The sequence below is a fragment of the Ursus arctos genome, unplaced genomic scaffold (assembly GCF_023065955.2).
Source record: "Ursus arctos isolate Adak ecotype North America unplaced genomic scaffold, UrsArc2.0 scaffold_9, whole genome shotgun sequence".
Taxonomy (NCBI): Eukaryota; Metazoa; Chordata; class Mammalia; order Carnivora; family Ursidae; genus Ursus; species Ursus arctos.
Window position 1 is genome coordinate 63782312 of NW_026623111.1, and position 68034 is coordinate 63850345.

Genomic DNA, 68034 nt, shown 5'->3' on the forward strand with positions numbered 1-68034 from the left:
GCCTTCTCACCAGATCAACGCCAGAGCTTGATGATCAGATCACTGTTTGTATTATAGGACCCACCTGGGACCCTGGGTGCAGCCCTATGCTGTGCCTGTGAAAGCTCAGATTTCCTAGTGGCAAAGATGGGTGGTGATGATGTTTATGACTCCAGAGGGCCACTGTGAAGATTAATGACTTATGTTTTGCAAAGTGTTTTTAAATCCCCAGATGAGAGCTGCTCCTACAGCTGGCTGCTGCATGATTAGCATTTGCTTGCTTTAAATTGGTTGCTCCCACCATATTTCAAGGCCCTAAGAAAGACCTAGATTAAAGGAGATGCCCAGGAGTCCACTGATGGCTTTTAGATTGCCCGTCCTCAGGGGCCGATGGGCTGACAGAGACAGAACACTCCCTTTCAGCACCACCTTTACAGAGACACACTGCATCTTGACTTTCAGATGTGGGATCAAGATCAGGAAAGTCACATTTGAACCAACATCTGATGTTCCCCTTGAGGCCACGCTGCACACTGCCAGCACGCTGTTCTGCTTTGGGAACATTTGCAGGCTAATAGCAAAATGATTTCTTATGGGACTATTGGAGGGGGAAAGACTGTGTGGAGATTTATCTTGTTATTTAGAAAAATAATTAGTAAATAAGTTTGAGTGATAATCACAGAAAATCCAAACCGGTTTAATATGTGTGGCTTCTAATGATGTGAAAATTGATTAGAAACTATACTTATCATCTGATTTTCCTTAGAAAACTTGGAACAGGGGCGCCTAGGTGGCACAGTTGTTAAGCATCTGCCTTCGGCTCAGGGTATGATGCCAGGCGTTCTGGGATCGAGCCCCATGTCAGGCTCCTCCGCTGGGAGCCTTCTTCTTCCTCTCCCACTCCCCCTGCTTGTGTTCCCTCTCTCGCTGGCTGTCTCTATCTCTGTCAAATAAATAAATAGAATCTTTAAAAAAAAAAAGAAAACTTGGAACAAAGACCAATTTTGGAGCTCTGGATTATTTCAAGACTGATTTCTGTGGGGGTTGACAATTTGAGCAACTGACACTTTAAAAGATAAAAAATAAACTGCATTGATCCAATAAAGAGAATAAAATCACTGTATTGCTTTTTCCCTGTAAAGCATTTTCCTTGGCCTTTCAAGTTTTGTTAAAGAATATTAAAAGCATCGAAATGAGCAAGAGATGTAATTTATAATTCTGTGACCTGTGCACACTCTAAAAGGTTTCCATAGTACCACTCACCCAGATTTGGAAGTCAACTTTGAAGTAGTTACAAGTGCAGTGAAAATCTGCATTTGAAAAGTTCTAATGGCTGGTGGAGTCAGAGTTTTCACAAAAATAGACAGACTAAACCCTTGCCTTTCAGATAAATTAGGTTTTAAATGAATAGCCAGTAATAATGCATGAGGTAGTCACATGAATATTATCAAACATTATTGACTAAATGTGCCAAATGTAGAAGGACATTAGGAAAAATGGTGACTTCATCATGGCTTATTTTGAATTTTCAATTTTCTTAATATTTAAAGTACAAGTGGCTTGAGGAATAATAATAAGTTCTACAGCCTTTGGCTTCTGGGTTAGCCTCAGCAGTCCTCATTGAGTCTGTACTGAGAAAGAAAAAGAAAAATTTACAAAGGCTACCCTTTGACAACATCTCCCTATATTCTTGAATAAATTTCACAGGTGACTAGGAATAATATTGAAGGGTTAGGCTTCAATAAGTAACTCAGAGAATATCCTTCTTTTGATCAGCTAAAAAGGAACCAGGGATTATCTGGCACTTAGTTCTATTTTTACCATTTCGAAGTAGCAATATTCACCAAGACACAGAGGCCCAGAAAGTGAGGGACAAAGCTACATCCGCTCTATTCCCAGTTTTAGTGCTGTTCCACAATGTAGATGAGACCAGAGTAATCCAGTAAGCATATAGTCTTAACTACATGTGACTACTAGAGCCTAGTGGTAGGAACTGAATACCAAAGCACCAAGCTGGAAAATGGCCAAATAACAATAACAATACTTACCACCTTTTCTTGAGTGCCTACTATATGACAGGCACATTGCAAACATTATTATTAATACTCACAACTCCATAAGACCAGAATGATTATCCCCATTTTACAGATGTGAAAATCAAAGACCAAGAAATTAAACCACTTGTCAAAGTTCAAGCAGCACAACACAGGAAAAGCATAATTCAAACACAAGCTACTCTGATATCCAAGCCCATGTACCAGACCTCTCCACAAACCCAGTGAGTCTGAATTGCAGAGCTGCAAACACGTATATGCATCTTGTATATTTACATACTTGGGTCTGTGTTATGGGCACAATCTTTAGTAACAACAGCACAGAAATAATATGAAATGGTGATCATACTCTACACAATACGTATTGAGAGCTATCATCTGAGAAATTATTTTTGTGTCCCTTTCCAGGTATGATAGTCTGCAGGACATAATTGAGAAAATCAAGAACAATATACCTAAATCAATTGGATTGTCATGACTGGCTTAGACCAGTGATTCCCCAAGTGTGGTCCTTGAACCATCAGCATTACCTCAAAGCTTGTTAGGAATGCCCCACCCCAGACCCGCTGAATCATATACTCTGGGAATAGGTCTCAGGGATGTTTAACAAGCTTCCCGCCCCAAGGTGAGAGTGACGCATGCTCACGTCTGAGAACACTTAGGCTTTGACCAGTTCTGATTCGACCTCCGAAGCTGGAGCACGATCACATCCCTAAACAAATGTGGGGCTCTGACAGCAAGAAAGGTGTCTGACACAGAGTCTCCAAGTCCAATGTTCCAGGGGATCAGAGAAAGGTTAGAGGTCTCACGGGAAGTGACATGTGACTCAGCCAGCAGGATGGGGAGAATTTCACAGGACCAAAAAGGGCACTTCAAAAAGTGGAAACAAAATGAGAGAAGGAAGTCACTCTAGTTCCTTTAGCCCAGAGCTACTTCACTGATTAGGATTCATTTGTTGCTGATGAAGTAAAAATTCATTTCCCCTAATGTCAATCTAATATACATGAACACCCCCAACTCCTTCTTTTTCAATTATAAGTATGCCTAAAGGGGAATTGTAATTTAAAGTACCTCAATGTGAACAAAGCAACTAATTCCCTTGAGGTTATTTTTCATATTTAAATTAACTTAGTGAGACCTTATATTACCCACATCATAGTTCCTCTGTAAATTATTACTACTTTTCTCAAATGGCCAGTACAAATTTTAACAACAATATCTGGGGTAATATTTTCAACTACTGCTTTGGGGTTTTCTAATGGGAACAAGAAATGAATACCAAAATGTGGCAAATAAATAGGTTACAGATAAGTAACAGACTGAGGAGAATGTTCATAATACATAGACTAGAAATGGAGTTAATATTCATAATATATAAAGAGCTCCTACCAATAAAAAAGAAAAACTCAATAGAAAAATGAGCAAAGGAAGCAAACAGGTCATTCACTCATCATTCAACAACTACTATTTTTTAGATTCAATATCATTTGCATCCTGGCTCCACCCTTTCTAGTTGTGTGACCATTAGCAGGTTTTTTTTTCTTTTTTAAGTAAACATGGGGCTTGAATTTACAGCCCTGAGATCGAGTCGCATGCTCTACCAAGTGAGTGAGCCAGGCATTCCTGGGCTTTAGCACTTTATTTAACCTCCCTCTGACTCGGTTTTCTCACCAGTCATAAGCATCCTAATAGCATACCTACTTCATAGGGTCTTTGTAAGTAATAAAATATATGTAAAGTATAAGAAGGCTCAGAAATTGCTAGAGATTGCTATTACAATATTACATATTATAGGATAAACACTCTACTAGGCACCAGCAATTCTCAAAAGAAGAAAAATAAATGGCCAAAAAATAATAACGGATGTTTACTATCAAAGATATGCACAGGTTGGTGGGGAAATAGCATTCTCATGCTTTGTCAGTGTAAATGGGGGGGGGGGCGAAGATTGTGGAGCAGGTGGATAGGATCAACTTTAAATGCACATACCCTTTGATGTCAGAATTAGAACACTAGGAATTCAACAAAAGCAAGAAAATACTCATCACATTATTCTTATAACAGAAGAAAACTGGAAATATCCTGAATATCCATATACAGAGATGATTAAAAGAAATATGGTACATTCAAATAATGGAAAACCCACTAAGAAGAATAAGATGGATGTGTAAGAACTAATATGAAGACATCTTCAAAATACATGGTTTTTCAAAAGAGTGTAATATGATCTTTTTGTGAACATCTCAAAAGGATTTGCTACACATTATATTGCATATGCATGAAAATTTTCTAGAAGAAAAACTTAGTCACATTGGGGTAAAGAACTAAAGATTAGGGGTGATGGATGTTAACTAAACTTATTGGGGCAAACATTTCACAATCAATACATACATCATTATACTGTACACCTTGGACTAATATAATGTTATATGCCACTTGCATCTAAATAAAACTGGAAAAAAAAGAAACAGAGATCAGGGATGGGAAAACGAGTTTCGTTTTAATTTTTCCTTTTTATACTATTGGAATTTTTCTGGAAATAGATATTATTCTTTCTATAAAATTACAGATTGTCTTTTTTTCTCTATTTTTCAGCATTTTTCAAAAATCTAATTCAAAAAAAGAATAAATATTTATTCTCTCACACAGTTTCCAAGAGTCAGAAATCCAAGCACAGCTTTACTGAGGTGGTTCTAGCTGTGAGGTTGCAGGCAAGATGCGGACTGAGGCTACACACTCATCTGAAGGCTTCACTGGGACAAGGGGATCTGACTACGAGGTCACTGACGTGTGTCTTGGCCAGAGGCTTCAGTTCACTCTGTGGCCCTTCTCATAGGGAAGTTGCTGTCTCTTTCACAACATGGTCTCTGTATTTATACACCATCGCTTCTGCTTCATTCTAACTGAATGTTAACCAGCCCAAATTCATGAAGAAGGGAATTAAAAGTATCAATGAATTTGTAGACATTTCAAAACCACAACAGAAGAGGAATAGAGGAGAAGGAAGCTGGAATCAACATATTGAAGCAGATATGTGAAAAGAATACTGGCCTTGAATCAAGAGAGCTAGGGTCTATATCCTGACACATGGCCAGCACATAATAAATGTTTGTTACGCGAATGCATGAATAACAACTTGTTTGAGATTGGTCTGAGATTGTTTTCCAGTCTTTGGCCACGGGCATAAGAGCAGTCATCACATTACAGGGCTCTCCTGAGGGCTGAGTGGAGTAATGGATAACAGAGCTCTTTGTAAGTTCAACACTTGTATCCAATGACACCTGGAGGTGAACATGGTCTGGAACATGAGGAAGTGGCCCCAGCACACGGGAGTCCTTGCCCACGCCAGCTATCTTCTCTACCTGTCTAGGGCCTAGGACCTGGGGCACTGCTCTGATTCCAGCTCTCTGTCTCAGCCCCAGCCCAGACTCCTTAGTGTCCTCCCACCAGTTGTTGCTAACAACTTAATGTTTTATTTAATAAAACACACCAAACTCTTCCAGTATTCCCCATCTCAATAAACGGCAGCTCCGTTCCTCCCACTGTTCAGGCCAAAAACTTGGAGCTGTTCTCAACATCTCTGTCACTCTCACTCCTCCTGTCCAATCCATCAGCAAGTCCTTCTAACTATATCCAGAATCCAGCTGCTTCTCACCATTTCTATAACCACCACCCCTCTGCCAAACATGTGAACTGATATACCAACATGATTTCTTCACCTGACTGCAAAAACTTTCTTCCACAAGCCAGTTGCCCAGATCGAACGTCCAACTCCGGATACAATTTCTTATGCTGCCACCAGCATCGCGTGCAACATTTTCCACAGATTATATAGCACAGTGGGTATGTAATAACTAGGCATGATGCCTGCCTAACAGCACTACGTTACAACCATATCATGATAAACCATCTGTGAGAATCATCTGTCTCCTGCATCCCAAGACCCAGGCCTGACCAAGGTCTACCATAGCACGTGACATCTAGAACTACTGATCTATTCACTACAAGGAGGGGACACTGCCAAACACTGAAGTTCACAGAGCAGTAAAATAAAATAGACATGGTCCTCTATGATATTGTTATACCATCCAATTTAATCAAGCCTTGAACTCTCAGTCTTGTGATGTCAGATAATAAAGAATTTATTGCTTGAACTAGCAGTTGGCTTTTCTGTTGCAGCAAAAACATCCTTACCAATATAACAGCTATAACTAGGAAGGAGGGTGGCAACTTAAAATAAAAACAAATACAATAGGTCAGTTAAAAATAAAGTCATAAAATGATTTTAGAAACCCAGCAAAGGAACAGAATAGATGATGCCACCAAAAATCTGAGCTCAGGTAAACATCAGCATTAAATTTAAAGTTCCCAACAAAAAAGAGAGAGAGGAAGAAAAGCATACCAACTCTTAAGAATGAGAAAACCTTTTCCTGATGCTAATTCCATAAGATATCTATCATGAAAAGATAAGGGACACAGAATAACATAATGGAGGCAGTGGGTCCGTAGCAAAAATTGTTGATGCTTCACCAAATATCTATGTGCTCCCCTCTATTTCCCAGCGCCCATAAATCCCAGTGGGATCATGTCACTAATTCTTTTTTTTTTTTTAATGGGAAAATTTGTAGCTGCCAGTGCTTTACTTAAAACTGTCTTTTAGTCCCAGGGCACCTGGGTGGCTCAATCAGTTAAGCATTTGACTTTGGCTCAGGTCATGGTCTCAGGGTCCTGGGATCAAGCCCTGCATCAGGCTCCCTACTCAGCAAGGAGTCTGCTTCTCCCTCTGCCCCTCCCCCCCAGCTCGTGCCCTCTCTGTCTCTCTCTCAAATAAATAAATAAAATCTTAAAAAAAATACATATATGTTTTAGTCCCTGAACTGTGTCAGGTTGTTACTCTTTTTTTTTTTTTAATTCCACTTATTAGTTCTTCCAATCCATGACCATGGAATATCTTTCCATTTGTGTCACCTTTAATTTCTTTCATCAATATTTTATAGTTTTCAGAGTATAGGTTTTTCACCACCTTGTTTATTCCTAGGTACTTTATCATTTTGGTGCAATTGTAAATGGAATTGTTTTCTTAATTTCTCTTCCTACTACTTCATTATTAGTGTATAGAAATGCAACAGATTTCTGTATATTGATTTTGTATCCTGCAACTTTACTGAGTTCATTTATCAGTTCTAGTAGTTTTTCGGTGGAGCCTTTAGGGTTTTCTACATACAGTATCATGTCATCTGCAAATAGTGAAAGTTTTACTTGTTCCTTACCAATTTGGATGCCTTTTATTTCTTTTTCTTGTCTTCTTGCTGTGACTAACACTTCCAATACTATGTTCAATAAAAGTGGTGAGAGTAGGCATCCTTGTCTTATTCCTTATCTTAGAAGAAAAGCTCTCAGTTTTTCACCATTGAGTATGATGTTAGTTGTGAGTTTTCATATTTGGCCTTTGTTATGTTGAGGTATGTTACCCCTAAACTTTCTTTTTTGGGGGTTTTTATCATGAATGGATGTCATATTTTGTCAAATGCTTTTTCTGCATCTATTGAGATGATCATACGATTTTTATCTTTTCTCTTACTGATGTGATATATCACACTGATTGATTTGCAAATATTGAGCCACGCTTGCATCCCAAGAATGAATCTCACTTGATCAGGGTGAATAGTTTTTTTAATGTATTGTTGGATTCAGTTTGCTAATACTTTGTTGAGGATTTTTGCATCTATGTTCATCAGAGATGTTGGCTTGTTGTTCTCTTTTTTGTACTGTCTTTATCTGGTTTTGGTATCAGGGTGATGCTGGTTTCACAGAATGAATTTGGAAGCTTTCCTTCTTCTATTTTCTGGAATAGATTGAGAAAAACAGGCATTAACTCTTCTTTAAATGTTTGGTAGAATTCACCTGTGAAGCTATCTGGTCCTGGACTTTTGTTCGTTGGGCCTTTTTTTTTATTACTAATTCAATTTCATTGCTGGTAATCATCTCTTCAAATTTTCTATGTCTTCCTGCTTCGGTTTTGGGAGATTATCTGTTTCTAGGAATGTAGCCATTTCTTCTAGGTTGTCCAGTGTGTTGGCATATAATTTTTCATAATATTCTCTTATAATCTTTTGTATTTCTGTGGTGTCAGTTGATATTTCTCCTCATTTCCGATTTTGTTTGAGTCCTCTCTCTCTCTCTTTAATGAGTCTGGCCAAATATTTATCAATTTCATTGATCTCTTCAAAGAACCAGTTCCTGCTTTCATTGATGTGTTCTATTGGGGGGTTTTTTAGTTTCTATTTCATTTATTTCTGCTCTAATTTTTATTATTTCCTTCCTTCTACTGGTTTGGGGTTTTGTTTTTTGTTCTTTTTCTAGCTCCTTTAGGTGTAAGGTTAGGTTGCTTATTCAAGATTTTTCTTCTTGAGATAGGACTGTATTGTTATAAACTTCCATCTTAGAACAGCTTTTGCTGCATCCAAAGATTTTGAACCACTGTGTTTTCATTTTCATTTGTCTCTGTGCATTTTTTTATTTCTTTATTTTTTCTTTATTTCTTTATTTAATTTCTTTATTATTTGATTTCTTACTTGACCTATGCATTGTTTAGTAGCATGTTATTTAACCTCCATGTATTTGTGTTCTTTCCAGATTTTTTCCTGTGGTTGATTTCTACTTTCATAGCATTGTGGTTGGAAAAGATGCATGGTACAACTTCAATCTTTTCGAATTTGTTGAGACTTGTTTTGTGGCCTAATATGTGATCTATTATGGTAACGGTTCCATATCATGTCACTAATTCTTAACAGTGGAATATGAGCTGAAGTGATGTGTCACTTCTAATCCAAAAAGGATGCACCTTATCCACACTCTTTCTCCCATCCATGCAGTGGTAACCAAGTACTCCAAGACATCAGAGTTGTGAAAGAAAAACAACTTGGACCCTTGAGCCACCTCTTGGAGGAGAGCCAAGCCAGGGAGCTACCCAACCTACATCAGCCTATGATGTAAAAGAGAAATAAACCTTTGCTGTGTTAAGCCCCTGAGATTTTCAGGTTTATCTGTTCCATAGAAAAGCTTAGGTTAGCCTGGCTACTACAGTCTACTTAATCAAGATTCTGGAATCAAGAATGTCATTTAAAATAGACAGATAACTGAAGTTTAATTCTTCTAGGCTGACCACACCCTTCCTTTTCTATAACCAGCCTCAGCCTGTCTCCCACACATACACAGAAATACACACTTTGGCATCTTTCCTTGAGTCCACTAGGCATTCTATATCTCTAATAGATGCCCCCTTCTCAGGGAAGTCTTTTTCACATCAATTCCATTTCATCCTTTTTCTGCAGCAGTTGAAAACAGAGAAGGAAGATGAGGGTAAGTTTAAAACAGAAATTTAAATGATGATAAGAAAGAGAAAATCATCTGAATGTTGTATATACATTGGGAGAATCCTCTGTTTTTCAGCAATAAAAATCATATCACACTAAATATATCACTTCAAATGCTCTGTTAAGGACTCAATAATCCATTGCTATAAAAAGTTTGCCAAACCAAAAACATTTGAGATCTCCAAACATGAGATTTTTCTTGACTAAAAAAAAATCATTAGCACATACATTATTTCAACTATATAAAAATAAACTCTGAAGGAGCTGAACACTGAGGGGATAAAAGGGATAAACATGCAATGAAAACCTGCTGAATTTCATCATTTCTGGTGCCAATTTACACAATTTTCCTCCCTCTGTCTTCCTGGGTATAATGCAAGTACTGATCTTCCTTTACTTGAGCTGTTCCAGCCATCACCCTGGAGATGTTTAACACTGAGGCATCCTTCCAGTTAGATGACTAGGGAAGGAGTTGCTAGATCTCCAATTCTAACCTGAGCCCCCTTTACCAGCACTTGTACCCAGGACATTATCTCCAAAAACGACCACTAATTTCCTTTGTGAACCTTGAATCTTTCCCCCTTAAGTTCCTCTTATTAAGTTCCCACTTATGAGTTTATAGAAATCTTTCTTTGGTCCCTATTTCAACTTATTGTTCCTAAAATTACTATTATTACTAGTCCTGCACTCCCTCCCCCCAAAAAACCCTACCCACTAAGTTTAGGGCATATACCCAAGGATAGTTAATAATACTAAGTATTCATCAGGCCATATGCTAGCAGTCTTTCTACAGCATCTTTAAATCCCCACAACCATAATGAAGGTGGGTACCATTATTAGCCCCATTCTGCAAGTGAGGAAACTGAAACCCAAAGGTTAGATAACTTGCTCAGAGTTTCTAGCTAGGAAGTGGCAGGGTCACTGCTGCCTGACACTATTTAATTTAAGGAATTAAATGTACCACAGTATAATGGGTTTTAATAAATTAATGTCTTGTCTTAGAGGTCACATAGTGAGAGTGATCATTGGGTCAACAGACCACATGATGTTCCTAATCTGTCTAGGGCCTCCCAGGCTTGGGTGGATGGGGCAGCACCTGCTCAAAAGAGACCTGGGGCTGTGTGTGCATGGGTGACAGTGGCAAGTGCAGGGAGGGGAACCTCGTCCAGCCAGGAAAAAGTATCACCCAAGTCAGTCCACAAATGGGCAGCTTGGATTAAAAAGGTTAATTTTTTCCATCAGTAAATCAAGAAAAACAAAATGCAAACTTCCTAATTTTTGGTGTTAGCCAAATGTTTAGACAGGCTAATGCAAAAACTGAGTGCCCGCACAAGGGAATCCAATTCATGTGATGTCTGCACTGGCAGCACTGAGTAGGAGGAAAGGACCCTTTAAGGGCTCCTTAAAGTTTCACCAGCTGCTGACCATCTTCTCAGTGCTGGTTTGATCCAGCCTCATTTCCCTCCTCACACCCTCCCTCCAGAATCAGAGTTAAATCAATCTCATTTTTGGAAGGTTCTTTATTCTTTTAAATCTGTGGTATATTCAAAGTAAGGGGAAAAGACAAGATTCCAGTTCTTTGAATAGGTAACACATATATGTGTGTGTGTATATATATATATATATATATAGTATCTTGGACCATATACTCAAGCTCCCACTCATTTTTTTAATCAATATGTAAAGTTATAAACTAAATTTAACATCAATTCTCAAACCTTGCATTGAATAAGAGCACCTTCCTCAGACCACAACTAACTTACTGAGTTATATTAATAGTGCTAAACTGTCACTTGGCTTCCAAGAATAGAAAGTTGTGCAACAGAAGTGAAAATTACAGAAGTATATGTCAGCCATCCCATAATTACCCCCCAAAGTCATCTTAACTCAAATTCTCATTTAATAAAGGCAATTGCTGGGCAATGTTTTGTGTGGGGAAAAGAACACTAAAGTCAAAATGTTTTAGTTCAGGTTCTACCACTAACTCTGTGATCTTGGGTAAGTTGATGAACCTCTCTTAGTCTCCATTTACTCATCTCTAAAATGGGTATAACCCTTCCTAAGTCTGCCTCACAAGAATCCAATAAAATACATCTCAAATAAATAAATAAAATACATCACAAAGTACTTAGTAAAATACAAAGCAATTTAAAAAATACAAAGCAATTATAAACATCAGGTATTATTAGTATTAATCTTTACTGAAATGATATAGCATGAAAAATCACTTCATTTTGTTCAGATCTAGAAAAAAGACATTTGTTATTTTTGTATAATAGGTATCCACTTGTTTAAAAAGTGAATAAAATCTTCAATTACAAAAACAAAAACAAAACACTTGTTCCGCAGAGGACCTTTGCCGCACATAAAAAGGTGTACTTCAGACTCACATCTTAGATGATCTGCTTTTCAGCTGTCAGGCTTCAAATCATTTAAATTAGAGATCAGTATCAACAAAGATTCATCAAGCATGAGGTAGGGCATTGTGTCAGGAATTCAAAGAGAGCTCAGTGAAAAGCACTGAATTTGTATTTAAATCTTAGTTGCTAAAATTAAATTAAATTAAATTAAATTAAAGAAAGAAAGAAATCTTAGATGCTGGGAAGCACCTCAAGAGATCAACTAATGTACCAAGTAAGTTTCTCTTAGAGCTCCTGTGTCAGAGAAAGATCTCAAAGGATAAAAATCTGTTAATTATGATTTACCTCTAGAAAGTGTGGTTAAAAGTAGGACCATCACATCTGTTTTGTTCAAAAGTTTTAAATAATAAATGCATGTTGCTTTGTCATCTAAAGAATCAAACAAAATGATTTGTAAAAGCTGGTAAACATTTTTTAAAGACTGAAGCCAAAAAGTACAATCAAAGCCTCAGTTTAAAGAACATTCTAGAGATAATGATGTCCAGTCTAACACAAAACTTCAGACTCCTTTGCTTCCACCTCACCTTTAGCAACTTTGTAAACAATGTATCTTGCACAGTTTTAAATGAAATATCTAATTTTATCACCATTATTTAAATATTTTCAAACGATATCATTTTTGGCATGCTGTAAATATTGATATTTTTAAATGTATACACGTGAATCTAAATATCATAGTGATTTCATATCCATTTATCACACATTAATAAACAAGCTCCTTAAAGTTGAAAATGCTACACCCTTCATCTTTCTCCTTAAACTCTGAGTGAACCAACCAGGGTTGAGTGGAAGAAACAGAAGCCCCTAAGGGCACCTGCCTGGCTCAGTCAGTAGAGTATGTGATTCTTGATCTTGGGGTTGTGAGTTCAAGCCGTACGTTGGGTGTAGAGATTACTTTTAAAATAAACAAATAAATAAATTTTTTAAAAAACAGAAGGGGGAATGAACCATGAGAGACTATAGACTCTGGGAAACAAACTAGGGCTTCAGAGGGGAGGGGGGTGAGGGACTGGGATAGGCCGGTGAGGGGTAGTAAGGAGGTTTAGGATTGGGTGTTATATGCAAATAATGAATCATGGAACACATCAAAAACTAAGGATGTGGGGCGCCTGGGTGGCACAGCGGTTAAGCGCCTGCCTTCGGCTCAGGGCGTGGTCCCGGCATTCTGGGATCGAGCCCCACATCAGGCTCTTCCGCTATGAGCCTGCTTCTTCCTCTCCCACTCCCCCTGCTTGTGTTCCCTCTCTCGCTGGCTGTCTCTATCTCTGTTGAATAAATAAATATAATCTTAAAAAAAAAAAAAAAAACTAAGGATGTACTATATGGTGACTAACATAATAAAAAATTATTATTAAAAAAAAAAAGAAAAGAAACAAAAGCCCCTCACTGCCTTTTAAGTAGAAAGGAATGTAAGGAGCGCCTAGGTGTCTCAGTCGGTTAAGCGTCTGACTCGGCTCAGGTCAGCATCCCAGGGTCCTGGGATCAAGCCCCACATGGGGCTCCCTGCTCAGTGGGGAGCCTGCTTCTCCCTCTTCCTCTGCAGCTCCCCCTGCTTGTGCTCTCTCTCTCTCTGTCAAATAAATAAAATCTTTGAAAAAAAAAAAAGGAATTTAATACAAAGAATTAGGTTCTCATAATGCTAAGTGAAATAAGTCAAGCAGAGAAAGACAATTATCATATGATTTCTCTCATCTATGGAACATAAGAACTAGGAAGATCGGTAGGGGAAGAAAGGGATAAAGAAAGGGGGGGTAATCAGAAGGGGGAATGAAGGGGCGCCTGGGTAGCGCAGTCGTTAAGCGTCTGCCTTCGGCTCAGGGCATGATCCCGGCGTTATGGGATCGAGCCCCACATCAGGCTCCTCCGCTATGAGCCTGCTTCTTCCTCTCCCACTCCCCTGCTTGTGTTCGCTCTCTTCCTGGCTGTCTCTCTGTCAAATAAATAAATAAAATCTTAAAAAAAAAAAAAAAAAGAAGAAGAAGGGGGAATGAAACATGAGAGACTATGGACTATGAGAAACAAACTGAGGGCTTCAGAGGGGAGGGGGGTGGGGGAATGGGATAGACTGGTGATGGGTAGTAAGGAGGGCACGTATTGCATGGTGCACTGGGTGTTATACGCGACTAATGAATCATCGAACTTTACGTCGGAAACCGGGGATGTACTGTATGGTGACTAACATAATATAATAAAAAAACATTAAAATAAAAAAATAAAAAGAATTAGGTTCTCAGAATCACCAGAACAAACTCTAAGTAGCCTTCCCAAATTCCAGTCTTGGTAAATCTATAGAGATAAAAGGTAAATGCCTCACTTAGTAGGGCTGGTGTGGGGGTGAAGGGAGTGACCGTTAATAGGGGAAGTAACTTCACTGGAACACAGCCCTGTCCTTTCGGGTATCGTCTGTGGCTGCTTTTGCACTATAAGGGAGAGCTGGATAGTTGTCACAAAGACTGTGGGATCCTCCAAGTCTGAAATATTTACTACAGGACCTTTAAGAAAAAGTTTGCCACTCTTCCTCTTAGTCAAATATGCAATGTTGAACTGTCAGAAGTAATATGTAATTTTTCACCTTCCCTTCTTGAAATGAAACTAAATAAGCACCCAGGACACAGAATGAGACACTAGGGAAAACAAATCCTCACCAGGCTGTTTCTCACTAATAAGAATTGTAAAAATACAGAATGGTCCTCCTTGCAGGTTGGAATCTCCCAGCATGCTTCTTTACAAACTTTAAATATTTGAAATCTAAGAAAGATAAACAACAGTTTTATTTTTAAACGGTAATATTTATAGTATACCAGAAGTTGTATCTTTTCCAACTATCTAAACTTATGACAAAAAATTTTAGATGTAAACTTAAAAATGTATATGGAGAACATGGCTGATTTTTTGTGTTTGTTTCAAAATTTTTAGAGAGGAAGTGCAAGCAAAAAACTTTAAAGACCACTGCCTTAAAGAAGAAAATCATCTTTGATTTGCAGCAAGAGCCCTAGGTGGAGTTATAAACTCCCCCTCCTCAATTGCAAGTATTAGAATTGCCCTAAAAGTTAGCTATCTTCTTTTATTTCTTTGAAGATTTATTTATTTATTTTTGAGAGAGAGAGGGAGAGAGAGTGCATGAGTCCGGGGAGGGGGAGGGGAGGGACAAAGACAGAGAATCTCAAGCAGGCTCCCTGGCCAGTGCAGAGCCTGAAGAAGGGCTCGATCTCATGACCCTGAGATCATGACCCTGAAATCATGATCTGAGCAGAAATCAAGAGTCGGTCACTTAACCAACTGAGCCACCCAGGCTCCCCATCTTCTTTTATTATTATTAGGGTACATAGTGCTTCTGTTCATTCAGTATATCACATTACAGAGGTTTCCAGAAGAAAAAGTGTATGTACAAGTCATTCTGTATATGGATACATAAGTGAAAAGCAAACTAACATTTACTGAGCATCTATTATTTGCCAGATTCTCTACATCAATCATCTTATTAATTCCTCATAATTATACTGTGGGGCACATAGTATATTAATCCTATTTTTCAGCTAAGAAGCAAAACTGATACCAAGTGAGTTTAGGTAATGTACTTAAACCCATACAACCAAACTAGGATTCAAACCTAAGACTGACACCAGAGAGCATGTACTTTCCACTCCCTGCACTGCTGGGTTCAGCTTTCTTATACCTCAGGCCTATACTTACATGTATTTGAATCCATAACATGTAAGGATTCAGGAACCTACAGTGATAATACTCTGTTTCTTAAAGTCCCTGGTACTTAGTTTCCCTTCCACCATCAGTTAACAGGAGCAGTCAAACTATGTAATGACCAGTGGGGCACCAGGACCAGCCCCTGGGAACCAATGCCGGTATAAAGACAGGTACAGGGCTACCTGGGTTTACCAGCTGAACATCTGCCCTGACTATACCCAAAACCATAGCATTTTTAGAAAAATTGAAAAGGATAAACATGCCCAACCACCTCAGTTTTCAAATAAAGAAGCTAAAAACTAAGAGATTCGTGTCTTGCCAAATGTAACACCATCAGTTATTGGCTGGGCCAAATTAGAACACCTGTCTCCAGAATCTCCCATATTTTAATGCTTGATTGGTGAGTGTGTGAATGACTGACCTAACTCTGCTTTCTTTCTTTCAAAATCGAAAAGAACTCAAGGTAGCTCCATGCTTACAATCTTCAGCACTACAGCAGGAGCATTTCAGGATGGCTTCAAATAAGCAATTAAAAGTTAAGAATAAATCTCTGAATATCTTTTAAATGATTCCAATCCTGATACCTGTCCTACTTCTTTTTCCTTTGTATCTCACATCCACTGCTGGCATTTGACCAGTGGAGAACAATGTATCTTACAGTGCACGCAAAAAACCCAATTGCGGTCTGATTCAGTAAGTATGAGGTGAGGGCCAAGATTCTGCATTTTTAATAAGCTCCCAAGTCCAACTGATGCCAGTGTTGCTGATTAGCAAACCACCCTTTGAGTAGGAGGGACTTAAGACAACACTGTATAAGGAGTCTTACTTTACACAAGGATTTTTCTAAATTAAAAAAAAAAAAAGGGGGGGTGCCTGGGTGGCTCAGTCAGTTAAGCATCTGCCTTTGGCTCAGGTCATTATCCTGGGGACCCTGAGGCCCCGGGATCGAGCCCAGCATCAGGCTCCGTCTCCCTCTGCCTCTCACCCCACTCGTGTGCTCTCTTCTCTCTCTCTCTCTCGTTCTCTGTCTCTCTCTCAAATAAATAAATAAAATCTTTAAAAAAAAAGAAAAGAAAAGAAAAGATGGTGCTTAGGATTACCCAAATTAAGACAATTTCTAAAAATCTATATTTTTGAGCACTGAACTCTAACCAGTAAGCAAGTAGCTTCATCTGATATATTGGGAAATGGAATTATCACACCTCTTTAGGTGTGATTTTAAAAAATCACTATTATATGAACATACCTACCTTGGATTACATTCTCTCTTATACTTTCATAAATGTAATGCTACTGCCTAGAAGAATACCTACTAAAAATATATGCTGCATATATAAGAAATTAATGAGATTCTGTTTTTTTACTTAAATCACTACTCTTTACACTGCTTTCTAAAAACAACTCCACCACCAAGTGGACAATACAAAAATTAGTTTATGTGATACAATATTCAGGCTTTTTCCAATTCTACCTCCCAACTTCACAGGTTAGTGAAGGATTTATTAATTCTGGGCTAATTAATAGAGCCCCATAAGGACTCTCTAATTCAAGATGAACACCCTCAAAAGATAAGCTGTATCAAAGAATCATTTGCCAGTACATTTTAAACAATGGCATCTGAACAGAACCGACACTGCTGATTAGGGAATGTATAACAAGTAAATATTTCCTCTGTGATACCACAATGATTAGAGTACACAGTTAAAGCAGTTTTCTAACATATGAATTCATGCTAAGTATTAATTCACAACCAAAGATCCTGAACAATGAAAGCAACATGGTTTTCACTGCTTTTATCTTGGGTTTTTACAATTCTATACCTACTTCAAGAAGAGGGAAATAGAAACAAGCAACATAATAGTGAGAGCACCAAGGCCCTCCCACGGTGAGGAGCGTATCCTGCCCCTCCCCTTAACTCTATCACGTAATTTATTTTGGCCAACAGGATCTTAGCAGATCTGTAACACAAGCAGAGGCTTGGAAAGAGCTTGCTTGACTGAGTTTATTTATTCCTGCTCCTCTGCTATCACATGAGCACACGCCTTGAATAGTATTCTGTATTTACCTATCTGTCAATTTATAGAATTTGTATTTGGGATTCTTACCTCTATATACAATTTCCCTCTAAGGGCTTTTTTTAGCTATATTCTATATTTTGGCATGTTGTATTTTCACTTTGACTCATCTGAAAGTATGGATGAATTACTCTTGTGATTTCTACTTTGACCCACTGGTTAATTTAGGAATGTGTTATTTAATTCTCATGTATTTTGAATTTTCCAAAATTCCTTTTGTTACTGATTTCTAATTTTATTGATTTGTAGTTATAGAACATATTTTGTAACGATTTAAATCCTTTCAAACTTACTGAGGCTTTTCTTACGGTACAATATATTGTCTATCCTGTAGAATGTTCCATGTGCGCTTGAGAAGAATGTGTGTTCTGTTCAGGGATGGAGTGTCCTATAGTTGTCTATTAGTCTGGTTGGTGTATAGTGTTACACAATTCTTCTATTTCCTTATTGATTATCTGCCTATTCTACCTATTACTAAAAGTGGGGCATTTAAGTCCCAACTACTATTCTTGAATTTTCTATTTTTTCCTTGAGATCTGAGAGTTTTAGATTCATATAATGGGACACTCTGCTACTACATGCAGATGTTTATGTCTTCCTGATGAATCGCCCCTTTCATCATTATAAAACATCCTATTTGTCTCTAGTAACATTTTTTGTCTCAGAGTCTATTTGTCTCACATTAGTATACCTATAGAACTTCTTTGATTGCTATTTGCATAGTATATCTTTTTCCATCCTTCTACTTTCAAACTATTTGTGTCTTTTAATCTAAAGTGAGTCTCCTGCAGACAGCATACCGTTGGATCATGCTTTTTAACTCATCCTACCAATCTCTGCCTTTTACTTGGAGTATAATCCATTTATATTTAATTACTGATAAGATTTACATCTCCCATTTTGCTATTTGTTTTCTACATATCTGATTTTTTTTGGTCCTTGATTCCTCTGATACAGCCTTTTGTGTTAAATACTTTCTAGTGGACCATCTTAACTCCCTTGTCAACTCTTTTATTATATATTTTTGAGTTCGTTTCTTACTGGTTGCCCTGGTGATTACCAGTAACACCTAAATTTATAACAATCTGTTCCTGATTAATACCAACTTGATTTCAATGGTTATTTTTAAATCTGTTCCAAATAGCTCCATTCCCCACTACTCCTCTATGCTCTTCTTATCACAGACTATATCTGTATACATTGTATGCTTATCAACATACATTTATAGTTAGAGATTTATGCAGTTTGTCTTTTAAATCAGATAAGGGGGAAGGAATAACAAAAAGTACATTTATATTATCATTTAAATTTAACTGTGTTTTCTTTAGTGGTGTTCTTTATTTCTTCATGTGGATTTGAATTACTGTATAATGTTCTTTTACTTAATTTTTCTTACAGGGCAGATCTGCTAATGATGAACTCCCTCAGTTCCTGTTTATCTGGCAGTGTTTTAATTTCTCCTTGCCAGATACTGAATTTGTGGTTGACAGTGGTGGTTTTTTCTTCTTTTTTTTCTTTCTTCTTTCTTTTTTTCCTTCAGTGCTTTGAATATGTCATGCAACTGTCTTCTGGCTTCTATGGCTTTTGACAAGAAATCAGCTGTTACTATTGGGGTTCCTATATATGTAATACATCCCTTCTCTCTTGCTATTTTCAAGATTCTATCTTTGCCTTCAGCTTTCAACAGTTTCATTACAATATGTCTACGAGTGGATCTCTTTGAATTTAAACTACACGGAGTTTTTTTAATTTCTTGGATGTGTAGATGAATATTTTTCATCAAATTTGTGACATTCGCAGCCATTATTTCTTCATGTATTTTTCTGCCGTTTTCTTACTCTCCTTTCCTCTGGGACTTTCATTATGCTTAATGTTGGTATCATTTGTTGGTGTCCCACTGGTTTATGAGGCTTTGTTCACTTCTGTTCATTCTTTTTTTTATTCTGTCATCCAAACTAAATAATAACAACATATCTATCTTCACGTTCCCTGATTCTTTTTTTCTGCATCTTCAACTGCTGTTGAGGTCCTCTAGCGATTTTTTTTCATTTCAGTTTTTGTCCTTTAAATTCCAAAATCTGTATTTGTTTCCTTTTCATAATTTCTATCTCTTTATTGATATTGTCGATTTAGTGAAATGTCATTATCACACATAAAATCTTTAGATCAATTCTTAATTACTTCTTTAGTTCTTTGGAAGACTTAAAACAGCTCATTTAAACTCTTTTGTCTTGGGGGGGCACCTGGGTGGCTCAGTCAGTTGAGTGTCTGACTCTTGGTTTCAGCTTAGGTTATGATGTCAGAGTCCTGAGATCAAGCCCCACACTAGGCTCCATGCTCAGTGGGGAGTCTGCTTGAGATTCTCTCCCTTTCCCTCTGCCCCTCCCCCTGCTTGCACTCTCTCTCTCTGTCACTCTCTCTCTCTCGAATAAATAAATCTTAAAATAAATAAATAAATAAAATAGTCTTTGTCTTGTAAGTTCAATATCTGGGGTTCCTTAAGGATAATTTCTATTGACTGCTTTTTTCCTTTTATGGAACATATTTTCTTGTTTCCATATATGTCTCACAATTTTTTGTTAAGAACTAGACATTTAAAATAATATAATGGGACAACTCTGACAATCAGATCCACCACCCCCACCTACAGAGTTTATTGTTGTTGCCACTTATTATAGTAATTGTTTGTTTAATGACTTTTCTGAACTAATTCTGTAAAGTCTACATTCTTTGTCATGTTAGTGCCTCTACTTAGTTAGCTTAATGGTCAACTAATGATTGGACAGAAATATCCTTAAATAGCTGGAACTAATAAATCTCCCAGGCTTTGTTGTGAGCAGCTCTGTGTAGGTGTTAGAGCATGCCTTTAAAACTCAGTCCAAGGCGCACCTAGGTGGTGCAGTTAGTTAAGTGTCTGACTCTTGGTTTCAGCTCAGGTCATGATCTCAGTGTTATGGGATCAAGTCCCAAGTCAGGCTCTGCGCTCAGTGCAGAGTCTGCATGAGATTCTCTCTCCCTCTCTCTGCCCCTCCCACTTGTGCTCTCTCTCTCTCTAAAATAAATACATAAATCTTAAAAAAAAAAACTCAGTTTATAACTCCATCTTAGCCTTCACTTCCTACTTGCATAAAATCTCAAGGTCAATCAGACATGACAGCTTAGGGCCCTCTCACATCTTTCCCAAGCATCCTCAGAGCTCTTCCATATAACATGGACTTCTAAATTACCAGAAATATGTCAGAAGTTTTCAAAGCCCTATGGACAGTGCATTCATCAGCTATTCCTTTTAAGCTTTTGGTTTAGTCTACTGTCTTCCCATCTGTTACCCATCACCTAAAGCATCTGCAAGTTGAAACCCTTGACTGTGATTGTTTTGACAATAACCCCTGTGGGAGGAGAAGGCTTTTTTAGCACTGAGTGAGCTCTGGGTCAGTCTTGTAATTGAACTCTTCTGGAGAACCACTGGACAGATCAGATAATGACAATTCTATGAGAATGGGGCTTTGAAAGAGTTCTACGCTCTCTGGTGGCTGCCAAGCTGCCCCCAGGAATATGGACTGTTATTAAGACTACTGCATAACTGGAAAGTGGGGGGGTGGGATTAGGATAAGTTAAAATGTCACAGAGCTCATTATTCTTACTAAGATTCAGCCACTTTTCTTGAATAAATGATCCTTGGGTTAGTAAACCTTTGGTTAACTTCGAGGGTTCTAAAAATTTAATTCTGAATTTTTTTTAAAGTATAGATGACATATATTAGTTTCAGCTACACAACACAGTGATTCAACAATTATATGTTACAAAATAAATTCCAAAAATTTTTGCCTTTTTTTTCATTGCTCTTATGAAGAGGAATATTTTTGGAGGTCCTTTATTTGCCATTTTTTCTGACATTCTCCCAAAACCTTTTTTAAGCCAAAAATAACCCAAACCATGGCTAAGTACAAAAGCACTAGCAGCTAGACACCAGCACCATGGAAATGCAGAGTGAGGAATTGTGAAGTAATAAAGACATAACAAAAAGCCTGTGTCTTCTGTGAAATTGCCCCATAAGGCCCATTCAGAATATCCACTAATTTCCAACACCTCTCTATTCTCCTTTAATTAAACCCGCTCTTCCTTAAACACCAGCACCAAGATGAATGGGAGGGAGCTAATTCAACCTTATTGATTCCCTGTTTTGTTTAATCACTAGAGTTGCTATTTTGTTTAATTACTAAAGATCGTTTTCTACTATTTCTATTACAAATACACCTTGACTCAGTTACAATATTTCTGCAGAAAAATGTGCTCTACATTCCAAACAAACAACTTATATGCTTTTTAAACCTTGTTAGCTGTATGTTATTCATGGCTGAAACCCATCCTGTAAAAAAATAAGTGGTATAGCTGGTGACCTCTGAAGGTCTTTACGTGGGTTTCAAAGGATGGAAGAAGAATTAGGACAATGCGGGGAAAATTATAGGAACAAAAGCTTCCAGCCTGGAATCAACATAATATGATGTCAGATCAGTCAGTGAACAGACTAAATTGGCTATGGTGGTGATTAATGTGGGGAAAAGAAGGTTAAAGGTAGGGAGCTACTGGGGTTGGGGACGACAACAGCAAACCTTAAACAACAGGCAGAGAATTTTGTACTTGACTTGTAGGACAACAGTTCACAACCATTTTATCTCCTCCTCCAATACACCTGAGATGTACGATGCCTCCCAGTTACATAGTGGCTCACAATTCAAGAGAGCCTCAAATACGGGGGTGAGGTGATGAGAATGGTATGAGACTCTGGAGAGGGGTGCAGAAGGGAGGGACATGAGATTTCAGAAAGCCCCACTTGAGATTCTGCTATTCCTTCTTTAACCACTCCGCTCATTCCTCTACACCTCCTTCAATGGAAATGGGAAGTCACAGGAGATCTCTGAAGAAAACAGTGCCCTTTCATGGCTCTATCTCATGGAGCACTTGCCTAATTTCCTGAACATTAGACAAGTCTATTTCAGCACTTTCCAAAATGGGAATCACGAAATACTCATCCCATAGATACCATCTGTTAAAAATGGTCAGTTCACCTAAGTTTGGGAAATCCCATATACATATAATATCCCCTTTTACCAGAGATTCACAAATCATATTTACTAGCCTACTAAAGGATCTAAGAACTCCCACAGTACAGAAATCTGTTCAATTTTTTAACAGCTTCCACACACTTATTTGATCACAGACCTTATTCTCACTTAATATCTACCAACATCCTAGCATTCCACAGAAAACACTGAGAAACACTGGCCTATATTAGCTTCTGTGGCTGGGGACATGTCACATGTGACTCTGCACATGCCATAGATCTGCCTATGCAAGACAATACAGAGAGTGGCCCTCTCCCCACTCTCTAGAAACCCCACTCCCTACAACATGTCCAGTCCTCATTTGCCTCTCCAATTCCTCATGCAGAGAGGAATCCAACCCCGGGCCTTTCAGTCCCCCCAAATGGCTTTATTCAGAGGGAATTGTGAATCAAGGCACCTGGGTTCCTACTGTTTTTCTGGGACCCTCACCAATGTCCATCCCCTGAATCTGAGGTAAGTAACTGAACTAACTAACAGAGAAACTAGCCCAGAGAACAGGAGGGCACTTGTGGGTCTTGCTGTGTAATTAACTAGAGGAAAGGTAAGGGTTATGAAAAGCTGCTGAGCAAGGACTAAAGAAAAGATTGAGAAGAGGCCTGTCAGGGCCTAAATGAGTTACCAAAGAGAACGGGGTGAAGAGAACAAAAATGAGGAATGACCTTCTTCCTAGCCCTCACTTCCTTCCTCTATACAAGCCCTGAGCGGCCTTTTTCATTCTTCCCCAGTAGAGCGGCACCGCTTTCTCCTTCAAAGCTGTGCTCTGTGCTCCCTCTGCTGGCCATGACGCAGCAATGCGATTCAAAACCAACTACAATAGTTTGGGTGGCCTGCAGAGATGGTTGCCTCTACATACCCTCTCTTAAACCCGGCTACGCTTCCTAGCAAAGATGAGAATCCAATATCTTTTGTATTAGCAACAACAGAACAAAAACAACAACAACAAAATAAAGGTAGGCAAATGTATATGGGATTTAATTTATTGTGCTCCATACTATGAAATGCAGGCACCTAAATTGTGTCCACCACCGCATGAGGCTCTAGAGATAAAAAGATTGGTAATACTTGACCTCTGTTCTCAGGAAATTTATTACAGAGGGGAGACCAACAGATCACATTTCTTAAAAGGAAGAATTTTAGAAAACTTCTGTATCATGTGCCTAGAGTGATGATTCAAATACGTTCACTGCATCTGTAGAGAGGCAACTCATATAGGCCAGGCTGTGCTTTCTTAAAGGTGCATCTTGATGGATAGAGCTGGTGCCATGACAATATGGATTCATGACAATCACAACAGCCATCCACACTGGAACACCTCCTGGGGGCAGTCATAATATGCTTTATGTATGTTAGCTCATTTTCTTTTTTTTGAAGATTTCATTTACTTATTAATTTATGGGGGGGGAGCAGAGGGAGAGGGACAAGAAGACTCTGCACTGAGCATGGAACCCAACACGGGGCTCGATCTCACGAGTCTGAGATCATGACCTGAGCTGAAACCAAGAGTCAGACACTCAACCGACTGAGCCACCCAGACACCCCACGCTCATTTTCTGAATTAAGTTCAGAGATGAGCCTAAGAAAGAAACTGAGGTTCAGAGATGCCAGGATTACACAACTAGAAAGTGGCAAAGTCAGCATTACAGTCCTGGTCTGGTTGACTCCAAAGTCCCTTCAATCTCCTCCCACTACACTATCTTCAATCATTATCTAGTTTTCACAAACATCATTGCGACCTGAGGTTCCCCTCCACTTGGATGCTGAATATAATGGAAAAGCCTAATACGAGAGCCAGCAACAGTATCCTACATCCTGTTCAAATGGAGGATAGCACTCTGTGCTGCACGGGGAGCCCCTGGCCTTTAGGAGTTTACAATATAACGGAGCAGGAGCTATATGTAAAATAAATTAAATATAGCTGATGAGGGATAGGAGCAGAAAAATGTTCAACTCTAGCCCAGAAGGCTGACCTGCATAGTTCTGATAAGGATCAAATCTGTGCTGGTTGCTACATCCTGAAAGGGACTCATGACTTCCTGGGTATCTCACTGAGAGTTAATATTGAACTGAATATAAGCGCCAGAGAAATCATGTGAAAGTAGTTTTACGAGTAGAAATTCAAAGAAGACATTGATGATCAAATACTCCCTGCATGTCCCTTTCCCCTTGAGCACTAAGCTTATAACCACCAGCTTCATACAGCAACAGTGCAGCCCTTTCTGCCCATGGGTCCAGACCCCACACTTCTTCAATAAACTTGCTAAGTTGTATGAGACAGTATCTCAAGAATTCTTTCTTTGCCATTGTGCTTAACAACCCCACATCACAGCCAACAGATTTTCTGTATGCCCAAAACAGGGGCACCTGGCTGCCTCAGTCAGTAAAGCACACCACTTTTGATCGCAGGGTTGTGAGTTCAAGCCCCACTTTGGGCATGGAGCCTACTTAAAAAAAAAAAAAAAAAAGGAATAACATATGCCAGAAACAGCCAATTTGAAGACAAAATGCGGAACAAAATCCATAATCAAAAATAGCCAAGGGGCGCCTGGATGGCTCAGTTGGTTAAGCGTCTGCCTTCGACTTGGGTCATGATCCCAGGGTCCTGGGATCAGGCTCAATGCTCAGCAGGGAGCCTGCTTCTCCTCTCCCACTCCCCCTACTTGTGCTCTCTCTCCCTCTGTCAAATAAATAAAATCCTTAAAGATAAATAAATAAAAATAAACAAGAGCAGTCAAAATACCCTAGAATAAACATTTTAAAAATTGGCAAGCCTTTATGAAAAAACTTACAGAGCTTTTATAGGAAGATATAATAAAGAATAAGTAGAAAGTCAACCCATGTTCCTGGATGAGGAGACTCAATATTGCAAATATATTAACTTTTTCCAATTTGTTAAATTTAAAGCAATTCAAGCTACAGTTACTGAATCATTGTGATATCAGCACAGAAACAGACGTGTTAATCAACTCTAAAATCCAATCAACAACGTTGTGGAAGAATTTAGTTTATGGCAGAAGTGGCACTTCAACTACGTGGTTTTGAAACAACTGGCATTACATTTGGAAAAACACATATTTCTCCCTTACAGGAGACAGAAAAACAACTTCCAGTTGGATTAAAGATTTAAACATTAAAATAGGGGCTCCTGGGTGGCTCAGTTGGTTAAGAGACTGCCTTCAGCTCAGGTCATGATCCTGGAGTCTCGGAGTCTCGGGACTCCCAGGATGGAGTCCCATCAGACTCCCTGCTGAGCAGGGAGTCCGCTTCTCCCTCTGACCCTCCCCCTTCTCGTGCTCTCTCTCTCTCTCAAATAAATAAAATCTTTTAAAAATAAATAAATAAACATTAAAGTCAACAAAAGTGACAAGAAAATTAAAGAAATATTTTCATACGGAAATAGGAAAGGAAGCCTTGCCTAACATGCCACTAAATTTCAACATCATAATAAAAAGTAGCGACATGATTCACTAAGTAAGAAACAAAAATATCTGCAAAAGAATAGGAACCAGAAAGAAAAAGAAAATGATAAACATCAGAGGAAAATATTTGAACTATATGTGATAGTCAAAGAAAGCAATATATCAACTGAAAAACAAAACAAACAGATTTCAGAAAAAAATAGTATGCATGTATCTGTTAACGTTAAATATAAAAATATCAAAACAGTCAAATATAAATTAGATCATTACTATTATTATTATTAGTGGGTTTTTATGGGTTGGTAAAAATAAAGAGACTTTTACTGCTGTATTGTTTGAATTACTACAGCGATTACGTGCCGTAAGAAAAATATATAAACATTCTTATTTTGAAGAACAACATAAAGGCGGAGTCCTTCAGAGGAGAACTTCAATACTAAAGAAGGAGCATCGTGAATCAGTGAGGGCTTGATGCTCCCTAGCTTGTGGAAGATTTACAAACTCTGCAGTGACCTAAGAAATTGGATGATTCAAATGCCGGTGACTTTCCCGTCTGTGAAGCTAACCTGTAAAAAGCAGTGACAGTAGATTCTCGAGTCAGTGAAAGTAGCCATGAAGTCTAAGAGCTTGTGTTAAAAGAAATGGACAATAGTGAACGTTCCATTTCTCCTTCCCACGATCCAGCTTCTCGCCACTCACTGTGCTCCACCCTCAAGGTTTTGTCAGACTATCAAGGGAGAGATAAAAATGCCTGCGATGTTTTATATTACTGCTGCGGTTTTCATTGTTATTCTCTGCATAAAAATAGACAACAAAGAAAATGGAGGACAAGGACAGATAGAGGGAAGAGCGGGCAAAAAAGGAAAAGATTCTCCACTCTTAGAGTTTCAAAATAGGTTTGGGCAAGTCCCTGAAGAGACAGTATATGAAAAGAAAAGGTTCGGGGCTGCAGAAGCCAACATTAATGCCATAAATTGGGAAGAATGCCCGGGGTGGTAGGAGGTTCCCCACCTAGACTTGCTGGAGTGTCCACAGGCTGGAGGCAGACAGAGTCTGAAGGAAGCAAGCCAATTAGCCAAAGTTCCCGCTGGAAGGTGAGGGGTGATGAGTGTGGTGAGAAGAAGACTCTTGGTTAATTGGGAATCCAAGGGCTTGCTGCCCAGGTGAGATTAAGGCCTAAGAGCTGCTCCCCACATGACAACAGAGTGACCGCACGACAGGAGGGGTGGCAGCATGGCATGTTGGCCAGAGGCCTGAGACAGCCTCTCGAGCCTCCCACAGCCTCAGAATGGCATGAGGGGCCAGGGGAAAGTTTTCCTCACTCCAAGAGGGCTACAAAAGTAGCTGAGAGAGAACCAGAGAGCCTGAAGGGGCCTTGAGTTTCCAAGGGGAGTGTGTGAACTGATGACCAAAGACAGAAAACAAACATTAGCAGCAGGTGCCACCTTAGAGAGATGACGATCACGAATCAGATCTCCCCCACCACCAAGTCCCTGACACACACACCAGCCCTACCCCATATAGAAACAGGGGAAGGGGTAAATCCTGAGTTAACTGAGGAAACCTAGCATTGACTAGATTAAGCCTCAGATATCAGGTAAAACGGGGCTCAAAGAAAGAGTTGTGGTATCACTTAAGTTTTACATTTCTGTAGGTCTAAATTTGTGGGCTGTGCAAAATGAACCCATCACACCTGCCTTACAGGATTGTTTTAACGTGACAAGGTGAGACCAAGATGGGGGAGGCCCCATATACACCCCCCAACTATCAGATGCTCGTTGTCATTCCTACAGCTCATGATTTCATTGCCCAGTCTCTTTCGGCTCCACTAGTTACAAAACACAAGGGGTGCCGCCATGTGGCCAAGTTTATTTAGCTTATTTTTATCATGAGCAAGAATATTCCAATACAGTACCTCAGAATTAACATATTTCACTTTCGCACATTATATAAACAGTGTGACCAGTGCTCATAATTCAGTCACCCCACCTGTAACACAAGACAGTCTCCCTAAGCTGATAAGGCACACAGATTCAAGATTTCCTTTATACGGGAGGATACATGATTCAACAAAGCATTTTTCTCAGGAGCTACACTCCAGACAAGTTTTGCTACTTCCTAGTCAAATCCAATTTGATTGCACTGGGCTAAAACAAACTCCATTGACTACCTGTCTTCACCTCTGGCAATCACCCCAGAAGGACATCGATTGTTTTTCCTTGAGAGTTATACCACCGGGAGCAAGAAAGTAATTCTCACTAATGTATTTATCAACTGCTTATCTACGGTGTGCTAAGTATTTTGTATGATTACTTAATTTAAACTGGGCAACTATCTCCATTTTATAGATTAGGAAACTGAGTCTCAGAAAGGTTAAGTTACAATGAGGGCGCAGGGTATATGGCAATGTCTATATTTAATCCAAGTCTGTCTGATTTCTTTTCACTCTACCACTGGCACCCTGCTAATGAAAATATATACACTTACCTGAAGCTTATATTTTTAAAAATGCCAACTTATTCTACCACCCCTCCCCCTCTCATCTCCCACCCACTCTACCACACACCTTTCCTCTGCCACACTCACTCACACCCATTCCCCAAACCCACCTGCCTGCTCCAAGCCTTTACAGAAGCTGTTGCCTCTGTTTAGAGTGTCCTAGCCTTCCTCCCCACTTAAAGAATTCCAATTCCTCCTAAGTCAGGCAGCTCTCCCAAGAATTAGCTGCCTCCACTCCAGCTTCTGCAACTTAGTTTATCTTTCCACCACAACCTGCACATATCACTTGAGATTGGCATCTGTCTGCACATGCCTCTGTAACTACTTCCAGAAAGAACCCCTCCCAGCCAGGGCCCAGGGCCTGCATGTTAGCATCCTCGCACTGTGAGTTCAACAAACACTAGTTGAGTTAATGGATGAATTTTATTTTAAATCAAGGTCTATACTTTTCATGTTCTAGGCTGTGAATGAAGTTAGGTAGGTAGTACTGTGAAGTACACTGGCTCTCACCAAATGACTTTTTTCAATGGGTTAAAAATTTTTAATTGTTAAGATTGTGGTTAAATATTCATAACATAAAATTTACCATTTTAACTGTACATGTTTAAGTGTACAATTCTGTGGCATTAAGTATGTCCACATTGTTGTGCAATAATTATCACCATCCATTTCCAAAACTTTGTCACCTTCCCCAACTGAAACTCTGTACCCATTTCACACTAACTCCCCATTCCTCCCTCCTCCCTCCCCCCTACTCCCCACACCTACAACCACCATTCTAATTTGTCTCTATAAATCTGACTACTCTAGGTACCTCATGTATGTGTAATCATATAATATTTGTTATTTTATGACTGACTTACTTCACTTAGCATAAAGTCTTCTAGGTTCATCCATGTTCTAGCATGTGTCAGGATTTTCTTCCTTTTTAAGGCTGAATATACCACATTTTATGTATGCATTCAACTAGCAATGGATTAATTAAGGATAACCAGGAAGGAGAAAGGTTTCACTCACCCAAAGACAGTTTTTCACGAAACCCCGCCCCCGTCTCATCATAGGCTCAGCCCAGGCCAGGGTTGGCCCCGCCTCCCTCCCTGCCAATCAATCGCTCCTCGCGCCTGCGCAAGCACCGTCTGGAGTCCCGCCCCAGACACCGCCCCGAGGCCGTCCCAGGCGGTTAAGTCCGGCCGAAGCCTTTCCTTCACTGGCCCGCCCACCATGACGATCACCTACAGCTGTATTGCTAATGGCCGAGCGGTCCTAGCGGAGCTGGCCCTGACCGGCGGATCCTATCAGGTACCTCTGGGTCCGGACCTCTCGCCTCGGCAGGTCCCGCCTCTTCAAGAGTGGCGCCTGCCGGGCCCGCCCCTCAGGACGCCGCGCAGCTGGGCGGCCGGGAGCCGACCGTGGGGGGCGAGGGGCCCCGCCCCGCGAGAGGCTGGCTTCTGTGAGCCGCGGAGCCTGTGAGCCCGAGAATCCGGACCGCGGGGTCGCACGTGCGCCACCTAGGGGTTAGGGTTGGTGGTGCACGCGACCTATTTGGAGGCGATTAGCAGCCTCGTGCAGTTGCAATTCCGAGACCCTTAAATATTTTATCTCTCCTGCGGAGAAATGACTTGCAGTTCAGCACACATTTATTGAACATGTGTTAGTTGCATAATCCCGGGATAAAGGTGTAGGGGATGCAGCAATGAAGAAAAGACGGGACCTGGAGTTGCCCCTTGATGAGCTCTTTGTCTCTTTTGACCAAGGGCTGTATACAGTTTGTCCTACAGTGTAAAAGCCTTCCAGTTGGAGATAGGTCGAGGTTGCTCCGGTAGCATTCAGGATGGTAGCTGCTGGTGACCACAGCAGAGGTGATATTAGGATGGTTGGCTTAGGAGCCTTGTAAGAGTTAGTCTTCGCCTGAGGCATGAAAGGGAAATGGGTATTCCATTCAGATGGAACAGTATGGTGTGTTTGTTTGGGGAACCTCAGGAACCTCAGTGTGGCTAGAACACAGGGTCACAGTATGTAGGGCTAAAGATGAGGCCAAGAAAGCAGACAAGATAGTTAATGAAGGGTCCTATATTATTCATTTTCTTATCGTAGGGAAACTGGGGACCAATGAAATAGGGGAATAGCAGGATCTGATTCATCTCTGGAAAACTTGGTTTGGTTGTAATACGGAAGGTGAACTGGAGGGGAGAGAACCAGTTAGGATGGCATTGTTGTAGATTCTGTAGGAGACTGAAGGGTGTGAGTGAAGGGCAGCGAGGGTGCAGATGGAAAGGAGGGGGCAGATCCTAAAGAGACTGTAAAACTAAGGGAACCGGGTCATGCCTAGAACGATTCTCAATTTTTTTTCAATCTTTTTTCCCCAGAATTATTAAGACATAATTCACATATCACGGTGTATAAATTTAAGGTGTATGACATGATAATTTGTCAAATTTTTTTCTCAGGTGGCATTAAACAAGATTGAAACTACAGATGGAGGAGCGGGATTGCGAGGGAGGAAGTCAGAGGGAATGCAAGGGAGGAGAGTACAGTTTGGGACACGTTGAATTTTGTTGCCTGTTGGAAGTGGCCAATCTATTTGTGTCTTTCTTCCTCCACCTTATTCCCAAAAGACTTAAGTCAAAAAATGTCCGTTAGGTAGCACTAATAGGTAGCATTCAGAGGGTCATGGCTGACAGTTGAAGCTAGTAGAAGAGGGTAGAAAAGAAAAGTATGAGAGTGAGGAGAGAAGAGGACCAAAAGTCAGAACACCGTTTAGGAGCAGGATAGAGAAGTGGGACCCCAAATGAGAGCACTGGTGTCCTGAAAGCCAAGAGAAGAAAGTTACAAGAATGTTTTATTGATCTAAAGAAGTTTAACAAGATCTAAAAGGTGCTTATTGGGCTCTACAATTAGAAGATTGGTGGGGGTGCCTGGGTGGCTCAGTCGGTTAAGCATCTGACTTCACCACAGGCCCTGATCTCAGGGGTCCTGGGATCGAGCCCCATGTTGAGCCCCACATCGGGCTCCCTGCTCAGTGGGGAGTCTGCTTCTCCCTCTCCCTCTACCCCCTGCTCTCTCTCTCACTCATACTCTCTCTCAAATAAAATAAATAAAAGTCTTTAAAAAAAAAAAAGGTGATTGGTGACCTTACAGGTAGCAGTTTGGAAGAAGTGGTAGAGGCAGAAGCCAGATTGCTTGAGGCCAACTGAATGGGAGAGGAAGTCGGGAGAGTGAAGTTAGACATTCTCAGCATTGTTTTTCTTAAGATTTATTTATTTATTTATTTATTTAATTTTTTATTTATTTATTTGACAGAGAGAGAGACAGCCAGCAAGAGAGGGAACACAAGCAGGGCGAGTGGGAGAGGAAGAAGCAGGCTCCCAGCAGAGGAGCCTGATGTGGGACTTGATCCCATAACGCCGGGATCACGCCCTGAGCTGAAGGCAGACACTTAAAGACTGCGCCACCCAGGCACCCCTAGGCATTCTAAGCATTTAGAAAGGGAGTGAGATAAGGTGAAAGCTAAAGAAACATGGTCCAGGAAGGGGCCTCATTTTTCAAAACAGGGAAGACTTTCAGTGTATGGTAGGCTATTGGGAAGCATTTGACTTGGTTCCGGCTCAGGTCATGATCTTACAGTTGTGGGATCGAGCCCTGGAATCTCATGGGTTGTGAGATCAAGCCCCACGTGGGGCTCCAGGCTCAGTGGGACATCTGCCAGAGACTCTCTCCCCCCACCCCTTCACCCACCCCCAAGCACATGTGTTCTCTCTCTCAAATAAATAAATCTTAAAAAAAAAAAAAAAGAATGTGGCTATTCAAGTTTTCCTGGGTAACTTTCAGTTTCCTTTCACACTTCTAAAGTAAATTAATAGGACTCCATACAATTAATCATATTTAAGATATTCTGGATAATCGTCAACACCTTGCACATTTTCCCGCAGAGAATGAGCCTTACAAGAAACAGAAATTAAAAACCTTGACAGTTATTTGGTTCATAGAAAGAAATCAGTGAATAATATCGAATTAAAATTTTTATCTTAATCAAAATAAGGAAAGAAGAAAGCTGAAAAAAAGAAAGCGAAAGAGAGAGAGAGAGAAAGGGAAACCTTAGGATATTCAGAGAATAAGGGCTGAATACTTTTTTTAAGATTTATTTTTATTTTAAAGAGAGAGAGAGCTCAGACAGGGGAGGGGCAAAGGGGGAGAGAAAATCTCAAGCAGACTCCCTGCTGAGCATGGAGCCCACCCACCCCACCCCCGCAACACAAGGCTCAATCTCATAACCCTGAGATCATGTCCTGAACTGAAATCGAGAGTTGGACACTTAACCGTGAGCCACCCAGGCCCCCCAAGGGTGAATACTTTTAATCCATTAACATTTTTAGGTATAGTTTCAGTGACTAGAAGTCACTGAAAAGATGTTTGATTAGATAGTGCTTCCTAAGCCTTAAAGCCAGATGAAAGATGTGACTCTAAGACTGATTAGTACAACCTATATTTGCACACAAGTATATGTATAGTTGTGTAATTTTAATATTTTCCTTCATAGTCAAATGACTATTTCATAAGTTGCGTCTAACCACACATTATGACTAACTACCCATTGGTTCTCCTAGTGAACAGTTGTTCTTTAATAAACCAAACCATTGGTAAATTTAGGGAGAGGAATAATTAAAGACACTACAATGTTCCACAAAGTAAATGCTGATAATTTATTTTTAGGAAGCAGTGGCAACAGTGCTTAAACTCGTGCTTCTTAGAGCTGAGCCAAAGACCATAATGCAGATGGGAAGGTAAGGTCTATTCTCATAAAAGTCTGCTTGCTTTTTAACACTAGTAATGACATGAGGGGGAAAATTGTTAGTTGCATGTGCTCTCAGTTGAACCCTCAGAAAGGAGAACTTCTGTATGTAAAAGTGTAAGATCAAATGAGAATGATTTACACCAAATTCAAGATAGTGGTTACCTCTGCAAAGGGAAGGGAGGAAAAATGAAGTTGGGGAAGGGTATCCATGGGACATAAATTGTTATCTATAACCAGATGGTGGATCTAAAATATTCTTGTTATCTTATTCTCCAAACTTTTTTAGTATACCCAAAATATTTCATTAATAAAAAAGGAAACTTTCACTTGAAAAATCTTTAATAAAACCACTCTAAGCTACACTTGGGACACAACATGATATGGCCTAAACCAGTCTTGACAACATTTTGCTAGTAAAAAAACAGGTGGGAAATAAGAGCATCTATTACTTTTAGACTCATCTGTTTTTTTTTAAGAGCAGGTTTGTTTTAACCTTTATATTGTAGAATAAAACAAAATATAAGAACCACATCACGTGAAAGTATAGCTTTTATAAAGCTTTAAAAGAGAACCTCCCCACCAACTCCAGCTACCACCTAAGCCAAAAATATGGAATACTGTCAGCCATCCCCAAAACTCCCCGCCACACGTCCTATCCCATCCACAGCTTCCTCCCTCTTCCCCAACTCAACCACCACTCCAGCCCCTATCGCAGTCATTTACCCTGGGTCTTCATTGCCTCAGCACCTAAATATGCAACCTCACACACAAGAGCCTGATCCTGCCCGGTTTTTCTCTTTTGGTGTCTTTTAAATCTCTTTAATCTATATTTTCCCCCTCCATCGCTTTCTTTTCCTTACGGATTATCATTGAAGAGCCTGTAGAGTGTAGTTTCCCACTCCCTGGTTTTGCTGATTGCATATTCAGAACACAGTCCACCATGTTTAACGTGGCTGGATCCACAGGCTGGATCCCTTCTGTGAGACTATAGGTGTTTTTTTCCATCAGATGGTACATGTGTCTACTGACATTTCCTTTTTTTTTTTTTTTAAGATTTTATTTATTTATTCGACAGAGATAGAGACAGCCAGCAAGAGAGGGAACACAAGCAGGGGGAGTGGGAGAGGAAGAAGCAGGCTCGTAGCAGAGGAGCCTGATGTGGGACTCGATCCCATAACGCCGGGATCACGCCCTGAGCCAAAGGCAGACGCTTAACGACTGCACCACCCAGGCGCCCCTACTTTTCCTTTTGACATGCTAGCAGCCAGTGATATTCCTTGCCTATATCCTGGACCCATTCACTGATTGGGGAGTGCAAAATGGTGCTATTCTAGCTTTGTTCTCACTTATTCGCCAGCATGATTTCAAAAGGAGGTTCTTTTCTCATCTCCTATTTGCTTTCCTGTATTGTGCATTCTGATTGGAATCTTTTGAGGATCTCTTCCTGAACTGATTCGTATATGCAGCTGCCTGTTCTGCATCTCTGTTGGATGCCTGATGGGCATCTCAAACTTATGTCCAAAACCAAGCCCCCCACCCTGCAGTCTTGCACATATCACTCTTCTGGTTCCTCAGGCCTAAAACCTGTGAAATCCTTGACTTTTGTCTCCTTGACATCCAAACCCAATCGATCAGCAAATCCTGTTTCCTTTCCCTTCCAAATATCCAGAATCCAACCGCCTCCAGCCCTACCACGGGAACCACGCCATCATCTCTTGTCTGGGTTCCTCCACACAAAGTTAGGTTCATTTTTGTCATCATGGTTTTTCATTTTCAAGGATTTCTCAAAGTTTGATTTAATAGCTTTTATGATTAAGCAGAATATGCATGTGGTTCCAAAGTCAAATTGAGAAAACAAGTTTTCTTTAAGAAGTCCCACTTTCAGGGGCCCCTGGGTGGCACAGTCGTTAAGCGTCTGCCTTCTGCTCAGGGCATGATCCCAGCGTTCTGGGATTGAGCCCCACATCAGGCTCCTCCGCTATGAGCCTGCTTCTTCCTCTCCCACTCCCCTGCTTGTGTTCCCTCTCTTGCTGGCTGTCTCTGTCAAATAAATAAATAAAATCTTAAAAAAAAAAAAAAAGAAGTCCAATTTTCAAAAAAATAAAAATAAAAAGAATCTAATTTTCATTCCTTTCCTCTCCACACTGTTCTCCCTTCCCACCTAGACAAGTAACCATTCTGAAAAAGTTTTCAGTTTGCCGTTTTCTTTTTTTTTTTTCTTTTTTCTTTTCTCTTCTCTTCTTTTCTTTTCTTTTCTATAAGAGACACACGTGCGTTTCCCTTCAGGGAGCGTATGAGAATGATAGATAAGTCGTAGTACCTCATACACACTTTTCCTCATCTTGCCTTTGTTAGTTACAGTGTATCCTAGTCATCGCGTATTCAAGTTTTTTAACTTTTAAAGATGGTTTCTGAATGTTACTCACTAATAACATACTAAGCATAAATTTAAAATATTTCTTCCTCACATCCAATATCAATTTACTTCAAATCACATATATGCCTTTCAGAGAGATGATAGAATTAGCAACTCTTTTTCAACAAAGACTCCTCCCAACTTAGAAATAAAAATATTTTCCAGGTAGGGATTATGTGTATCAGTCAATATCATCATTAAAAATATTTGTAGCATGTTGTATTCATGATATGATATGAAGGATTTACCTGGAAAAGGTGGGCACATACTTTAAATTTTCTGCCTCTGGGATCATCTTTTCTCCCTGTTTCTGAGATTTGTCATTTTTGTGTACATCCAATTTAGCATTTGACCAGGTCTGTGCCTGCTAACCATTTGGATAGATGACTTTTTAATGGATACATGACTTTTAATCTAGTCATTAGATTAAAAGTCTAGGCACCAAGCAACTATTTTTGTTGCCATGTTTTTAAATATTCTGGATTGTTGGGCAGTAAATATGGAGGCACTTTCCAAGAGTCTTCTAGCTTCCTAATATGTGACTCTGAGAAGGCAAAAAAGGTCAGAGAAGATACACTTTCACATTCTATAGAGGTGTTTAATTTCCCCCTTCCCAATTCATCCTGTTCGTCGGAATATTTAGTATTGGCAGTTTACAACTTTTAAATTCTAATCTATCAATATAGAAAGCCAAGAAGTACCAAAATTAAATATGTCCACCTAATATATAGGGATAGTAAAAATCAGTGAACATAGCATTTTCTATTTGATGAGAATCTTTATTCAGTCTTGGAATGAGTAATTATCTATCGAAGCCATTTTTTTAAGATTGTATTTATTTATTTGAGAGAGAGAGAACACAAGCGGCGGGGGGGGGGGGGGGAGCAGGAGGGAGGCAGAGGGGGAGGCAGACTCCCCGCCAAGCAGGGAGCCCTATGTGGGGCTCCATCCCAGTACCCCGGGATCACAACCCAAGCCGGAGGCAGACACTTAACTGACTGAGCCCCGCAGGCACCCCTATCAAAGCTATTTTAAATATGGGTAGATAAATAGAATGATAGAGTTTTCTCTTTATTGTATTTCATTTTTACTGATGAAATTTTAAATACATATTCTAATTTAATAGAGTTTTTATTTAACATGATTTAATTTTTCACATGTATGAAAGATTTTCTAATTCTTATTATAAAACGTTATCTATACAACTTGTATACACTACTGAGAGCTTGGAAATAAAAGCAGATTCTCTACGAAGGTACTTAATTTCTTCAATGTTATCATGTAAATGAATGTATTCTTTTCAAAGCTTTGTCTACCACACTCTCTTTATTGATGGAATCACATACCTATGTGCTACAGACAATGCCTTGGATACCATAACACCATCTGCATTTCTTAAAAATGTAAGTAATTTCTTATGCTACTTCAAGGACTTTTTCAGTTATTGAAGTTATGAGGTCTTTGTTTTATCGTGTGTTAGTAGTAGTGTCACTACCTAAAAGCAGATCACTCATTTGTCTATAAAGCAGAGCTATTAATGACCTTCAGAGATTTCTTTTCTTTTGTCTTTTTTTTTTTTTTTTTTTTACTTTCAGAGATTTCTTACCCCTGTTCTTCATCTGCCCTGTTTCCACATTTCTCCCAACCCTAAAGCAAGGTCTGCAAAGACTACCCACACAGATCTATTAGACTCTCTCTTTGTATTTATCTTGTTCTTTAAAAATAAGAAATTAAACTTTACTAATATTTAATATACCATTTCAATAACATGTGTATTTAATTTACAAACAGGGGTGCCTTGGATGGCTCAGTTCGTTAGGCATACAACTCTTGATTTTGGCTCAGGTCATGACCTCAGGATCATAGGATCAAGCCCCACATCAGGCTCCCTGCTCAGCTGGGAATGTGCTTGGGATTCTCTCTCTGCCCCTCCCCCCATTTGTGCGTGCTCTCTCTCTAAAATAAGTAAATAGATCTTTCCTAAAATAAATAAATAAATAAGTAAAAAACATTAATGGAAAAATCAGTCAGCAATACTATAGTTACTAACAGTTATTCTCCAGTCATATTCATGAATCATGCATATACTTTGTTAGCATACTATCTTGCTTTAACACAATTCAAACTGTAATCACATATAGAATCAAGGATTATAAGGACTAATACTGAAATTCACTCTTCAAACACACCTTAATAATTGCTAGAGTCTAGATGCTAAGCACTGTTAGCCATTTAAGTGACTATACTCTAATTTTTCTCCCTCTCTGCTACTATGACAAAACATCCGAACTTTACCATCTTTTCAAAACCAGATGATACCAAATTGCCAACCACATGCATTTTACCACTATTTCTGGGGAATACAACATTGAGTACAAACATTTGCAAGAATTCCTTCTTGAGACTTTGAAATGTCCTATAACAACCATAAGGGTTTGGAAAAAGAAAAAAGAAAAAAACAACCATAAGGGTTTGAAAGATAGCACCATGACATTCAGTTGGGATTGTTTTGTCATCGTTGAATGGATTTTGGGGGGGGGGGAGGCAAAATAAAAAACACTTATTTAGAAAATATCATGGACTCCCATCTTTCTTTGCCTGCCAGAGGTGAACATCTGCTCTTCCCCTCAAGTCCTTAGACATACCAAAGACTCAAAGTGCATTTGCGGTCTCACTCTGTGAGACTGTGATCTGTACTACAGCAGTGGAGAAGACTGGGCAAGCACAGTTTTCGTAAATACTGCAGATTTGATTAGAAAGGACACCCTGCCACTAAAAAGCTAGAAATAGTGTGGAAATAGAATATTCTTTTATTTCACATTTCTGCCAGACTTTGCTTCAAATAAACATTTGCTCTGTAATTCTCCAGTTGAAATTATCTATATAGGTTAAATATTTCCATTAATGTCCCCAGGTTAGTGATACTTTTCTGAGAAATCCTTTGATGTCGCAAGAACATTTTTCTCCTTCAAATGCAGTTGCTACAGATTTTCAACAAGTATTAGGAAAGTATATGGTATGTAACCTCCAACTGTACCCCTAAACATTGTACTAGAGCTGACAAAACAGTTTGGAATTAGGAGATAAGAGCTATAAGATGAGTGAGAATGGAGAACTTCTATCTTTATGTAATGATAAAGAATGATATTCTTGACATACAAATAAGTTAATAAAACAAGATAGAGAAAGTATGTATGGTATACTATTGTTTACCATTCTTATTTGCAACCATTTAAGAAAGCAGGAGTAAATACAAATATATGTATTTGCTTGCTTATAGTAAAAAAAGGGGGGGATGGGGGCAAGAAAAGGATAAACCAAAAACATTTTAATCATTGCCTGTGTAGGGATAGGGGACAGGAATAGGAACTAGGCCTCTCTGAATGAAACTTGTTTTCCAGATTGGACTTTAAAACCATGTTAATATTTTACATAATTATAAAATAAAAAATAAAAGTATATAAAATTATAAAATTAAATATTTAAAAAATTGTCCATAGAGTGAAATAAGACAGTCAGAAGAGGACAAATACCTAAGTAATCAGATTCATAAAGACAAAAAGTAGAATATTTGTTGCCAGAGCCTGGGGGAAAGGGGTGAGGAGGAATTAGTGTTTAATAGTACAGAGTTTCAGTTTGGGAAGAGAGAAAATGTTCTGGAGATGGTGGTGATGATAATTGCACAACAATGTGAATATACTTAATGTCTCTGAACTATAAAGTTAAAAATCATTGTAATTATAAATTTGTTATGTAAATCTTACCATAATAATTGTTTTAATTTTAAAAAGTAATCCCTAAAACTCAAAAGAAAAAAACGTTAAGAACCTAATTGTGTATTGAGTTGATGGCTTGAAAAGACAGCAAAAATTTATTTCAAGTGATTTTAAAACACAATAATCCGATTGTATATTCCTAGTGAGAGTATACCCTAATAACAAAAGAACTAAAAATAAATCTTAAAGTATTTATTTTTAAGTGTCACATTGTTAGTGATAACATTGGGTTGCTATTCTAAAATTGGTTTGTATAGATATATTACTTTGCATAATCAAGTTAATGTCATTAGGAATCAAGATTTTCAGCAAGAGTTGCAAATGTAAGGTCAAAGAATTAAGTAAACCTTATAATCCTAAATTTTAATTGAAAATTAAATATTTTTAAAAGAAAATCAAATTGTGACAATTTTTAATTGAAAATTAAGTATTGAGTTTTTTTTTTTTTTTAAAGATTTTATTTTTAAATAATCTCTATACCCAGTGTGGGGCTCAAACTCATGACGCCCAAGATCAAGAGTTACATGCTCCACCGACTGAGCCAGCCAGGCGCCCCGAAAATTTTTTCATTGAAAATATATCACATGAATAATTTTCTCTTTCAAAAAAAGGTACTTCCCAGAGTATCTATTGAAAAACATTAGAAATAATGAGCAACCCAGGAGCAGTGTGACCCCTTAGCATCTAAATTATAGTCTCTAAATACCATTTCACACTAAAAGGAACCTGCCTGATTGCAGATATCAGGCAGGAAACATACAAGCCAGAAGCATTTGGTCATACCAGAAGCAAGGAAGCCATCAAAGTTCACTGTGCTCATGTCCAAAGACTTTAGGAGCCAACTTAGAGAGGCTAACACTGGTCAGTAATGGGATAGCTTGAAAGTGGGAAAGAATAATAACTGCAGTGGCTTGTAACACATCAAATATGTTAAATTCCATCAGTTCCTAGATACTATCAAAGACGAAATAATCCCTCATCAGTCAACTCTGGAAGATACTAAGGATCCACCTCATCACTCTAAAAACCAATACATAAAAGACTCAATCATTTATTCTGACTTTCCTATATGAACTGTACCTCAAAGAAAACAAGTAGTTGCTAGGGAAAAGGTTCTTTTGGTCTTTATAGAAGTATTCCAGCTAATAAACAAAGAAGAGGTGATAAATTTCACTATTTTATTATCCCTGATGAAATAATGGATTTAAGCAGTCATAATCAATGATTGAAAAAAATCAGGTGAGAAGCTGGTAAGGAACTTCATAACAGAGGAAACGGGCTCAAAACACCTAAAACCATTGATTATTCCTAAGGTCACAATAAGGGAGATGATCAATCATTAGTTATGTTTCCTGTCGTTACACAATGAGTAGTATATTGCACACATCTGAAGTATGCTTGCCCAAAACAACAAACCTGAATATGACCAAGCCTTCATATCGAACTACCAGTTTACGGGAAATAGAGAGATCAGTGACCACACTGCATGATACCACAGCAATGCAATCAGCAAAATCCAGAATATGAGAAGATCTGTAAGACCATCCAATTTCTTCAACAAATAAATTGCAACAGGGAAAAAGTTAAGGAGAACTCACAGAATGAGACTTACACATATCAACTAAATGTGGACTTTGGATCTTGGATCAACAAAACAAGTGTTAAAAAAAAAAAACAAACCTGATTTGTTTTTGATAAATATGTACACAAACTGGATGTTTGATGATATTAAGGAATTTTTGTAGGTATGATAATTATGTTGTGGTTTTATTTTTAAGAAAAATGAGGCTATATCTTTTAGAGATACAAACTGAGGTATTTACAGATTAAAATACTATAACGTCTGGGATTTGCTTTGAAATAATACATTTGGGGAAGGGGTAATCAGTAGTAGCACAGATGCAACAAGATTGGCTATGTGTTGACACTAGGTGATGGGTACATAGGGATTGATTATACCTTCTCTCTCATTTGTATATGTTTGAACTTTTCCATAATAAAATATTCTAAGTATACCTGTTTTAGTTTTCTCTTATGTATCTAACAAATCAGCAGCCTAAAAGAGCACGCACTTAACATCTCATAGTTCTTGTGGGTCAGGAATCCAGGACCCACTTAACAGGCTCTCTTCTCAGGGTCTCACAAAGCTGCGGTGAGGATCGTCAGCCAGGCTGCGTTCTCATCCAGAAGCCTGGGAAGATTCGGCTTCCAGGCTCATTTAGAGCCTGTTGCAGGATTCGTTTTCTTATAGTTGTGCCAGGGATGCAGGTTTTTGCTGGCTGTTGGCCAGGGGACACCCTCAGATCCTAGAGACTGATAATAGTTCCTTGCTACTTTGCTGCTTGCTTCTCGAGGCCAGCAGAACAATCTCCCTACTCCAGTTTACTGAATTTTATATAATGTGACATAATCAGAGGAGTGACATCCTAATACCTTTGCTATTAGTTAGAAGCAAGTTATACTTGGGGGGGGGTTTTCAAGAATGTGATACATCGGGGGTCACCATAGGGTGTGTCCACCACAATGTGTGAAAAATAATTAAGGATAGATGCTTTTATATTAAATTCATAAATTTTCTTGTGAAGAATTCTGCATATTCAACACAGCCAAAATATATTATTGACATAGCTCCCTGAAGACTAGTTACCATATGAAAATATGCACATTTTAAGCAGTTAACACATCTGACATCAAAGAAATTTCTGTTTAACATTTATAAGCTAACCTGGTAAGCATTAAATCTGTAGAAAATTTTATAAAAGTTGTTGAATTTCTTATACAATAGTTAACAAGATAAAAATAGTTTTGAGATTTAAATATATACGTGTGCGTGTGTGTGTGTGTGTGTGTGTGTGTATAGAAGCTGAATGTCAATGAATGGACTATGAATACATTATTCTAACAAAACTTAAATGATTCCCTTGGGTTAAAAAATAAGCTTTTTTTAAAAGGAGAGAAAGAGAAAAAAGGAACAAAAAAAATTAATCATTGATCTTAACTTGATTATATCTGCAAAGACCTTATTTCCAGGTAAGGTCACATTCACAGCTATCTGGTGTTAAGAATTGCACATATCTTTTTGGAGGGACACAAATTCAGCTAGCAACCTTTTTTTTCTACATTTACCTAGTGAGCTCCGCACAGAACATCAATTGTAAATTGCATGGTCCAATAATCAGCAAGATCAGAGTTCTGTTTAAGGTGGATTTGAGGGGGGCCTGGGTGGCTCAGCTGAGTGTCTGCCTTGGGCTCAGGTAATGGTCCCAGGGTCCTGGGATTGAGCCCTGTGGCGGGATCCCTGCCCAGCGGGGAGTCTGCTACTCTCTCTCTCCCTCTGCCCCTCCTCCCACTTGGGCGTGCCCTCTCTCCTCTCGCTTGCTCTCTCTCAAATAAATAAATAAAACATTTATTTTAAAAAGATTTTTTTTAAAAAATGGGTGATTTGATCACTTGCCAAAGAGCAGGGGTTTCTAATATTTTTTACTTAAAAAATAATTATCATTAATAAAGTAAAATAACACAAAAGTATATAAAGCAAAATATGAATATCTCCTACAATTTCAATCAAAGGCCCTGAAGTGAGCACTCTTAACAGACAGCCTAGTGTATAACCTTCCAGAATGATTTACGTATAAATATGCATATAAATAAATATATAATAAGTATATGTGAATATACATTTTATATGCATATATGTTTATAATATATGTAACATAAGTTATATGTACCTTCTAAGTTCACAAAACTGAGTTCATTAATGCAATGGGTAAAGGCTTGATCTCTGAAGCCTGAGTCTGTCCTTGTTTTGCTGGGTAACAATTTGGTGACCTTATTACTTTCAGTCTCAGTTTTCTTTCTTTCTTTTTCTTTTTTTTTTTAATTTTAAGTAGGCTCCACACCCAACGTGGGGTTTGAGCTCAAGACCCCGAGATCAAGAGTCAAGCACTCTAGCAACTGCACCAGTCAGGCACCCCTCAGTTTTCTTCTTAAGAAAATAAAAGATGATAAAAATACTACTTTATATGGTGGTTTGGGAATTAAATGAGTTAATATGTGTGAAGTGCTTAAAACAGTAGCTGGTACATATTAAGTGTTCAATAAGTTATTATTTGATACTGTTCTGCAGCTGCAGCTTACTTTTTTATATAACACTCTATCGTAGAGATCATTTTTGTTTAATATGGATAAAGTAGAAGACAAAAATAGGAACAAAGGACAAGAACAATGAATGGAAAACAGTAACAAATATGGTAGATATTAGTCCAACTCTATCAATAATCACTTTAAAAGTTAATGGTCTAAATACAACAATTAAGAGAGAGATTGTCAGATTGTATCCAAAAACTGTCAAGAGAATGAGAAGATAAGCCACAGACTGGAAAAAAATATTTGCGAAAGACATATCTATTATCCAAAATAGACAACTGTGAAAACTCAACAATTAGATGGTAAACAATCTGATTCAAAAAAGGGCCAAAGGGGCACTTGGCTGGCTCAGTCGGTAGAGCGTGTGACCCTCGACCTTGGGGTTGTGGGTGTGAGCCCCATGATGGATGTAGAGATTACTTAAAAAAATAAAGTCTTTAAAATAAATGGGCCACTGACCTGAATGGATGGTCTCACCAAAGAAGATCTACAGGTGGCAAATAAACAGGAAAGATGTTCAATATAACACATCATTAGGGAATTGCAAATTAAAGCAACAATAAGATACCCCTACATACTTATTAGAAAGGCCAAAATTCAGGGGCGCCTGGTGGCACAGCGGTTAAGCGTCTGCCTTCGGCTCAGGGCGTGATCCCGGCGTTATGGGATCGAGGCCCACATCAGGCCCCTCCGCTGGGAGCCTGCTTCTTCCTCTCCCACTCCCCCTGCTTGTGTTTCCTCTTTCGCTGGCTGTCTCTATCTCTGTCGAATAAATAAATAAAATCTTAAAAAAAAAAAAGAAAGGCCAAAATTCAAAACGCTGACGACACATAATGTTGACAAGGATGTGGAGCAATAGGAAGTCATATTCACTGCTGATGGGAATGCAAAATGGAACAGTCACTTTGGAAGATAGTTAGGCAGTTTCTTACAAAACTAAACATACTCTTACCATAAGATCCAGCAATCACTCCCTTGGTGTTCACATGAGTTGAAAAATTATGTCCACACAAAAACCTGCATACAAGTGTTATAGCAGCATTATTGATAATTGCCAAAACATGGAAACAACCAAGATGTCTTCCCATGGGGTAAATGGATAGACTGTGGTACATCCAAACAATTGACTGTTATTCAACACTAAAAAGAAATGAGCAAACAACCCATGAAAAGATATGGGGGAACCTTAAATGCATATTACTAAGTGAAAAAAAGCCAATATGAAAAGGCTACTTGATTCCAACTATATGACATTCCGGAAAAGACAAAGCTATGTGGACAATAAAAAGACCAATTGCTGCTAGGGCTTAGGGAGAAGGGATGCTTGAATAGGTGGAGCACAGAGGATTTTAAGGGCAGTGAAACTGTTCTGTATGATACTATACTGGTGAATACATGTCATTACACATTTGTCCAAACCGAAGGAATGTACAACACCAACAGTGAACCGTAATGTAAACTATAGACTTTGGGTGATAATGATATATCAATGGAGGCTCCTCCATTGTAGCAAACGTACCGCCCTGGTGTGAGATGTTGATAGGGACCTGGGGCGGCAGGGGTGGAGGGGATAAGGGTATGTGAAGACTCTGTACTTTCCACTCAAATTTACTGTGACCCTAAAACTTCTCTTTAAAAATCTATATAAATATATAAATAAACAACTTAAAAAAAAAAAAGACTTTCACCACTGATTGAATACATTGAAATATTGCTCTCCCATCCATCCCCCCTCTTTTCTTAGCAAGATGAAGGTGGGACAATCTGAAGCTTAGTTGATTCCTTATGCTGAAAAACAAGTGAAATGTACCTTTGACACTTCTGTTCAATTTGTACAATATACTATAATAGATTTCAATTATAGAAAATAATATTTGTATTATATTTCACTTCTATATAGATGAAATACAATAACAATCAAGATGGTAGCTCGATATCTACACTAAGGAGTCAAGTAACTGATGTAAAAAATATTATGTCCCAAAATATTGATGAAATTTTGGAAAGCGAAAACAGATTGAACATCTTCACTGATAGAACTAATGATCTCCAAACAACTGTAAGTGATGCTCACCTGTCTTGATACTTAAATAGTGCTTAAAACAAATGGCCAAAAGCAAATACATACCAGGGATACTGTGAGATAATCCTATGTTGCCCAACTATGGCTTTATCCAAAAATGATTGGAATGCAACTAAAATATTTTTAAAAATTATAAAACAATGAAAATTAAAAGCCCATTAAAGTAATAGGTAGTTATTTGCATAACAGATGTATTTCTTACGTTAAGAAAGATATGGGTTAGTCAACAAATAAATTGCAAGGGAAAAAAAAGAGGGAGAACTTACCAAAAAATGGGTTGAGAAGGTGTATCAATTGCAATGTGTGGTCCTTATTTGGAATTTGACTCAAACAAACTATAAAAATGAAAATTTGTAACTTCATAAAATAATCAGATATTTGAACTCTGATATTAAATGACATTGAAGAGTATTATAAATTTTAGGTGTGATAATGGTATTGTGGTTACGCTTTAAAGAGTCATTACTTATTAGAGATACATGTTAAAATATTTTGAGTGAATTTTTATAATGTCTGAGCTTCAGAATAGTTCAGGAGTAGAATAGGGTATAAATGAAACAAAATTGGCCATAAATTGATAACTATTAAAACTAGTTGTTGAGGGTGCCTGGGTGGCTCAGTCAGTTGAGTCTGCCTTTGGCTCAGGCTATGATCCTGGGGTCCTGGGATCAAGCCCCAATTCAGGCTTCCTGCTCAGCGGGGAGTCTGCTTCTCCCTCTCCCTCAGCACCCCCTAGCTCATGCTTTCTCTCTTTCAAATAAATAAATAAAATTGTAAAAAAAAGAAAGAAAGAAAAAAAAAAAAACCTGGATGTTGAGTATATAGGGGTTCATTATACCATTCTGTCAACTTTTGTATATGTTCAAAATTCTCTATTAGAAAATACTTTTAAAGCAATTAGTAAGGATCGAACAGTTATTTACCTTAGAGCATTTTAAATTTTATTTTTACCGATCTTTTCTAGAAACACAGCCGCCATGTAAAACAAAATACGCACATACTTTTTACTCACCAAGTTCTATTGATTCTGCCTCCTAGATCTTTTTTGTTCTTGGCCTCATTTTTTCACTTTTAGAAACAATTTATTAAGATATTATTTATGTAAAATAGTATTTACCCACTTTATAGAGTTTGATGAATTGTGTTACTTGTGTACAATTGTGTAACCACAATCAAGTTATAGAATAGCTCTTTCATCTTAAAATCTTCCTGCTGTCCTTTGCAGTTGACTTCACCACCCCTGACCCCTGCCTACCACTGATCTGCTGTCACTATAATGTTGCCTTTTCTAGAATTTCATATAAATAAAATTATACAATACATATTGTGTTTGACTTTTTTTTTTAAGATTTTATTTATTTGACAGAGAGAGAGAGGCAATGAGAGAGGGAACACAAGCAAGGGGAGTGGGGGAGAGAGAGAGGCAGCCTTCCCGCTAAGCAGGGAGCCTGATGTGGGGCTCAATCCCAGAACGCTGGTATCATGACCCAAGTGGAAGGCAGACGCTTAACAACTGCGCCACCCAGGCTCCCCTGTGGTTGACTTCTTGACTTAGCAATAATTTTTGATATTCATGTTGTTGTGTGTATCAATATTTTATTCCTTTTCATTGCTAAATAATAGTCCACAGAATGGCTAAATTCCATCTTCTGCCCATCCCAGTGCCACTTCCTGTGTCATTCCACGCTCTATTATTTCTTGTCTAACTACTGTCTTTCCTCTAATTGTTCTCCCTTTTTTTAGTTCTATTCTACTCCAGTCATCCTCCACACTGAAACTAGACTGTTCTTTAAAAATGCAAGTATCATGGTTTCCTTTCCTATGCAAAAATTTGTGTTTATCTTGGCATAGTCCCAATAGTTCGCTTTTGTTTTCCTTGCCTAAGGAGACATAGCCATATTTTTTTAGGAGTTTTATGGTTTCAGGTCTCACATTTAAGTCTTTAATCCATTTTGAGTGTATGGCATAAGACAGTGGTTCAGTTTCATTCTTTTGAATATAGCTGTCCAATTTTCCCAACACTGTTTATTGGAGACTGCCCTTCCCCATTGTATATTCGTGCTTCCTTTGTCATAGATTAATTGACCATATAAGCATGGGTTTATTTCTGGGCTCTCTATTCTGTTCCATTGATCCATGTGTCTATTTCTGTGCCAATACCATACTGTTTTGATTACTATAGCTTATATGTGGAATCTCAAAAATAAAACAGATGAACAAACAAAACAGAAACAGACTCATAAGTACAAAGAGCAAACTGGTGGTTGCCAGAGGGCAGGGTTTGGGAAGAGCGGGCAAAATAGGTGAAGGGGAGGGGCACCTGGGTGGCTCAGTTGGTCGAAGCAACCCACTGTTTGGCTCAGGTCATGATCTCAGGGTTGTGAAATCAAGCCCCATGTAGGGCTCATGCTCAGTGCAGTGTCTGCTTGAGATTCTTTCCCCCTCCCTGTACCTCCCCCTCTGCTCCTCTCTCTGCTCTCTCTCTCTCTCTCTCTCAAATAAATAAATAAATAAATAAATAAATAAATAAGATCTTTTAAAAAAATAGGTGAAGGGAATAAGAGGTACAAACTTCCATTTATAAAATAAATCACAGAGGGGCGCCTGGGTGGACAGTCGGTTAAGCATCTGACTCTTGATTTTGGCTCAGATCATGATCTTAGGTTGTGAGGTGGAGCCTGCTTAAGATTCTCTCTCTCCCTCTCTCCTGCCCCTCCCCTGCCCTCCCTCTAAAAAAAACCGCACAGAGGTGAAAAGTACAGCATAGGGAATATAGTCAATAATGTTGTAATGATGTTGTATGGTGATTGATGGTGGCTACACTTATCATGGTGAGCCTTGAATAACGTACAGAATTGTAGAATCATCATGTTGTACACCTGAAACTAATATGACATTGCATGTCAACTATGCTTCAATAATAAAAAAAAATTAGTAAGATAAAGTAAAATGCAATTAGGAGTATTATATAGAGACATCTCTAATTTTTTTTTAAGATTTATGTATTTATTGCTAGAGAGAGAGCACACAGAGAGCAGAGGAAGGGGCAGAGAGAGAGAAGTCTCAAGCAGACTCCCAACTGAGCACAGAGCCTGACACAGGGTTTGATCTCACAGCAATGAAATAACGACCTGAGCCAAAATCAAGAATTGGGTGCTTAAGGGACTGAGCCACTCAGTCACCCCTATCTATATATAGCCTTCTTGAACCCTCCCATGCTGCACCTTTGTCCACACAGGGTAGAGTCCAACCCCCTAACATAATGAGCTTTCTTCTGACTATATTTCTAGTCATAGCTCCAAGGGATCACAATCTTGCAATGTATAAATCTCAAAAAATACCGAACTATTTGTAGGTTTCCAAAATACGTATTGCGTTATTTCACACCTTTACACATGCTGTTCCCTCTCTTTTTCCTTGCCCTAGAAAACTTCTACTCACTCATCAAAACCCAACTCAAGAGTCATCTCCTCATTGCCCAGACTGAGTTTATCACTCTCTTATCTCTGCCAACCCTGCAACTTTTATTGATTGATTTATTCAACAAATATCTTTTGAGGATCTACTGTCTGCCAGGCTCTATATGAAGAATTAAGAATATGATGATGAATAGTTACCTACAACCCTAGCAAACAAGCCCTCAGCCTTATTTAAATTAATACTATTTATTTGAGCAAAGCAATCCTCTACATCATTTTATAGCAGAAAAAAGATAAGGTCACATCAGTTTATATAATCTACAAAGGAGAATCAATAAAGTAAATCGTTATCTAAGATTGCATTTGTATTTTATGAAAGTTCTAACACAAGAGCTCAGATAATACTGTCCAAGCCATTTAGATTCATTCAATATTCACTAAAAAGTGTTCTTCAGGGGCCTATTATATACAAAACAATATGTTGGTCATCTTCAGTAATAAAAGAATATAAGATATTTGCCACAGCTTAATCTACTGAAGAAGACAGATTTATATAAACTTAACTGCAATATTAAGTGTGGATTAAGTATCGCAATAGATGGATAAAGCATAACAGCCAAACAGTGGAGAACTGACATTACATTCTTACAAAGAATTTTAAAATGGCAGTTATAAAATTACATAATCAATATTAACTCGTTCTGTTGTATTAGGAAGCATGTGTAGGGGCACCTGGCTGGCTCAGTCAGAAGAGTGTATGTCTCTTGATCTCAGGGTCATGAGTTTGAGCCCCACATTGGGTGTAGAGATTACGTAAATAAATAAATTCTTTTTTTAAGAAAAGGAAGCCTGTCATAATATTTAAATACCACATGATCAGAGGCCATAGTTGGGGATCAAAACAATTTTATTATGAAAATTAATTTCAAGCATATGAAAAACTTCTAAGAATAATACATCTAATGCCCTTGTAATCATCAGCTTACTTTATCTGACCTAATATTTTGCCATATTTGATAGGGGCCTTTGTTTTTAAAAGAAATAAATTAAACATATGATTAAAGTCTCTGTGTACCTTTCCGAAGCCCATTCCACTCCCACAGCAGAAGAACCACTATCATGAATTTGATGACTCATTTATATGCATGCTTCTATTTGTCTGATAAGTATCTATAGGAACATATGTATCTACATTCTTGGTTTGCATTTTTAACTTTATATTTGTGACAGTATAATATACATATAATGAATTAAAACCTGAGTTTTTAGTTCAACGTTATGTTTATGAAATATATTCATTTGGACACACTTAGCTCTAATTTATCAATGTAATTTCTGACAGCATATCATTACTATTTAAATAAACACAGTGTACTTATCTTTACTCCTTTTAATAAACATTAATGTAGATTCCAACTTTATCATGAGCAATACTGCCTTGAACACTCTTATTCATGTCTCTTGGCACACTTTTGCAAAACTTTTTTTTTTTAGATTTTATGTATTTATTTGAGAGAGAGGGAGACCACGCGCACACAGGGGAGGGGCCGAGGGAAGGGCAAGCAGATTGGTTGCTGATGGCGGGGCCTGACCCTGCTGGATCTTAGAGACCCCAAGATCATGACTGAGTCGGCAGAAGTCAGACACTGACTGAGCCACCCGGGTGCCCCTGCAAAACTATTTCTAAGACAATGATCTGTAAAGTTTTTTGATCATGCATACTTACTTGTAAAATATTCCTGAGAATGCATTTAAATATATGTATCTAAATTATATATTCTTCTATAATAACGTTTTAATAAAGCACACAGAAAAATAGAAATAAAAGAATGGGATGAAGATGAAATAAAATATTAGATGATTTGGTTTTTTAAGAAGAAGAAAGCTGTTCCTCTCTGATTAAGAAAATAATAATGTATTTTAATGATAGTAATTTTGATTAAAAGTCAGATCTGATTATAATCACTATTTATCTCTAAATATGCAGATGGAGTACTCAAACTAGAGCAAAAATATATCCTCTTTGCCATGTTTTTGTTGTTCATGTTTGCCTTATTGGTATAATTTTAAGTTTATCTATTTAAGTAATCTCTACACTCAACGTGGGGCTCAAACTCAGGACCCTGAGATCAAGCGTTCCACGCTCTTCTGACTAAGCCAGCCAGGTACCCCTTAGTTGGTATAATTTTTAAGCCACATGTCTACTTTTTAGTTCAGTTAAAACTAAATAATATGGGTGCCTGGGTGGCTCAGTTTGTTAAGCATTGACTCTTGATTTCAGCTGAGGTCATGATCTCAGGATTATGAGATCGAACCCCACGTCAGACTCTGTCTGGGCTTGGAGACTACTTAAGTTTTCTCTCTTTCCCTCTCCCTTTGCCCCCCACCCAACTGTCATGCAAGCTCGCTCTCTCTCTCTCTTAAAAAAAAAAAAAATTGGTTGCCAAATGTTCAAATAGATAATAAATAAGGGAATAAAAATATGTTAAAAAAAGAGAGAACTCCTTCATTTCCCCAGGTTATAAAGAATACTCATATTTTTCCTCAAAGTTTTAAATTCTGGGGGCGCCTGGGTGGCACAGCGGTTAAGCGTCTGCCTTCGGCTCAGGGCGTGATCCCGGCGTTATGGGATCGAGCCCCACATCAGGCTCCTCTGCTATGAGCCTGCTTCTTCCTCTCCCACTCCCCCTGCTGTGTTCTCTCTCTCGCTGGCTGTCTCTATCTCTGTCGAATAAATAAAAATCTTTAAAAAATAAAAAAACAAAAAAAAGTTTTAATTTCTGCTTCTTAAACCTGGATTTTTAAAAAAGATTTTATTTATTTATTTGAGAGAGACAGAGATAGCAACAGAAATAGCAAGAGAGGGCAGGAGCAGGGAGAAGCAGGCTCCCCGCTGAGCAGGGAGCCCTATGTGGGGCTCCATCCCAAGACCCCGGGATCATGACCTGAGCCAAAGGCAGAAGCTTAACTAACTGAGCCACCCGAGGCGCCCCCTTAAACATGGATCTTTAAAAATCTGGAACTTTATTTTTGCACGTAGTATGAGATAGTAATCAAAATTTTATTTTTTTCTGTTCAAAAAACCAGTTTGCCCAAACACCATTTATTGAACAGCTCAGCCTTTCCCATTTGGTTTGTAATGCCAACCCTATCATATATCATGTTTTCATTCTTTTAATTTATATATGCGTATTCTTTTCTACTGGTCTATTTCTTTATCCTTAGACCAGTACTATACTGTTTTAGTTACTGTCGTTTTATAAGAAGTCTTAATATCTTATAGTGCAAGATACTTTTTACTTTCGGAAAATTGTGTTGGTGAGTCTTATTTTCTCTTTTCGTGAAGTTTAAAATCTACATCTCAGGTTACACACACACACACACACAAATTGTTGGAATGTTGGTTGGAATTACATTAATATGGGGAGGATTGACATCTTTAAAATATTGTTTTCGCATCTCTGAACATGCTATGTCTCTTCATTTTTCTAGGTCTCTTTCAAAAGCTTTTTTTGGTTAATAGAAACACAATCAATTTTTGCATACCGATTTTGTATCCTAAATCTTAGTGAAACTTTTCATGGTAAAATTGTTTATCTATGGATTTTTTTGCATTTTCTACATTGAAATTTTATCGTATATACATAATGACTGTATTTTTTCATCCTTTCCAATATGTATTCCTTTTTTTTTAAAGATTTTATTTTTAAGTAATCTCTGTACTCAACATGGCCCTCGAACTCACAACCCCAAGATCAAGAGTCATATGCTTTACCAACTGAGCCGGCTAGGTTCCCCTCTTTTACTTATGTTTTTTTTTTAATTATTATTTTTAATTTTGCTTGTCTTACTATGTTAGCTAGCAGTGCCAGGAAAATGTCGAATAGAAATGGTGATATTTGAAATACTTGTTTTGTTCCCAATTTAAAATGATTATTTCTAATGCTTCCCAAGTAAGTATTAAATTTGCATTCAGATTTTTGATACTTTTTAACAAGTTATACAACTTCCTTTCTATTCTTCATTTGCTAAGAAATTTTATCTTGAAAGGGGGTTGAATTGTATCAAATGCTATTTTTACGTTGAGATAATGCTTTTTCTTCTTAAACCTGTTAATATGATAAATTGCACATTAAATATTTGTGTGCGTTGTAGGATTCAGTTTTATAATTTTACCTTTGTTTCCTCAAAAGATTGACTCTAGCAATGTATAAAAGCTGTATACTATTTGCGGTGTGAGGTTGTATTCTTAAATAATTTTTATAGTCTATCCTGTGCCTATGGTTGGTTTAATTTCCTCATTCCTAAACTCTCTTAATTTTTTAATCAAGTGGGTTTTTTTTTGTCTTTTCAAAGGACCGGATTTTGGTTTATTTATAATTCTGTTCAAAACCTGATGATTTCTAATCCTTTTGCTTCTAGTTCTTTCCAATGCCTGTAGCCAAATGTAAAGTTCTTTTCTGGACGATATTCTGAAACCTGGTTATTTCTTTGCTTCCTTGCCGTCGTGCCTCCCTTTCAATGTAAAGACAACTACCTTGAGGTCATAAGGCTTGGATAGGTAGTTTATATGCCCTTAATCTGATCTCTACCGCAGGGCAGGATCTTTTTATTTTTTTATTATTATTATTTTTATTTCTTTATTTGAGAGAGTGAGAGAGAGAAGGAGCTGGGGGAGGAGCAGAGGGAGAAGCAGACTCCCCGCTGAGCAGGGAGCCTGATGCGGGGCTCGATCACAGGACTCGGGGATCATGACCTGACCCAAAGGCAGATGCTTAACCTACTGAGCCACCCCAGCACCCCAGAATCTTTTTTTTTCCTAACTGGGGTAAAATTAGTATTTTAAAGTATACAATTCAGTGGCATTTTTACATTCACAATGTTGTATACCCAACACCTTACTAGTTCCAAAACATTTTCATCCCCCAAAAGGAAACCTCATACCCATTAATCAATTATTCCCCAGTCCTTAGGAACCACTAATTTGCTTTCTATTTCTATGGATTTACCTATTCTGGCCATCTCATATAAATGGAATCATACAATCTATGATCTTTTGTGTCTGGCTTCTTTCATTTAGCATGATGTTTTTAAGCTTCATCCATGCTGTAACATGCATCTGTGATTCATTCCTTTTTGTGACTGAATAATATTCCATTGTATGGGTTTACCTCTACTTGCTTATCCATTCATCATCAGTTGGTGGACATTTGGGTTATTTCTGCCTTTTGGCTATTGTGAGTAATGCTGTCCTGAGCATTCGTGTACAAACTTTTGTCTGAAAACTTCTTTTCAATTCCTCTGGGTGTATACATAGGAATGGAATTGCTAGGTCATATGGTAATTCTGTGTTTAACTTTTTGAGGTAACTTCCAAACTCTTTTCCACAGTGTCGAACCTAGTAATGTAAGAGGGCGCCCGCCAGCAGTGTAAGAGGGTTCCGATGCTCCCCATCCTCTCCAACACTTGCTCTTTTCCTTTATTTATTTTTTAAAGATTTTATTTATTTATTTGACAGAGACAGCCAGCGAGAGAGGGAACACAAGCAGGGGTAGTGGGAGAGGAAGAAGCAGAACACAGACAGGGGGAGTGGGAGAGGAAGAAGCAGGCTCCCAGCAGAGGAGCCTGATGTGGGGCTCGATCCCAGAATGCCGGGATCACGCCCTGAGCCGAAGGCAGACGCTTAATGACTGAGCCACCCAGGTGCCCCTCCTTTATTTATTTATTTTTTTTGTGATAGCCCTCCTACTGGGTATGAACTAGTATCTCATTTTCTTTTTTGATTAGCATCTCATTTTGATTTGCATTTCCTTAATGACTGATTTCCTTAATAATGTTGAGCATCTTTTCACATGCTTACTGGCCATTTATAGATCTTCTTTGAAGAAAATCTATTCAAGTCCTTTGCCCATTTTTTAATAGGTTGGGGGGGGTTGTTATCGAGGAAGGGCAGAATCTTAATGGGCAATTGTCATTAAACACCTTTTCAATCTTATTTCCTACCGTTCGGACCAAAAAAACCACATCAGCTTATCTAATGTTTCAGTGTTCCACATTTTGACACCCTCTCTATTCCTTTTTCATTTCTTCTTGCAAATCACTATTTGGTACCTTGATAAATGCAGCCAGTAATGAGAACTCACACCACTACCATTCTGTTTTCCAATATTTTCTGCCAAAGTGAGACTCAATAGGCAATTTGTTTACCTTCCAAGTTGTCACAGGAGATAGTAAAACTATCAAATATTTTATTCTGAAGAGCATAGGTCTTTATCTTTCCAGCCCCTAGCAGCAGTTTCTTCACAGGTTTACCTACTCTGATAGTTAAACCAATGCCACATATTTTAGATTCTTATAATAACATCTCATCCTACCACCAATTGCATTAGAGAAACACTAGCTGTACCGACATACCTCAGTTTTCAGTGCTTTAACTAAATAGAGGTTTATTTCTTGGTTGTATAACAGTCTAAGACAGGTTTTCAGTGGGCACACTTTCACATGGTAATCCAGGAACTCAAGCTTTTTCCATTTTGTGACTCTGTCGTTGCCTTGGACTTCAGAGTCTTTCAATTTCAGGTGGCAGATCAGGTTAAACAGGGAGTAGAGGAAGCACATTTGCTTATATCCACTTCAGTCCCAAAGTGATACCCATCACCTCTACTCACAACCTATTGGTAAGAATTAGTCTTAGAGCTTTGCATAAATGCAAGAGGCAGAGAGGGACACAGCATAGGGTGGGCTGAGGAACCTGAGAAATGTGGCCTGAGATTGGAGAGTCTCTTGCCAGCAACAATTCTACATTGTGGAAGGGGAACGCAAGTCTTCAGTGGATAGTTGGCTGTCTTTGTCCCATCTGCACTAAAGAAAATTCTAAAGGAAGTTTTTTGGTAGTTGGAAAATTACCTCAGAGGAAAAGTCTGAGTTTCAGCAAAAAATTAAAAAGCAGAGAAAGTCGTAAAGGTATAGGTAACATTAAATGAATATTTACTGCAGTACAAGTGGGGAGAATTGGTTGGATTCTGGATATACTTTGAAGGTGGAGCAAATCAGAGTTGCTGACAGACTGAATGTGTAGTAAGAAAGAGTTAAGGAAGACTCCAAAGTTTTGAGTTAACAGGAAGGATGAAAATTCAGTATAGTTCCATCGCTCTCCTCATGTGAGCCCAGAGCTTAGCCTGCTATGCCTATGAGCAGTGGAACCCCAAGCCCTGGATGACAGAAGCCAACATCTTCACCCTCCCTAATACAGAGGAACTGCACCATAAGTGCAATTTTTCACTGCTTTTCTAGGTTCCTGCACCAGGCCTTACTCTTACTTTCTTCCAAACTCAGCTATGAATTTAAGTTTGCCTGTTATATTTCATCTAGCACTTCTGAGTAGTAATAGTGGCAGGAGGATTATGGGGTTACCTAATCCACCATATTGCTAGATCTATTAATTTTTTATTAAACTGTGTTTTTTTAAAAACATATTTTATTTATTCACTTGAGAGAGAGAAAAACACAGCATAAGAAGGGAGAGAGGCAGAGGGAGAAGCAGACTCCCCGCCCAGCAGGGAGCCCAACACAAGACTCGATCCTAGGACCTGGAGGTGATGACACGAGCCAAAGGCAGACACTCAACCATCTGAGCCACCCAGGTGCCCCAGATTATATGTCTTTCTTATGGGGGAAGTGGCAACATCTAAATACCATGAAAATATGGCAAAAAACATTTTTTAAGAGATTTTATTTCACTTTATTGCCTTACTTTCTAAACAAATCTCACTTTAATGCACACACAATTACACGAAGAAAAAATGACTTCCTCTTTGAAGCCAGTTGAATAGAGCAGCACAATAAAACATATTTGACTGAAGTATTTGTTTTTCTCACAATATTTTCACACAGCACATAATCATTCTCACTAAAACCTCTTTTTTGCCTAGCAAAAATTAGTTCTCTCTCTCTTTTCCCTTGGTCTTTATGTAAAAGACTCTACTGAATGTCCTTAGGAAGCAGAATTGGCTTTTTAATAAAAACTAGGCCAATAAGCTTTCTCTCAGTCAGCCTACAGGTAAATGTGGGTCATGGACTATAATTTGGCAGATTAAACAGGTACATTTATCTTGGTATACTCTCAAAACTCCAATAAAATGATAGGTAAAGCAATAATTAGGGATTTTAATGTATAAAACACTAGGATAAAAAACAAGAGAGGGGCACCTGAGTAGCTCAGTCAATTAAGCTTCTCTTGATTTCGGCTGGGGTCATGGTCCCAGGGTGGTGGGATTGAGCCCTGCAACAGACTCCACACTCTACAGGGAGTCTACTTGGGATTCTTTCCCTCTCTCTCTCCACTCTCTAAGATAAAATAAATAAGTCTTAAAAAAAAAAAAAAAAACCAAGAGAAAAGACAACAGGTAAGAAATGTCAATAATTTTGGAAACTAGAAAATGGATTGCGAGTGCTTGTTAGCCTCAATAGAGTAGAAAACTCAAAACGTACGTTTGTAGCAGAAGACATTAAGATGCTAATTGATCCGGGCCACGGAACCTTGGAAAGGATCAGAAATTGGAGATACATGGTACTTGTAAAAGTAGACATGCAGTAAAAGTCTAGGAAGAAGAGACTGGGTATAAGTCTCTAAAAGGAACATGTTACCTGTAGAGTTCTTTCCCTACTCTTTACAGCCACATTGCTTCCTCTCCTTATCCCTAACAAAGGATAATAAATGTTATTTTCTAAAGACAATACATCAGAGAGGCTCTGAACAAGGACACCGTGTGCAGTTGAGGCCAGAGTGACCAGCATATTAAAATCAGATGGATTAAGTCAACAATCTTATCCTGAATATCTATATTTTGAATATGGTGGCCATTCCCTAACCTCTGTCTGTCTATTGAGAAATAACAGAAGGTAATTCATCCCTGAAACAAGAATAAAAGCTATATAAAAGCTTATTCACAGAACAAAAGAGATTTTAGTAAAAATTTAAAACTCTGGAATTATTTTAATATAAAGTTGAGATATTCTCTCAGAAAGGAGAGTAAAAAGAGAGAGAGCAAAGATAAGGAAGACAGTGAATCGTCTAAGAGGTCCAACATATGAATAACAGGAGTTTCAGAAAAAGAACATGAAGGACTCAGAGGAGAGAAAATCAGAGTAATACAGGAAACATTCCTAGAAGTAACATGAGTTTCCAGATTGAATGAACAAAACGAGGACCATAGCAGGGCATTTAATCCAGAAATTAAAGAACATCAAAAAGAAAGAGATTTTGAATGTTTTCAGAGAGAGAGAGAGAAAACAAAGGCTTGGCAATTAGAATAGCACCACAGTTCTCAATAGCAATATACAGGTGCTAAAGAAAAATAGAAGAATGTTCTTTGTTATGCACTGTTGGCAATATATCAGTGAGTGGAACATACCAAAACCCCTGCCTTCATGGAGCTTACATTCTCAACAAATAATAAGTAAAATTTACATAATGTGGGGCACCTGGGTGACTCAGTCGGTTAAGCATCCAACTCTTGATTTCAGTTCAGGTCACGATCTTAGGGTTGTGGGATTGAGTCCCATGTCAGGCTCCATGCTGAGAGCAGAGCCTGCTTAAGATTCTCTCTCTCCCTCTCTTAAAAAAAATTTTTTACATAATGCTAGATAAGAGATAAGAAAATTATTTAGAGAAAAATAATGTATTGAAGGGGAATATTATTTTTCTGGGATGGAGATGGGGGTAGTAATTTTTTAAATTAATTTTTTGAGAGAGAGTAAGTGGGCAGGGAGGGTCAGAGGGAGAAGGAGCAGGAGAATCTCAAGGAGACTCCATGCTGAGCACAGAGCCCAATGTGGGGATCCATCTCATGACCTTGAGATCGTGACCTGAGCTAGAATCAAGAGTCGGCTACTTAACCAACTGAGCTACCCGGGTCCCCCATGGGGGGTAGCAAGTTTAAATAGGGTTTTAAGGGACTTAAGTAAAATCATAAAATGAAGATGAGGAAACTGCAGTTCAAAGAGTTAGTAACTTGGTCAAGTCATGGAGTTAATAAAGCTAAAGAAGTACAGCTGAACACAATAAGGAAGGCACCCAGAATCTTGGTGCATCATATTCTAAAAGCTGTTCAGACTTATTGAGACTCTGGGGTTGATCAAAATCAAGCGAAATCTGTTCAGACAGCTCTGAGAAGTACTGACGTGTGCCCATTAATCCAGATACAGAAAGAAAACATTACATGTGTGTTTATTTTTATTTCAGGCCAAAGAATCCCAAAAAACAAGAAAGATTCTTAGGAGGATCTGGTGGAAACACTTCCGAAAGATCGTAGTCATCACTGTGGTAATTCTCCTTTCGATCATCATCATTCTTTTAAGTACAAATGTAATACCAACCTGATCCTCTCTCCCCCCATGCCCAGCAGTTATCAATAAACGGTTGTGTGTACAGAATCCCACAACCAACAATTATGAAAGCATTCTCTGGTAATGGAAGACTGGAGGAAGAGGGGGTTGGATGTTGTTCCCCGTCCCTTCAGTATGTCCTTGTACCTCTGCCATTTCTGTAATCCCATTTGTTTTTTCCCACTGCTCCAGCTACTTCCCCAGCCCCTCTTCCCTTTGTTAAGTTTAGGAGTTCAAACTGTGGAATCAGACCGCTGAAGTTTAACTCGCCTCAGCCACATACCATCTAGGTGACTTTGGACAAGTTATTTAACCTGTGCCCCTGTCTCCTCATCTGTAAAATGGAGCTAATAAGAATACCACATAGTAAGTGCTATCTAAGTGTTAACTATTACTTAATAGGAAAAAATGATTGCATTTGTGGCATTGATTAAATCTCTATTATCTTACCCCTTAGAAGATAAATCACTGTGAACTTATAATTCCCTTAGAAATAGGAATCTTGGGGCGCCTGGGTGGCACAGCGGTTAAGCGTCTGCCTTCGGCTCAGGGCGTGATCCCGGCGTTCTGGGATCGAGCCCCACATCAGGCTCCTCCGCTATGAGCCTGCTTCTTCCTCTCCCACTCCCCTGCTGTGTTCCCTCTCTCGCTGGCTGTCTCTATCTCTGTCGAATACATAAATAAAATCTTTAAAAAAAAAAAAAAAAGAAATAGGAGTCTTAACATGAGTACACAGTCCAGAAATAGACATTCACCTCTTCTACATATTCTTTCATTTGAAATGACAACTCAAACCATTGCTTAATACTACACATTTCCTTGTGTAAAAAATTTTAAATTAGGAAGCTGTATTATTTCCCTAATAAATCACAGGTCCTATTTTACCACCTTAACGGCCTTTTTTTTTTCCACATGATATCCTTCATCCAATAACCTCAAATCGCTAAGATTTCTAATAACCAAAGCATCCAACTCCACTTTACAGTTGTTAACAAGGCTTCATGAGTTGTATTTCCTAAGTGGGAACTTGGAAGTCTAAAGTTGGTTTTAATAATCATTTAGTGAGGTGCCTGGGTGGCTCAGTTGGTTAAGCATCTGCATTCAGCTCAGGTCATGATCTTGGGGTCCTGGGATCAAGCCCCAGATCAGGCTGTGCTTCTCCTTTTCCCCCTGCCCCCCCACCCCCTCTCATGCCCTCTTCTCTCAAAATCTTTTAAAAAAATAAAAATTAAAAAAATAGAAATCATTTAGTGATCCACGGGGAAGAATAAAAGAACAGGGCTTCCTGTCTGCTAGATAATTCATTTTAATTCCGATAATGATCAAGTATCAGCATTTTATTTTTTTTTATTTTTTAAAGATTTTATTTATTTATTTGACAGAGATAGAGACAGCCAGCGAGGGAGGGAACACAAGCAGGGGGAGTGGAAGAGGAAGAAGCAGGCTCATAGCGGAGGAGCCTGATGTGGGGCTCGATCCCAAGACTCTGGGATCACGCCCTGAGCCAAAGGCAGACGCTCAAGGACTGAGCCACCCAGGCGCCCCTGAAGCCCATATCTTTAACTCAAAGTATATTATCTGATGCCTTAAGTTAATTGTGGGCCAGATAAGACACCAGACACATGAGTATTTTGCTTTTTGTCGGTTGGTTGTTTCAGGGAGGGTGGGGAGAGACGGGAATTTGAAGAGGAATATTGTGAGAGGAAGAATTGCCATGTGTTTTGCTGCTGTTATTTTTGAGGCCTATGTGTCCCCTAACATTTCTATAATTTATAATTATGTATAAAACCATGTATTTGTGGGGCGCCTGGGTGCCTCACTCAGTTAAGTGTCTGCTTTTGGCTCAGGTCATGATCTCAGGGTCCCGGGATCAAGCTCCAAGTTTAGGGAGCCTGTTTCTCCCTCTCCATCTGCTCCCCCTACCCCACCCCGGGGTCATGCATGCTCTCTCATACCTACATAAAATCTTTAAAATATATATATGTTTCCCGACTGCTAGCATATTTATTGCTAGAAGACATGGACTTAAAGATCACCTAATCTACCCCCTCCCCAACTTTACATATTAGGATGCCAACACCCAGGAGCCTAAAACTGAAGGACATGTGACAAGCTCCTCTCCACTTGCAGTACCACAGGCTATCACCCTGGTTCCAGGCAGTAAGTTCCACATAACGCCTGTTTTCCTATGTGGTCTTAGCGTTTGAGAGTTAGGAAGAAGAAAAGCACTTGCTTAATAAGGAGTGTTTACCTGCTATTTGTGCTACATTTGTCAGAAAATAACCGAGTAGATGGGGCGCCTGGGTGGCACAGCGGTTAAGTGTCTGCCTTCAGCTCAGGGCGTGATACCGACATTACGGGATCGAGCCCCACATCAGGCTCCTCCGCTATGAGCCTGCTTCTTCCTCTCCCACTCCCCCTGCTTGTGTTCCCTCTCTCACTGGCTGTCTCTATCTCTGTCGAATAAATAAATAAAATCTTAAAAGAAAAGAAAAGAAAAGAACCGAGTAGAAACAAATATTAAGGCAATCTTAGACTTTTCATTTATTTCTGCATTCAAATATCGTTCGGCTCCTACTCTGCACCAAAACAGTTCTAAAACATTAGGATTTATTGTTAAGTCACCATATTGATAAGGACAACTGATGTTTGAGAAATTAGTGACTATATATAGAAGTATAAGAAACGGACGTAATCCCAAAGAAAGCTTACATTCCAGTTGAGGTGGCAAGACCAATAAAAATCATAAACACATTAAAACAATGTCTACTCAAGTGGTACATTGCGTGGCAGAGAATAAATTCAAGAAAGATAATGATCAACACCAGCTCCAGTCACTGAGGAAGATTTCATGGGTTGTAAGTGGGATAGTAATTGAATCTTACTAGAAACTGAATTTATCTCAATAGGTAAAGGCAGTCAACAGTAACAGCTACGGATTGAGCACTTACTATGCACCAGTGGCCGTTTAAGTACTTTAAAAATTCTTATTTAATCCTCACAACAACCCTGAGGTAGGGACGATTATTTCCATTTTACAGATAAGAAAACTGAAGGACAAGCAGTGTCATTTGTCTGATTGCACTGGGCTAGTAGGAGGAAACAGGATCAACAAATGAACACACCACTTGCTGTGGGGGTGCAGGCAGACTAGGCCGTGGAGTCCAACATGCACTCATTCATCAAATGGCCTGCAACAGAGCTCAGCCTGTGCTTCTCTGCATTTCCCACTCTACGGTGCTTGTATTTACTCCCCTGACATTGCCTTCTCCAGCAAATAACCTCTTCTGAATTCCAAACCATTTTCCAACTCTCTACTGGTTACACCAACTTGGATATCACGCAAACACCTTACATTTTAAATCTCAAAACTCAACTATGTATTCTTCCCCCTTTCCCACAAAAACGCTTATGTGACTTTATTTCTTACCTCTATAATATCATGCTATTCTGTAATCCAGACTGTTTTAGCCTACTTTCTGCTCCTTTCAAAATACTTACCTAACTCAAGGGACTTCTACACCAAATCTCCCAAAGGTTCATAATCAGGGAAGCCCAGAAGAGTTACAGAAGTAAAAGTGGGGAGTCCTAGCAGAAGCCCGGGCAAACTTTAAAAAGGGCACTCATCCCATCATGGTGGACAGCTGTGTCTATCCCAAGCCCGGCCATATTCTACTCATCACGTTCAGATGGCCCAGCACATACAGGCGTTAACACTTGATACCTTTTCTTATGCGTGACTTCCGTAGCTCTTAAACAGTCATAGCAATAAATATGAAGTTTTGGTTTTCAACTCTAAATCACCAGATTTCCCTAAGTAATACAAATGCCTGGGCTCCACCCCCCCCCCCCCCCGGAAGAATCTACTTAAGGCAGGGATATGGCCTCGAAGTGTGTGCTTAATCTCACAATAAAGTTGACAACCACTAACCCAGAAGCACTTCCACATGCCTATCATCTAATACCCACACCTGAGGAAAACAGGAGGCTGGCTGAAAAGACTGATGCTTGGAGAAGTTAAATTTTATTTGCCCAGACATCACAGGGCAAATGACAGAGCTGAACCTCAGAAACATCCATTTGAAATAATCTATTCCACTGAATGTATTAAACTAGAAATCGTTCTAAGTCTGCGAGATAGAATGTCTCACACATTTTAATAAATCTGAAAAGGAGTATTTTAACTTGTTTTAACATTTCATATTATCTCATTATAAAATCACGGCAGAGATTGAAAGAACAAAACCCATTATTTGGCCTGATTTTTAGGGAAAAAAGGCAAATCACAAGCTGGATATAGACAGGTCATTTGTGGCAGAGCAGACCTGCTCAGCACCACACCGTGACCTGTCATACTGGCAACCTCTCTTTTGGCAGGCCAGCAAGAGGATTTGACCCGTATTCCTCAAAAAGTTCTCAAGGGACACATAGGAAATGGAATAGTGAAACAACGTTATGTTAGGCTTCCTCTGTACTTACACTGAGTATGAGTACCCTGGCTAACATTAGTGCTACTTTACACGTCTAATACAATTTGCCACCCTCTGCAAACTTGACAAGTTTGCATAAATAGATGCCTACCAGCACTTTCAGTGGCCTCACCACATTTGACAGCAAACCCAGCAGAGGCCAGAGACTGAACATCTCCATATAAAATCTTCCTATTCTTCCTCATGAACATCCGGAGAAATCTTGAAATTACCCCTTTTCCTTCCATTAAATTCAGTGACTCTTCAACTTAAAACACTATTTGACCATTATGCCTAATCTAACTTTCAAAAGAATCCCATCATCTAACATCGTTATGACATTTTAAACATGACAGTTGTCTTACCTTTTCAACTAAGAAAATAAGGCCTGTTATTTCAAGGTATTCATCCAAGAGGGGAAAGCTTAAATTAAAAAAAAAAAAAAAGAAAAACAAAAAGACAGTGCAAAAAATGCATGAGTGCTGTAAGAGTTTAATTGTAAGACAAAAGCACTACATTATAATTTGAACATAAGTAATCTTCCAGAAAAGAAAATTTAGTGCAAATTAAAACCCCACTAAAGCCCACTATAAACTTAGTATGAAGACTAAAAATAGGCTTCTAGAAATGTTAACACTTGGTTCTAACAGAATTTGCTGGGGAAGGTCCTGAAAATGGTAAGTGGTACAGAGAACATCATGTTAGTTTAAAATCAAGTCAACCAGGTACTAAAAAGACATGCCGATAGGTCTTAATATATAAAACTAATTGACTAGTAGTAGCATGCTTTATCAATGACTGTAGAAGCAGTGTACAACAAATTTCTGAGCATTTTAAGGTTTTATTGCCTTAGTCAACTTCTTAACTACACTGTAATAAAGAGCCATCTTCCAATTTTTTTTAAAGGGTTCCACTTCATCAGTGAGATTGCAAAGTGTCTTCTAAAAATGTGATTAATTCCTGTGTAATCCAAGGCCATCCATACAACCAAAAAAAGGGCAATCATAGAATTCCTTTTCTTGAGTACTTATTCAAAGCATAGCTTCCATAACATGTTAAATGTCGCTTTTAGGTACTGACATTAACAGACCTCTTAAGTTTCTTCCAATATTTTATTTTTGAGAGAAATAAAAGATCCAGAAAAGTAACCTTGCATTCAAATTCTAAAATGCAAACAGAATATAGCCTATCCAATTACAAAATAAAATGTATACCAATTAACCTTGAAGTAAACGATCTTCCTATTAAGTGCCTAAGTTTCTCAAAATAGAATTTTAAAAATCCAATAACCTTATCATTGTTTAATGAATTAATGCGTATCTAACTGTACTTTCTCTCAAGACTTTAAAGATCTCCTCTCGTGTGACCACTAAAGTAACGGATTTGAACTGCTATTAACAAAGAACACCTTCCTCTTACTTAGGATCTAATTCCTATGAAGCCTCACCTTTTAAAAGAAGTACAGTAATTTTGTAAGGTCCTTTCTTCATGCCCTTAGAGCACTTCTTCCCCCCAAATTTACAAGGCTTACTGGGGAAAATTGACATAGCAGCTACCCATTGCTTGGTCTTCCTAAATTGCAGAGTCCCTTGGATAGGAGTTATTACCTAAGGCTACTGTACCACAGCCATTCAAAATGGGAGGCTGCTGGAATTACTGGAGAACCTAAAAGACACTAAGGAAGTGGGGCAGTATGTAACCAAACCACAAGACAACTTCAGAGTTGATTACCAATTCATAAAGGAATAGATGAGTGACATCAGCGACAGACCAAAGAGGGGCAATATGCAATGAGAGCATAATGCCTGTAGAGAATTTAAAACTCATAAAACCAACTTGCCATGTTCCCAGGCTACTGTTACTCCTGTATCCCTTACCCCATTTGGTACACTACTGCTGTCATCTTGTACACTCGTTAGGATACAAAGTCTTTCCGGTTTAGACTTGAGGGATGTTAAGTCTTAGGAACATGCACCTTTGTCTTTACACGAGATAAAAGTAAAAACAAAAAATCCTTATGAAACAGCATATTTAACCATCTTAAAGGGACAATATGTAAAACTTTAGTGTAGCTAAGATCACTTGGGGGGGGGGGTGAAATACAAGTTCCCAGGCAATAACCCCAAACAATTCTGATTCTGATATAAATGGGCTGCAGGCCTCTTTGAAATGAGGATTATAATCAACCCTTCCCCAATTTACCATATTACGGGCAACTAACAGCAATTAACAAGCCAGGCTGACTCAATTTGCCCAAGTGGATATTCAATCTTGCCAGAATCACTTCAGCTGTGGAATTTCAGGCTGGATTCTCAAACATGGTAGCAGTGAAGAAGGGATAAAGAATGCACTCTCAGCCTGTCAAAAGTCGATAGTAAACATCAGTTTTTATGAATAGTTTGGAGTCATGCTTAAATGTTAGAATGCGGATACACTATTAAGTAAAATGCTCCCAAAGAAATTTACTGAGATCTGTTAGTATATTTATGGACCTAGATTTTGACAAATCTGACCCCAAACCAAATAAAATTATGCATTTCAGAACCAAAACAAATGCTGTGGTAGATACCGGGTTCAGTTCTGGTTTTCAAAATTCCCAATACCTCAAGACACTAAAGTACTTTTTTAAGGTACAAGATAACAATTTCAAAGAACTTTTCCAAGCAATAAAAAAACAAAGCACATATAGAATGCAAAGGTCTAGTAACCTGGATCCTAGTATTAATGAAACCACCTTTCAAAATGATTTCCACATGAATGACGCCTGGACACACGCCCCACATCACGTATTCTAACTTGTGCACAACGCTGGAGCTAACGCAGCGTGGAAATAATGTAGTAAACAAAACTTGCAACCTTATCAAACTCATTGAAGGTTAAGAAAGGAATAAAAGACAAACCCAAAACCCCAAGAGAGATTATGACTCACCTGGTAGCACACATCTAGTACAGCAAGAAGTATTAAACTTGAACTACAGCAGACCAAGGAAGCTCACACATTACTTGAAAAGCAGGAGCTCTTGTAAGTCTACAAAACTGGAGAATTTAAATCAAAGCTACCTAACACTGTTAATAAACAGAAATCGGTTCTATAATCAACTAGCAAACTTGTGAAATTTACTTTGTTGGCCAAATTCTGGAAGGTACTGTTCTGGAATACTATCTGTATTTTAATTTACCTGCCCCTTTATGTTCCCCCATACCTGTATCACCAACCACCCCCACGCAAATAAAAACGGCTGTAAAAAATTGACCGTATCACTTCTAGTCCCTTCTGAAACCCTACTAAAACCCAGTACTTTGAAAAGCGGGGGGGAGGGGGGCGCGAATATTTAAAAACCATGAGTGACAACAGAATCTTGGAAACTGCAAAGCTTATGAACAAGTGGTAATGGACTCAACAGACAAGAAAACCGAATATGCTATCAGCAATGAAGGTATCGTGCCACAGAACCCCCGAAAGGCCCAGCAACTGACAGCTCAGTACCTTTCAAAATAGAGGTAAAAGGACTAAGAGGATTGGTTCAAAGTCTGTTTGACAAGCAGTTAAACCCGAAGTTCCTCTCTACTGACAAAAAGAACCCTACATTCCTGGCAGAAAACTGAAGATTACCTGTAGTGGGTAAGAAAAAGTGGTGTCTTTGTACTCAACAGGCATAGAGTGAACAAAGTACTTTCACTGGAATCCCAAAACAGTGGCAGCCAGGTTTTTTACCCCTCAGGTAGGAGAGTGGACGAACACTTCCAGTGAATCTGAGCAGCTTAGGAAAGGGGAGGGGGGAAGAGATTACCAAGGGGTTCCTAATAAAATGACACAGTCCGATCACTCAACAGTGAACCCCAAAGTTAACAAGCCCTAGCCCAATTCCCAACATCCAATTAGCTTTTAAACTGTCCACTCCT

General features: G+C 38.6%; 1 protein-coding gene across 1 annotated transcript; it reads left to right on the plus strand.

Annotated features, from left to right (window-relative positions):
• The first annotated feature begins 29821 nt into the window (after window positions 1–29821).
• Window positions 29822–59705, plus strand: LOC125280953 (vesicle-associated membrane protein 7-like). The gene is made up of 4 exons (XM_057309851.1): window positions 29822–29943; window positions 33355–33425; window positions 37159–37255; window positions 59520–59705. The coding sequence occupies exons 1-4, from the start codon at window positions 29866–29868 to the stop codon at window positions 59655–59657; spliced, it is 384 nt and encodes a 127-aa protein (XP_057165834.1). The 5' UTR covers window positions 29822–29865; the 3' UTR covers window positions 59658–59705.
• The last annotated feature ends 8329 nt before the right edge of the window (window positions 59706–68034 follow it).

Bases quoted from the DNA above. Each gene is read 5' to 3' on its own strand.
- LOC125280953 (XM_057309851.1), top strand. From the start codon at position 29,866: ATGACGATCACCTACAGCTGTATTGCTAATGGCCGAGCGGTCCTAGCG. The intron at 33,426-37,158 runs GTAAGGTCTATT...TTCTTTTCAAAG, and splicing joins ACCATAATGCAGATGGGAAG to CTTTGTCTACCACACTCTCT. The intron at 37,256-59,519 runs GTAAGTAATTTC...TTTTTATTTCAG, and splicing joins CATCTGCATTTCTTAAAAAT to GCCAAAGAATCCCAAAAAAC.